Source organism: Hydra viridissima, unplaced genomic scaffold, assembly GCF_058129835.1.
Source record: "Hydra viridissima isolate aposymbiotic clone 2 unplaced genomic scaffold, HvirCarnegie_v1 scaffold_13, whole genome shotgun sequence".
Taxonomy (NCBI): Eukaryota; Metazoa; Cnidaria; class Hydrozoa; order Anthoathecata; family Hydridae; genus Hydra; species Hydra viridissima.
The window spans coordinates 9,154,315-9,215,154 of NW_028324312.1; the positions used below are offsets into that span (position 1 = coordinate 9,154,315).

The following is a 60,840-nucleotide window of genomic DNA, read 5'->3' on the forward strand; positions in this document are numbered from 1 at the left end:
TTCGTATTATGGTACTTTTTTTTTATTGATGTTTTCGATAATCTTTACAGATGCAGAGACTTTTTTTTATTGATTTTGTATTTTGACTTTTGATTCTTGTTTTGATGCATTTTCGACGCATGTTTTCCAATTTTAAGTTTTTTTTATATTGTTTTTTGCTATGCTTTTGATTCTTTTATTTTTTGTGTTATTGACATTTTTTATTACCGCACTAGTGGTTTCTTTTTTAAATGCGTTTTAATGCTTTTTTGAGAATTCAAGATTCTATGTCGATCCATTGTTGGTGCTTTTTGATGTTTCTGTTACTCTTCGTTATAGTTTATTGATATTAAATAAAAATTTGAATTTTTGTTTGATTGTAGTTAAATGTTAACTTGATTAATCTCTTTTGACAAAGTTTGTCAGCTTCATTCTTCACTAATTCATGTTTTTTGTAATCAGTCAAAATTAAGCATGAAAAGGAAATAAAAAAAGACGGTGCTAGACTGCGAAGAGGCTTATTAACCCGCTTTGTTAAATATGGGCGTTCTTAGTCAAGCGCTTTTATAAAGAATTTTTAAGTTTCGTAAAAGTTTTTCGTAAAAGAGTTTCGAAAAAGCTTTTTTGTACGTGATTTATAAGATTTTGTTCGAAATTTCCACATGCCAGGGTAAAAATGTCACCATCACGGTATATCATCAGGAAGACAAAACTTGCTCTGTTTTTCTTTTGTTTAAAGTCACTCTGAGCATAATTTTTTTCGCATAAAACTGGCAGAAAAAGATTAAAAAACCGATATTTACTTAAAAATGATGAACATTTCAGTAATTAATATTAATTTTAATGTTTCAGTAAGTAATTACTTACTGAAATATTAACATTTACTTAAAAATGACGTATTACTATTTATAACTGAGACTTCAAAGTCTCAGTTGTAAATCGTCGTTTTTAAGTAAATATTTAAAAATTTATGTAAAAATTTGGATTAAATTCTATAAATTATTAACTATTAATAGTTAACAATTTATAGAATTCAGCACAAAAAGAAACTTTAACCCAAAAAAAAGCATTCCCTAATATTTAAATTTCTTAAATAATATTTTTTTTTAATAAAAATTAACTTTTCAACTCATGAAGAGAAAAGAGAAGGGGGGCGGGGGTACTTCAAAAGCGTACGTACTTTTCAAAGGGGGGAGGAGACTAAAAAGTACGCATGGCAACAGGGGGGAGGGGGGTCAATACTTCAAAATTTTTGGCCTACGTACGTTATGGACGACCCCTAACTTCACGAGAACTTATATGACTTTTATTTAACTGTGAGCGAAATAAAACAAAAATTATCGTCAAGCTTACTTTCTTGCAATTATTAGTCTTTTTAGAAATCAATATTTTTAAGGATTTTAGCTTTAGCGTTTTAATTAAAGTTGCGCAAGTTCTGGTTGTCTGATTTGATTTACCAACAAATCATATGTTACAATTATTAAATGCTCCTAAACAACAAGGCTTTAGCAAATCTATAACTAACACAACGCTGTTTAGTCTGTATAGCAACATATTTATATAGCTTTCATATGGCTTTTTCAACAGAAATAATGTTTTGGTTGCTAACGTCCCATTAAGTTGAAAATTTACCCTTTTTTAGGATAAGGTTCTTCCTGATTCTTGAGAAAACAGACTTTTCCTTAGCATCTCTGAACGAAGATAGAAAACAATACCTCTGCTAACTTGAAAAAGTTCTGAAGTTTTCTTTCGTAAAAATGATAATTATTTTCTTTTCCGAATTCATGCAGAAATTTACCGGATATCGTTCACTTTTGAGAACAACATGCTTACAACAGCATTTCCCTGTTTGTCCGAGTTTTTACATATTTTTCTTAATATGTACATAGAATGTAACATGCTTCATAACTTGTGCTTTTGGATCGTAAAATGCATTACTTGATTTTGAAAAATGGCCACATAAATTTATCAAAATTATTTCTTTGCAAGAACGCTCGAAAGAATCAACTTTCTAAGGAGCCTCTGCCAATTGAAAGCCTGGTAGCAATCCAATTTAATACTGGGTTGTCCCATGCGACACCTAGTGTCAACATTTAGCTCTGCTAGTCCACAAAGACTTGTTGAACTAAGTTTTTCAAAGAAGTTTGTTGCACAAGGAAAGCTCCTGTAAGATCATTTTACTGTTTCAAAGATAACACTTTCTGACTCTGAAACTTTAAGAGAAGTTATTTACTGCAAGGATATTTGCAGCCTGTTGCAACTTGTTTTCTTAACAAGAACTGTCTCTGATGATCATTTTGTCAAAATTGGAATTGATGGTGGTGGAGATTTCTTAAAGATGAGTTTGGGAATTCTTGAAACAGCTTAAGATCTAAAAAGCTCTTTTCTGAAGCTATCTATTTCTTCTTTAAAGCACCCATGCATTTCTTTTATAAAGGAGGTAAAAAACAACAACTAATTGCAATCTCAGAAGAAATGCCAGAAACCTATGAAAACATTGAAAGCCTCTTCAAGCTCACTAACTCAAGCACAATACCCTTCATTTTGTCTTGCGACATGAAAGTTGCAAATATCCTTAGTGGAATTCAGTCTCATGCTTGCAAACATCTTTGTTGTTGTTGTAATTCAGATTCTTCAAATCGTTGAGTTTGTTGTTCATTAAGAACATTAGAGAGCATTAATACTGCCAATCAAGCTTTTGTTACCTAAAGAAGCATTGTCAAGAGTGCAAAGCAATTTGGAATTGTCATTACTTACCCATTGCTTTACTTGCCGAATGAATCACTTGTTTTAGACATTATTCCGCCCATAAAGCTTACTTGCTACTTGGAGTAGTAAATCATCTCTTTAAGAATCTCACCAACATTCGACCTTTAAGTCAGGAATGGCCAGAAGCCTTATATATTCCCATTCGGCTTATTGATTGGGGATATTTTAATGAAAACCATTGTCAAAAACTGTCGCAAAATGTTGGCATTCTTTAGAAAAAGCTGAAAAACAAGTTGCATTTGCTGTCTTCCCTAATATTTAGGCATTCCGTTGCTTTGAAAAAGTTGCAACATCTTGTTTTGGAACACAACTTGATGGCAACTACCAAAAGCACACAGAAAATTTCAGAGAGTATGCATAAAATATACCATAAAATATTGCAGTTTTTATCTAAATGTAGTCTTAGCAAAATGAAAATGTACATGGCTGTCTCTTAGCCCCGGCTTGCAGGGTGAGCGCTCAGGGTCTGCCATTCAGCAGGCTCTGAGCAAACGAGCCTCCTTTAAATTCTGCAAAAGTTGGTGCAATTTTTTTACACAATATCTTTTGAACAGAGTGATTTTTAACTTGCTTAAAAATGTGGTCTAATATTTTAGTAAAAGGAAATTTAATCTGGAAATTCTTGCCTAAAGCTGACATTGAAATGGATATTTCAAAATATTTAAAAAACTCATCTTTAAGAAATTAAAAAAAAATAGGTACAGTAATTCAATCATTTTTCAAATTAGCTTATTTATTGTAAATGTAGTTAAATATATAGATACATACATAAAGACCACACAAAAAATATTTTTAACTTTAAACATTTTAACTCTAATTAACGGGTGATGCGGAAGATGCGGACAAATCCTAATTTCATTACTTGAGCCTAATAATTAGTTTTTGTGGTTTTATGCGTAGGCATAAACGTTCTATAAAATATAAACTTTATTATTTGAAACACAATTATTTAAAATGAGGTTAAATGCAGCTGAACGAGAATCTTTTCGAAAGCGATTAAAAATGTTTTTTGTAAATAAACCTAATATAAAAAAAAAAAATAAAATCGTAAATTATTTTGAAAAGGAAGGATTTGCTCGAAGTACAATATATGATAACCTAAAAAGACTTGAAACTGTTCAATTGTTTTCTGATAGAAAGCTCCCTGGTCGTCCGACATCCTGGACTAGAGAAAAGAAAGACGAATTAACGAGACTTGTCAACAATCGAAATGGGGTCATTCAGAGAAAAATAGGTATTAAATTCGGTGTAAATCAATCGATAATTGGTCGTCAGTTAAAAAAAATGAATATTAAATATAGAAAACGTGAAAAAACTCCAAAATACACTATAGAACAACAAATAAAGGCAAAGAAAAGAAGCAGGAAACTAGTTAACCAACTCTATAACACAAAATCGCTTCTAGTCATCGATGACGAAAAATACTTTTGTTTTGCAGGGCACAAAATACCTGGAAATTCTGGATACTACACAAACAACAAAAATACATGCCAAGAAAGTGTTCGTTTTATAGGAAAAGAGAAATTTCCAAAAAAATTATTAATGTGGATAGCCATATCTGACCGTGGTATGTCTGAGCCATTGTTTCGCACTTCCAAGGCTGTAGCGATCAATTCATCAATCTATATTAATGAATGTTTAGAAAAACGAATTCTTCCATTTATTCACAAGTATCATGGAGACTTTAACTATTTATTTTGGCCAGATTTAGCAAGTTCTCATTATTCTAAAGATTCTCTAAATTGGATGGACCAATATGTCTATTATGTTGATAAAGAATCCAATCCCCCAAATGTACCTCAAGCACCACCAATTGAAAATTTTTGGGGACATTTGGCACAGAAGGTTTACGAGGGAGATTGGCAAGCTTCAACAGAGCAAGTTTTGATTGATCGCATTAAACTAAAATTACAAGAAATTGATTTAAACTTTTTACAGTCGCATATGAAAGGCGTCAGAGTAAAATTGAGATCAATTGCAGATGGTGGTGTTTTTTCATTAAAAAATAATATATTTTTATTAAAAGATAAATGCTTTATTTTAAAAAAATATAATAGTAGTTTGTTTTTTATTTATAAATAAGTTATTGACGTTTTTATTTTGTCCGATAACTTCCGCATTACCCGTTAAATTTCAATCGAAGCAGAACTTTCTCATTTTAGAATATTATATTTAGTTATTTTTATTTAAGTAAAATATTGCAGTATAAAAGTGTGTAAATAATACCCATTACCCATGGGGATAAAAGTAAGGACTGCAGCATCGCTCTGCTGAGCTGTAAATAATACTTTGTTAAATTCATTCAATAGGTAGTATTTTTTTCCCATTCAATATGCGCATCACTTTATCCAAAAATGATTAGTCACACCAAAAACACCATTAATTAAGCTTGAATGTTTTACTCACTGTAGTACTAGAGACTGTTATCTATTTAAGCATGGAATTTTATTTTCCGTAACTTCAAAAATTGCTTCAAAATCAGAAAAAAGTTTTTAAAAATCACTTTTTACATTCGAAAACACAATAATATCCATTGTCATTACGGTCATAGAGCAATAGGATGGATGTTGACATGTTGTTAAAATTGTACTGTAATAAAAGATTCAAAAGAAATTTTTTTCTGCGGACAAAAATAATAGATTTCAAAGTTTGAATCAAGGGGTCCCCGGATGTGTATACTAACGCTTCCCAGCCAACAAGCCGACATGGGCCCCACCCATTTTTTCCTGGGCTACATGGGCTGATGTGGGCCAGTGTTTGAGATATAGATTCGACACGGGTCTTATGTGAGACGCCCATCAAACCGGTCACTGCGAAGCGGCCGGCTTATCTATAGTATGATAAATATTCTTTCTCGCGGCAAATAAGTATCCTTTCTCGCGCCAAAGTTTGGCAAGTTGCTTCTCTAGTGAAACTCTTCCTATATTTGTCTTAATTTCTTGTATTTGATTTCAGATGCATTATTTTAGAGATTTCTAATATAGTGTATAGTGAGCGAAGTTGACGACATCACATCGGTTCTAGGGTAGATGAGCATTTTCGCATAGCAGCTGAGAAATCTTTTGATGTTGCTCTAGCTGAGGAGTATTTAAATCTAAAGATAAAAGATGTTGATTATCAGAATGGAACTGGTTTGGACGGAAGTGTTGGTGATGATTACTTGATAGAATGTTTGAAGGTAGTTGAAGATATTGATATTTACTTATCAAATGAATTTGTAGAACAAGAAGTTTTAATGCTTTTTTTTTATTTTAAAGAAATATATTTCAGGTCAGCTCAATAGAATTGAAAGACTTTTGGTGAGAGTCTTAAACCAGCAAGAAGAAGTTAAAGAAATGCAGTGTTTACAAATGATTAGAAGTCAACAACCAGTTCTAAATGTTGCGATACTTCCAGAAGGAGCAATTTTTCCTTTGATAACAGAAAAAAATTTTTATCAATGGAAGAAAAGCTGAAGGGCATCAATTTTTCGAATAGCGTGGTAAATAGTATTAAACATTACCTATTGATTCTGTCCAAATAAATTATCCATTTATCTGTGATGACACAATGTGTAATGAGAAATATAAATCTCAGTGTTCTATCTGTGGACTTGATTTAACTAAATTAAAAAAAGATAGCAGGGCTATGATTCTAATTTCATAGAAAGTTTTAAATTTATTTTTAGGTGAGTTTTGTTGTTGATGTTAAGGGCAATACCCTTGAAGAAGCTACAAAGCGGATAATTGCTCTTGTAATGAGTAACATTTTAGCCATGAAATTTAACGTTTTTGGTCGTGGTGGCAAGAGAGGGTTTGGGTCCACCCGACTTTTTGATACTGTGTACGGTAAGTGCAATCTTATCTAATTAACACTCCAATGATTCTCTCATTTCGAATTTTCAATCAATATTATAGATTAAATAGTTTCAGAGTAATGACCATGGTATCTTTCTATTTGAGTTTCTTATTTTCTTCCTTACTTTTATCAGAGTTAAAAAAACAAACACTTTTAAGGATGCTAAATCAATTACATGCACCATTAATGTTGCTAACAATTTTATTACATTTTGTATTTCAGAGGCAGTTAAAGGAAATAGGAAAACAGCTGGGCTCAATAAAAAAGACTTTGAGAAGGCAGTAGGTAATAAGTGATAAGTCTCTTGTATATTTAATCTCATTATTATGAAAATCCTACGTTTATTAGGGCGTGAATTAAAAAAGAGTGCTTTTACTAAAGAACTCTTCTCCTTAAAAGCTATACCAAGAAATTTGCAGAACTGTATTTTAAAATATCTTTTGTATCCATCTGTAATAAGCTGAAAGTTTTCCTCTTTTAAAAGTTATCTTCTGTCATAATCAATTTTCGCCGAACCATCAATACCCCATGTGGGACCCACCTAACTGTCTCGGCTGGGTCTATATAGGTGGCACTCTCGGGTCAGTTAGGTTATACAATCCCCGTTCGTTATTCATATAAAACTTATTGCTTTTGCTACTGAGATCTCAAACAAAAAATTTAATTATTATCTATCTGAAAAGTTAAGTGTAACATATATTGATTTTTGGAAATACCAAGTTCATGCTTCAAGTTCATATTGATCAATATGCGCACTTTGCGTAAGCACTGTAAGCTTTTGACGACTTTATCTATTTTCAATTAAAACAGTGTAATTCTTACATCGCTTTTTAGGAATCTATTTTTTTTTTTAACTGATATTTCTAAAGCTAATGACGTTGGTTATACGTTTAAACTTTTGAAAGATATATAACAAAAATGAAATATAATTAGTTTATTTTATTAATTTCATACCCCCGTCCTTATTTAACATGTACATGTGAAAGGAGTTATTTTTGTTATAAATATTAGTTGTTTTTTTTTTTAAAAAAAAAATTTAATATCTGTAACAAAAACGGCTCGAATAGTTTGCAAAAATTCTATGGAAAACTTTAAACAACTTTTTCACAAAAAATAATTTGAAACTAAAGGATGACTGACCAACAGGGGTGATTCTAGGAAAAATACGAGGGGTCAGGGGTGAAATATGTTAAAAATACCGACTCAAAATTCCGTCACGTGACATTTTGAGAATTTGTTTTTTCTCTGTATCCATTATTCATAAGCACATTTTTTTGGAACGATACATTAAGACAATACTCAAATGTACAAAGGCGGGAAACCAGGTTTTTTTCAGCGAAAACTACATTTATGCTTTAGTTGATATTTCGTTCAAAAGCCAATAAAAAAGCAACATATTTAGTATCGTTGGAAAGGTCTTTCAATGCATTTTTTGATGCAATTAAAATATATATTTTATAAGCAACCTCCAGGACAGAATTGGGGTTAGAATAAAGCCAATATTTTCTGCGAAACATGTTTGCTCACAAAGGCTAGGGCTCATTTTTGCCTAAATTAAACTTCAGAAAATCGGTTGAGCTTTGATACATATAACCACATCGTAAAAAAATTTCAAGTTACCATGCAACTCACAAATTAAAAAAAACCCGATTTTTTCTGTTTTACAATAAGAAAACTTTGCTTTTTTTATAACAAACGCTAAAGTGAAAAGGTTTGTCACGTAAATTATCTTACGCATCATTCGCAACAGAACTGTTTTTTAAAAATTGCTTACATATACAAAAGAAATTATTGACGCCAAATACGGTTTGCATAATCTTAAATTATAAAGTTCTCGGTACCGAAGCTTACCGCGGTATGCATAATTTATTAAAAAAACAACCAATCGAATTTAACTAAAGGTATCGGCTTTTTTTTTCTTAGAAAAAAACTGGTTTCCCGCCTTAGTACACTTGAGTAGGCGGATAAAATCTCACAAGCGAATCTTTCTAGTCGACTAAACATTTTAAAATTTGAATTTCGCACCAAAATGTACACTCGTCGACTAACCGTTTTCGGTTAAGTGCAAAAAATTTAGTTTTCAAAAAAAAAAGTTAACTTACCAGGCTAAATTTAGGTTACCAGTTATTTAAATATTATTAGGGTACTTAATAATATTTAAAAGACTTTTCGAAAGAAAATTAAAATTACATTATAATGATCATATAGTAATATTAATAATTAAAGATCTAGAGTTTGATTTTTTCAAAGTGTTATTCTTCTTTGCTTAGCGGAAGACCATTTCTTAACAACACAATCAATATCAATTTTGTCAGTAATATCTTTTTCACAACTTAACATCATTAGTGAACTTAATCTTTCAGTAGTCATAGTAGAGCGCACACTATTTTTAACCAACTTTAATTAACTAAACGTTATTTGATGTTCGTTCATTTGATGCTGTAGATAGTGGAGCTGTTAAAGCTAGGCGACATAACTGATTTGCCCAAGGTAATAAATTCTTTAACTCGTGAGATTTCTCAATTACTTCCATTATTGTTGTTAAACTTGAACATTGATGACATCATATCTCCCATTCAGCTGCAACTGCATCAAAATCTAATAAATAGCCAGCTTGACTCTTAGGAGGAAAAAGCGAAAATGCTTTTTCTAAATTTTCTGGTGAAGCAGCTGTAAACTTTAGAGGAATATGTAAGATAATAAAAATCGGCTTGAGTTTCTCAATGAAGACTTTAAGATTTTAATTTGACAAACTTAAAAGAGTATCTAAAACTTGATTAAATTGTTTTCGATAAAAAGTTAACAAATCAATATTTGCAGAATTATCAGAATTATCATCAATTTTTTTTGGCATGCTTCAAACTAGGGGCGGTAAATTAATCAGTATTTTGAATTAATCGATTAAAGATTAATTTTAGCTAAATCAATTGATTAATCTATTAATTTTCGATTAATTGTTTAAAATTTTTACGAGTTTCAAAAAGTATATCGCTAGTAGTATAGAAACCCCGATTCGAGCTCATTTTGTTAATGCCCATAATCGAACCACTAATTTTATTTTCCCCGTGCATGATTCGTGTGCGCGTTATGAAATTTAAAAAAACTTTACATTTTTAAAATTTTTTTCGCGCCGTCATATTTCTTTTTTTTTTATTATTATCATGCTCATGATGCGCGTGTGCGCTGTTTGTTTAATCTTGCATTTCTTTTGATGTTGTATTCTTCGTCTTCTTTTTGTTTTTGGAGCGAATCATGATGAACTTTGATGATGATGATGAATTATGATGATGATGATGATGATGAATTATGATGATGATGATGATGATGATGATGATGATGATGATGATGATGATGATGAGGATGAGGATGATGAGGATGATGATGATGAGGATGATGATGATGATGAAGATGATGATGATGATGATGATGATGATGATGATGATGATGATGATGATGATGATGATGATGATGATGAGGATGAGGATGATGAGGATGATGATGATGAGGATGATGATGATGATGAAGATGATGATGATGATGATGATGATGATGATGATGATGATGATGATGATGATGATGATGATGATGAAGATGATGATGATGATGATATTTAATTGAAAGTATATGCAACTAAAAGTATGTTTATATGAAAGTATATGTTGTTAAGGTGGCTTCACAGGAAATGTTTTTTGTTTTGGTAAAACAACTTAAATCTATTCTAAAATCAGTTTTATAAATTCAATTTAATGAAAATAATTGTATAATATAAATGTTTATTAGAAAAAAAAAAAAGAAGAGGACTTTATTGATAAAAAACGCTTAAAAAAGCATACTTTAATTTATTTTTCAAAACGCAATTATATCAGAATGGCTAATTAAAACAACACTCTACTTTGCAATATTATTATCTGATATATGAGGCAAAGGATGAACTAAGATCAATATATAAAAACAAAAATACTTCTTTTAAGTCTCTAAAAACTGAAAATCGACTAATTTTTAGGGGGTAAGGTTCAAAAAAGACTTAGCAATCAATAAATATTCATTCAATTATCAAGATTCTAGTTTATTCTCTACAAATATATGTATTGGACAAATTGGGAAAATTTGAAGGTCTAAGCATTTTTTAATGTTGAGATGTCGTGTTTTGAGTTTATAAATTAGGTTAAAATCTTCATTTTTCGTTATAAGTAATTAAAAAAAGTTTTAAAAACATCCCTTTTTGAAGCTTTTTTTTGATGATTGTTCTTAATCTTTATCAATCCAACCTTTACCTGAATCAACTTAGTTCCTCTCAACTCTTTTCTTTTTTTTTTTTTTTGGTTGTCTTTTTTTCACCATTTTCTGTAAGCGCTTTTGGTCTTTTTTTACTGAACTGGTTATCGTATTTTTTCCAAAGTCTAGATTTAAATGTTTAAATACACGATAAATCCCAGATGAACCTCCATTAAAAGAAAGAACTGCTGAGTTTACTCCCATTTCAAGAACTGAGTTTACCCTCATTTTATTTTTAGTATAATGGTTTTGTCACAAGAAGTAAGTAATCAAATAATCGTGAAATGATGCAATTTCAATAAGTAAAATGGTTTTATTTTTAAAAACTGAACATAGTTAGCCTCTAAACTAAATCTTTTATTTTTGCAGAAAACGAAAACATATCAAAACAGTGGTTAAACAAAAGTTTTCATTCTGCTTTTTTCCGTTGCTATAGGGGTTGCTAAGGAAGCTACATTATATCATACCTGCAAAATGCGAAATAATTGCTTAAAAAATTAAAATTGTTAAAAAATAATTTTACCATCATTTTCAGCATTTTTAAAATTCTCAAAAATCATATTTTTCAATTGCTTGTTTTTTTTCTTTTGATTTTACACCTTTTTTTCCTGTGAAGCCACCTTAAAAGTCTTTGCAACTAAAATTATGTATAATAAAAAACATACGCAATTAAAACTATATTCAATTAAAAGTATATGCAATTAAAAGTATATGCAATTAAAAGTATATGCAATTAAAATATGTACCATTGAAACTGCATACAATTGAAAGTGTATATAATTGAAAGCATATACAAGTGAAAGTAAATGTAACTGAAAGTATATGTATATATATACTAACCACTAGCAGTAGCACTACCACTACCATTACCACCACTAGTACTACTACTACTACTGCTGCTGCTTCTATTAATGTTTACGTCCCGTTGGAATCAAGAGAGACTTTGGGTTTTATCTTCACTTCTTCTTGAGTTGGAGTGCCTTGACTCTCTTGAATGTCTAGCTATAGCTTATGTTGCTCTTTACGTTCAGGAATAGTTTGAGTTCCTGATATTTAATTTGGCAAAACATTTTTAAATGCATTATTTTTTTTTTAGTTGTAGTTTGACTTTTTAAGTGAGCTTTGGTTTTAGATTAGTCTTGTCCAGCAGTGGTGTTGGTTTGACATGAGTTAGTTCATATGGTCCATCTTCACCAGTTTTCTTCTAATCTTTGAGGTTATTAGAAACTCTTATCTAATTCTGACTTTCAAAAAAACACAATGCTACCATTTTCTGGGTTTACATTATGTCTAATTTTTTTAACTATCCTAGCTACCACTGAAAACTTTCTTTCTGAGGAAGCAGAAATCACAGGTACAGCCCAGTAAATTCTAGCCACACCTGCTAGTAAGGATAATTTATTTTCATTTTGCTTCCAACATTCCAAAGCATCAACATTTTTTTCAAATAAGACCATTATCTTGTAATTTTCATATTCAAGCATCATGGGTGGCTTAAACTTTGATTGGCTTCACTGAGAAGTCTGAGGATGCTGCACTGAACTTACCTTGTCTTTCAAAAATTCAATATCATACAAACCTTAAGGATCTATAGCTTAATCGAGATTTGATGTTTCTAGCAAAGAATGCTAATCATCTGATAACTCTAAAGAACTAGATTGTAGTTGGTGTAAACCAATTCCCTGATGCCAGCTTCCCTTCCTTCTTCGCTGTGTGCTCTTTTTTTGTGTGTATATCCTCTGGAACAGGGATGCAGAAGTGAACCCTCATCATTTGAGTTAATTGCCATTATTATTCTCAATTTCTTTAACAAAGCAAATAATTTTGTACATGGTCACCTGTGTTTTTGAACATGGATTTTTGTACATGGTCACCTGTGTTTTTGAAGAGCAGGAATCAGAGCATCTTTTAGTGATCGGAAGAAATTTACGTTAACGCTATTTTTGTAACTTATTATGGGACATTCCGATCTTAATTATGCGTGGTTGTGGTATTTGGGTGCTTTACCATAAGTGCTATATATAGCCCATTTATGAAGATTGATAAAAATAATTTAGCTATTTTTAACCGATCAAAACTGTATAAATAGAGTAAAAATTTATTAAGAACATGTTGATTAAAAAGTAACAAAAGCGGTGTTGATCTTCAAAATTTAATATAATACGCAATCGGTATTAATCTTGATCACCTTCGGATCATTTAGATTCTGCCAAAAAAAGTAAAATGTTGTGAATAATATGGAACTCTAACTCATCCGGAATCAAACTTTGCATCATGAAATTGGAATTCCGTCTTGTTACCACAGGCTGAGTGATTTTTAACTGGTTCTTTTTCTGCTGCCAAACATGAGTTCTTGATGTCCTACCACTGTTTGAAAACAAATAAAGAACAATTTGAAATTTATTACATCAATTCCTGAGAGGCCTTTCGCCTTTCAGGTTTTGATGTAATAAAATTCAAGTTCTTAAATAAGAATCAAAAAGTGAATTCAAAAGAGAATCAAAAATACAAGTATTAATAAAAAAAACAACACTTTTTTACATTCGTAAAGATTATCGAAAGCATCAATCAAAATCAAAACCGTAATGGTAAGTTTTTTTCTTTAATGGAAGTTGATGTTAACAGTTAGGCCATTAATCATTAAATTGTCTGATGAGATCAAAAAATATTTCGACTCTCTTTGGGGAAGACATGATAGATTGCACTTCACTGTCACCACCGTACTGATTATGGTGTTAGTTAGCTCAACTAGACGAGATGTGGAAGCTAAGCCATATGTTTTAACAAACGCTCGTACAAAGTCCGCGTCATTAAACAGAGGATTGGCATATCTAACGTTAGTCACGGATAGCATAACGCAGGAAGTCCTTGGTGATGGTCTTAATGAAAAATTTAATTTTTCAATCGTTTCTTCATAATTAGAATAAATTCAATTAAATTCAGCTTCCATTTCAGCTATGCACAAAGCTATTTCCTGGTCATTTATTTGTTCTTGTTTTACAGTAATTTTGATGAGCATGCTTTCTAGATTTTCTTTTACAATCATTGCAATTTTTTCTACTTTTAAACGAAACTCTTCGCTTTCCTTTAGTTTTAGTATGTCATCGATATGTTGATTAATGGTTGCTTTGTTCATTAAGTTGTGGACAGCTATTACTTTTCCAGCTCCTTCTTTGTCGAGAACTTGCAATTTTACTAACATTTGCGTTAACGTATCTTCTTTGTTATCAACTATTGTTTGGATTTCTGCAAGTTTGCTCTGTATCTCGTATTTCATCAGCTCAAGTATTTCATAATCGGCGCCCAAAACATCATTTTCAAAAGTTCTTGTAGAGTTTAAGTATTCTTTCTTCATACAATTCAAAAGTTCGTCAATATCAGGCATGCTAGCTAAAAGAAATTTCTGTCGTAACAAAAAAGTCTGTGACTTGTCCGACAAGCTCGGCGAAACGTTCCTTAGAAACTTACTACGCAAAGGTGCGGCACTCATGATTGCATCTTCAATACTAGCATTAAGTCTTTCAACGCACAAGCCAACCGCTGCTCTTCTAAAAATGCCAATACGTTCTGGACATTTCACTAGGCTAACTACTATGGACCTGCAGTTCTTGCCAATGGCACTATAAGAATTTAGAATTTTATCCGTTAGTAGTTTGCATAAAAAACATACGTCGACAAATTCCCCATCTAAGTCAAATGGAGTTTTGTTAACTATAAGAACAATACTCTGAAACGATAAAAATATATCCCTGTTGAATATGCGCGTGACCGATTCAAGCAAACTTACAAAAGAAGACACGTTGTCATTATACAAGTCTGAGAAGTCAGTAACCAAAACGATTTTAGCTGACTCGACCCCTCTCAACAAGGTCTTGATATAAATAGAGTTAGTAATATCTTGGATTTCCCCTCTAGAGTCGCTAAAACCTGGTGCATCCCACAAAGTTAATCCATTAATACAGGATTTGTTTTTTGCAACCCATCTAGTTGGCAACTTTGTCATTGAAACTGACTCAATTCCAATCTCCGGACCTACGGTTTGGTTATCCATTTTCACAAGAAAAGTTTTTCCGAGCTTTTGCTTTACCGCTACTAACATGTTACCAATTAAAAAGTTAACGATCGTGCTCTTACCAGACTTTGTAGTACCGAGGAGGACAATAGTTTCTTCGTATTTCACTTTGGGTTTCAAAAGGGTATCTGCATCAAAAATTGCATCTTCAATTCGCTCAACATCTGCTGTTTCACATGATTGTATTATTTGAAACGATTGCAGTTTAGAACTCATTGCAAATCTAAAAGAAAGGTGAATATCTGCTTAGTGCGTATAGTAGCTTATTTGCAAAAAGTCATAAACCTTTTTTCTTTAATTATACATCGTCTAGATGGAGTGTTGTGGAGTAATGGCACTTCAAATAAGTATATGGATAATAAAAAACTTATAAAATAATTTGAATCTAGCTTTAGTCATTTCACTTAGACACTCGTTTAGTTTAAAATGGTTGCATTAAAAAATTATAAAACAGAGCAAAATGCTTGTCTTTGAATTAAATTAAGCTGTGAGAGAAGAAATTAGAATTGACTTTTCTATAAAGTTTTTTTTTCTTTGTTATGACTTAGTCTACTGTACTAAGCATCTTTTTGCAGCTTGTATTAGATGTTAGTACGCATAAATATCTTGTGAAGTGTCTCGCTAACAAAAGAGTATCATTAAGAAGCATCCGTCACTGAAAAGGTGCACTTCAACCTTTCTAATAAAACTTCCCAAAATATATCCATTAAATACGCATTCAAGTCACTCAAGTTCCTCGCAATTCAATTTTTATCAATTCTTGAAATTAATAAAGCCATGAAGATTCCGAGTTGATTGTTCAACAAGGTCAAAGTTATTCTGCATAAAACTCTTTGTGTTAGTAAGTGTTTATGGGCCAGCTAGTGATTGTCTCAAACCTGGCAAAAAAATACAAAGAGAAAAATTTGTAAATACTGCACCAATCAACTATATGCAGTCTTTATTTAACACATGACGTTCTAAAGATATTAGCTTACTTCAGATCAAACATCAGTTTATGAAGTTTCATAAAGCAAGGACACATTTTGTGTACTTAACAAATGTTTATGATGTAATTGATGAGAAACTTAATTTCATTTGAAGCATAGACGAAACAGTTTCAACTTTAAGCTTTGTTTGTTGAAGTTGAAGATATGTAATGTAACAGCAAACAATACTAATGTAACAGAAAACAATACTAATGTAACAGCAAACAATACTAATGTAACAGCAAACAAATCATTTGCAAAGCTGCTCAATAGGCAAAAACTTTTACTGCAAATTAGATGAGTTTTTTTTTCTTGAACAGCTATTGCTCATCATGCAAATGCGTAACGATGGATAAATATTGGTTTGTTCATATAAGCTAACAAACTTTAATAACAACCTAGGTTGAGATTATATTGGCTTTACGGTAAGTTTGATGCTTTGACGAATCCAAGAGATGTTACATGATCAGTAGGCCACGTATTCAACATATTGTTGGAAGCAATTTATTTTGTGATGACCGACAAGCTACACTTTTTAGGAATTATATCCGCTAAAAGTCAAAAAATCAAATTAATGAAAATAACAGTTTATTAAAATCACCATTTTTGTAACAAACTGTTTATGAACTTTTCTTTTGAATTGCATCAAAATAAAACAAAAATAACTAAATGGCACAACTGCACTTCTGCATACACACCTCTCCCTCCCCTTCTCCGCTACTCTTATTTTTATCGTTGCAGATCGTGAAAGATCGTCCCTTAAAATGAAGAAAGTTGGTAGCCATTTTTTTCGGACTCTAATTTAAAACTTTAGAGAAGAAAAAACAACCGGTGATATTTCCACCATTTTCCCTATACCATAGGTTTTATTTACTGATCTTGCAGCAATAACTGTAAAACAGAAACTAGTTTTTCTATTTTTCGCATTAAACACTTTAAGCCAAAACTAATATTCTTTTGGGCTACCGAGATGGCGACGGTCAGAAATTATACAATCATACTTAAATATAATTTCAAAAAAGTAGAGAAACGATGACAAGGAAAGATTTAAACAATAAATTTGACTGTCTTAACACATAGTGAACTTGCTCCCATTTTTCAGTTTGTGAGGTCATATAATGAAAACTCCAATTATAATCTATGTTCTGCTAGAGAAAGCTATTCTGCTTGATCAAATATAGAGTGCTTTGCAATAATGTGAACCTTAGTGAATGATACATTTATAGCAATCAAAAAAAAATTCGCAAAACCATTTTATTCTGAAATCAAAACTTCTTGATTCATTTAATCCTAGAAAAATAAAATACAACTCGTTGCTCAATCGAAAGCTGGATATCAAATTAGTTAGCTTAACAAAACTTGTTAAGTGTAGTTTGAGCTTCATTTTTCCTTTAAATAGAAAATATCTTTTATACACTACCGTGCAAAAGTTTTTGGTTAAGGATGTTCATTTTATTAAATTGTAAAGTACACTATAAAGAATAGTATACTTTTAAGTCGTTTTGAGTTTTTATGTTTTATAAATAATTCAGATAAGTTTTAGACGTCTGTTTAGAATAATTGGATCGTTGGGAAATAAAGCCTAGACCCTTATTGCTTACACTAGCTGGCACTGCGCAATGAACTAAAATATTGTAATAAAGATTTTCGTCCATAGTTGATGTTATTTTTACCGAACCTGCAAGCTTTCCACCTCTATTAACACCTTTTAGAACCAAATAGTTCGAACTTCAACTCATCCGTTCAAAACACTCTGTTCCATTGCTGTAATGTCCAGAAGAGATGTTCGTTATTAAAATTTTTTAATCCTTTAGCAATTTTTCATGAGTAAAGCCTTCACATAAAGTTTGAACAATACCACATCACTCAATTGAATACTCATGTCTTTTTTTTCATTTCCCGTCTAATATAAGTTTTTTTTCATTTCTTTTTATGTAGTGACACTGCAGTAAAAAAAGTATTATTTGAATTAAATATAAAACTACATATATATAAAAAACAAAAAGATATTTACACGAAAAGATCATTTTATTCAATGTGATTAGAGACTAAATTGACTAAAATACTTAACAAAATGAAACAAAAAGTTAAAAAACTGAAAAATTCTCTGCATTTGTAGTTTCAATTCACAGTCAATACAAACTCTTTTTGTTTTCAAAAAAAGCATATGAAAACAGAAAACAAAAAATTAACTGTAAATACTTTGTTTAGATGCATAGAACTAATTTGAAAATGTAATTAAATTTTTTATTTGGACGTATTCTGAACCTAAAATTGATAACATCGAATTGATCAAACAACTTTTGCACGCCCTTGTAAAATATAGCTTTTCTTTGTCGAGATTTTATTTCATCCACTGTAATACATAACAACCATATATATTACAGGGACGTCTCACAAAATTTAGTTATACTTTGGCTAAAACATAAAAATTAATTATGTGATTACTTTATCATAACTTTATTGTCACAATAAATCAATTTAAACTTTGCACGTATATGTTTTACTTACCTTTTACCTGATAAATATTAAACGCTGTCTGCAAGAAGTATAATAACACAACTATTCGGTAAGCAGCAATTAGGTAATTAGGTAATTAGCAATTAGGTCTGCGTACAATGATAAACAATTTTATATTCATGCTTTTTTTCAAGCAAGAAAAGTACAAACGCTGTCTGAGATATTAGCTGAGCGAGTTCACGCAATTCCGAGGATTCTTCTAGGATTATACTTGTCAGTTTATTAACTAACCGAGTTAAAATGCTATGTTAGTTTGCTGTCAGTTTTTAAAAATACTGCAATTTGTGTTTAAAATCTTGTTTCACTATTGCAGTAAAATATTATCTATCTCTTCTGGTCATCATATTTTCCAACAACCATCTTAAACTTTTATCTTTTTTCATAGGATCAGAACTTTTACTAATTAAACAGTAAAAACATTTATAAAAATTTTTAACTTGTATAAATTTCATACGGTGAAAATCCAAGTAACGCAGGTATTTAAACAAGCCCTTTACGGCTTCACGATAATGAAAATGTAAAACTATTCATTTTGCCATTAATTCCAAAAACGATGTCATTTTTAATCCTTCTATTCAATGATGAGACATTAAAATCCTTAACGCAAGACTCATAGAAAAGATAGTTTTGAAGTTAGGTATTTATTTGATGCAATTAAATTTTCACTTAGTAAAAAGTTTTCAAAAGTTTTTTTAAGTTTCTTATATTGTTCTAGGATTTCTTTTTCTTTCTTCTTTTTTTTTTTACTTTATTCCATTTCGAATACGAACAAACTTTTGTATTTGATTTTATTAATTTGATCCAAATTTTATTGCGTCAATTTTGTTTATTTATAAAAACAAAGAATCCTATACACAAAGCATTTTTATTTATAAGAAGCGGTCTTGTTATTTGGAGCATTAGATAAGGGCAGAGGGGTTGTTTTCTTTGGTAGAAGAAAAGGTATTAAAAAACAAAACCTAATTTTTGATTGTCATCAACAAACTTTTGGCGGCACCTTATTTTTGAAGGAAATTATTGTAGAGGAAAAGATGACTACAGATGAGGAAATAATATTTTCAAAACAATGAAATAAACTCCACGACCTCAAAAAAAAAAAAAAAAAAAAACAAACTCAGGGGATAATTTCTATGAGACGTTTAAGTTCTCTGAGAAAAAGAAAATCATCAAAAAAACAGCTTTTCAAGGTACAAACTGAGTTAGTTTTGCGAACTTGCCATTTCTTTACTGGTGATGATTCAAACTGTCATGCAGCATCGAATTCCGGTAAAACAATTTTGTTTGAACGGTCCCGCTCTGATGTTAGAAAGCCGAAAAAATAAAACATGAGTTTCTTCCTAAGTTATAAGCTATTAAAGTTCGATAAGTCAACAGACAACCAGCTGTTTAATTTGTAAAGTTGGTAAGTTAAAACATAACTCACGACAATCACTTTAAAACATTACAACGTAATGCACACCATCTGTTGAAAATACTTCAACCCTTTTTAAAGCTTTCATTTATTTGATATTTTTAAATACAATCACCTAAGATCCTCAGCAAGTGTACGTTTTCTCTTTTATAAAGGACCTAGTTTAATAACGAAAGATCTTGTGCTTGTATAAAACAAAATTGGACACACGATGGACTGGCAATGGGGCAAAGCACTTAAAAGCCGTTTCACAAAAACACGGATTAAAAATGGCTGGTTTTTTTTAAATCTCGCTGGAAATTTTTTTGAAAAGATTATTAAAAATGCAGTTAATCAAAAGATTAATTCAGATATATTCATTCCTGCTTGAGGCCTTCTTTGTTGACACGTTGAGAAAGTTTGATAGTTCTGTACAAGTTAACTTTTGATAATCTCAAATACTTTCTGACTAAGCTTCATGCTGCTGTTGTACCAATTTTTCTCTTTTGTAATCTTTACCGGAACCTCGTTATTAGTTATCTTGACAAAGTTGTTCCACTCCCCTCTTGCACGCTTTCACCCGTTTTTTCTCAATACCTAACTGTTAATAGCATCAGTAATCAAATATTGAAGAAGACATTTAAATTTCTGGTCCTATTTTCAAAATGAAACCTACGGATGACAAAGGTACACATCAGTATTTGAATCTAAAACATTTGTTTTAAAGTACAGAAAGCTTTATTTTAATAATCAAATAAACATCTGCACATTTCACACCTGCATTTTATGTTTATCCGCTTTTTCATTCCGCGACCAGAGTAAATATTATCCTTCCTCAAACTTCCCTACCCGCTCACCATTTCTCTTTTGCCACCTAACTTTTATCATGTTATTCTTTTTTTACACATTTTGAAATCATTTATATTGTTTCTCTTTACATTTTCAATGACTTAAAAAATTTTTAGGGTAAAAGATTTGTTTTTTACGGTATTTCCGTTCTTAGAAACATTGAGAACTTATAACTTTTGAGCCATATGGTCTATTCAATTGAAACATGCAACAAAACGTGCGGTAAAGAAAATAATTTACGCATTGCTTTCCCATTTTAATTGAACCTTCATAGTTTTACTAAAAAATTGAAGTTAAATAACGGGTAATTCCGTGTAAAAGTAGGACAGTCAATCCACCCCCCCCCCCCCTCAGATTTTCATTAAATTTTAACCAGTCAATTAAACATGGAAAAATGCAAAATTTGAGCTCCTAACTACAAATGGTTCAAAAGTTATGATATTTTGAAATTTAAGCCTAAAATGCAATATTTTTGTTTACGCCCGCCATGATGGATTTTATAGGATGACCTTTTTTTGAATAATTCAAATTCTAGTAAAAGTTTTAATCATCATTTTTTAAGTTTCTAAGCTTTTTTTGAAGTCTACATTAAATATGTATTTATCTATCAGGAAAAATTGGGATGCTTAAGCTTTACAATGATATCATTATTCTTTTTATCAATTTTGGAAATCATACCAAGCCAGAAAAGTTCGTCATACTTGCACAATACGTATTGTGATATTTCAACATTATCAATCTGAACTAAATATTTTTTTTTATTAAGGAAATAAAATTTTAGAGCAAAATTATCATCCTCAGATTACCGCTACATCTTTATGGTTCAAGTAATGGTGTATTTTGATGGAAACTTCTTGTCCCAGTAATAGTGGTTGCTACTGAAAATCTATGGAAAAGTTTCTTTCGAGTTAGTTTCATTCCTTCAGCAGTGACATATACAAACTTGATCCCACAAATTGATTTTTGACAGTATTCAAATATTAATTACTGAGTCTTATTTGTACGTTCATTTCCAAAGCATCATAACTTTTGAACTATTTAGAGTTGGGAGTTCAAATTTTACAATTTTTCGTGTTTCATTGATAGGTACCCCTGGTTAATATTTAATGAGAATCTGACGGGATGGGTGGAAAATTTTAGTTTTTTGTCCCACTTTTACATGGAATTACGCTAACCTGTTTTTTGCAGTACGAAATTTGTTTTTTGCGGCAAAAAAATAAAGTCTGTTTTAATCGGTACTTTAAAAAGTGACAACAAAAAATCTTATAAGAAAAAATGCCCTAATTTTAAGAAACATCAAAATTAAATTGCTTTTATTATATTTCAGCTTAAAAAAACAAAAAAAAATTCTAATTCAGTTTTTTAAAATTTTAAAAGATTCAAAGTTTCTAATATAAAATACATATTGAATATTAACTGGTCTTCCACGCTTCTTCTTAGCAACAGGTTCAGATAGCCTTGATTTTGATTTTGCTTTTTCCATCTTGATTAGTTTAACGAAATGAATATTGATGAAACTTGGATGATTCTCTAAAAATATAAAAACACGACGTGCAACATCTTTCAGTACCTTATCAATTCTGTGAATATAATCTTTGAAAGAGCGTTGGTTTTGCTATCCAGATTCAGTTTGAGTGAATAGAAAATCATCACTGATAGTTCCAGAGGCAGATAGAAAATCTCCAACCCCAAGTAAACTTTTCTTCCAAAATGATCAGCGTTTTTAACATTGAACCATTAGCTCCGAAGCAACAGTAAAAAGTGATGTTTTCTTTAGGTATTGATGAAATAACTTTTGTATTGTTGTTTCACTTTTCCTTGAAAGAACTCTTTTTATACTCGGATTCAATTCAAAGTTTATTTTGTCAAAATTGTAGAAAGCATCTGGACGAATAAAGACATGAAGCAAATCATTCTTTTCTAAAAAACTGTAATTATTTAAAAAAAGTTTCTTGATTTTGCTGGCTGTATCCCTTGCTGCTGTTCTGCTAATAGATTCAGGGGTACGAAGAATTGTTCCAGGATTTCTTTTAAGGAACAATCTTAACTAAATTATCCTTTCTTTTTAGAATCGCCCAAAAATCAGATGACACACCAAACTATTCAACCACTAGTTCTTCTTCAAATCTAGTGAACACATTTTCGGGACCAGTTTTCTTCAAACCTTCTCCATTTTGTTGCATCTTTAAATGTCACTTAATCGCTTGCTCTGGCATATCCATACCTTTTGGAGGCAGCATCAACTGATAAAGCTCCTGCGGAAACTTTTTTTAAGGCCTTTAGAGAAAGAACTTCATACTTCTTGCATTTTTGAGCGGCAATTACTTCTTCCTTTACTTCTAAGCTGTCACGATTTTACTCTGCTTCAAAATGTCACAATTAATTAGGGTATAAGTCACTTAAACTATTTTAATTAATCAAAAAATATCTTCAAAAAAAAATTTTTTGCAAAATTTAAACTTTGTCGTTAAAATGTCTCAATAAACAGATTAAATCTTTACATAGATTTAAAGTTATTTATTATTTGAATTACCAACATGTTCTCATTGAGGAATGAAAAATATAAAGGATAAGTTTGTTTTCTCTAATATTAATATTCGTCTTATAAGCTAATATCCATAAAAGGTGAAAAGAAATCTTGAATCATCGCAAATTTAGTTTTATCGAAGGAAAATTTCAGTCATTAAAATTTAATTATAGTCAAAAGACAAATTTTCAATTTTTGCTCAAAATTTTTTTTCATAAACGCTTTACGAGTAAGAACTTCTGCGAGTTTGTTAGAATTTCTGTGAATACTTTGAAATTGTAAAAAGTAAATACTGCGGAACTAGTCAAGTATAAGAGGTGAATGCCGCAACAGACACATTACCGCAAAAAACAAATCTCTCATCTAGTTAGTTATTAACATTTTTTTAAAAAACAAGCATATAGTTTACAGGGCTCTTGACGGAGCATTATTATCTTACCATAGCAGCTGATCGTTTTATTACTTGAGGAATATTTTTCAGATCTAAAAAATTTTCAGTCTTGTTCATGAGCAAAATTAAAAACGTATTTTTGTATTTTAATTGAAGGAACCTGATTAACCCTTTCGTACCGGAATATATTTAGGCGATTTAAAAAGCGCAATAATATGCGACGTAAACACTTAAATAGATGGGTTTCCTTACAAAATAAGTAAAACAAAGTATATATCATTGGAAAGCAGGCAAAAATTAGAATCCAAAAAAATAATTAAGAAAGTAAAAAACTTTATATATATATTGTTATTTATGTATATATAAATAACAAAAATATAAATATAAAATATCCGAGGCGCACATATGTGCGCCTTCGGCACGAAAGGGTTAACAGCAATAGGCAATCAAATAAGTTAACGACGAAAATCTAGTTAAGACGAAAATCCAAATGACGTAAATAAACGCGTATAGGTTAAAGGATTTGTATTTGTGTTTATTTGCAAGTTTCAACTTCAGCTGGTATTCTTATCTCTATAGATTCGGCTGTGAGCCTTGGAGTAGCTGTATTTCTATTGGTTATAGTTAATGTATCTGCAAATGAAAGTGAATGAATAACAAACCACTGGCTGCGGTTTTTATTACATTTTTCTTAGAGCATAGAATTCACAATAATTCTCATGTTCTTTAAAACGAAAAGCTCTTTAAACGCAGATGTTTTCAATTCTGAGTATTACCATCCCAGCCATCATAAGACATCATTAAGACGTCTTTTAATTATTTATAAGTTGTCAAGACGTCTTAAAGTTGTCTGAAAGACGTCTTAGGTTGGGTGAAACCCCAGCTATTTTCTGCTCTGAATATTACCATATGTGTAAAAAAAGAGTGTAATGCACATATCGATTAATTTAACACAATGTTCGTAAAAAAATTTTTTACTTTTTTAATAAAGAAGTTGATTATAAAACGATCAAAACTTACTGATGCTTTTTTGCGCTGACTTCTCTACTTAGTTTCCCTGACAAGATCGATTAGTGTGTTAAATTCTGATTCGACTTGAAAGTATAATTCTTAGAACTTTTTAAGAAAAACTATTTCTAAGAACAGTACAAAGCATTTCACCATTTTTAGCTGCGTTTATTTATTCAATCAAAAAATTAATAACTCACCTAACCTATGCTTATTAAACTATTAATCTTTCTAAGTTCTAATAGAATATAATAAAAAAACAGCAATTAGTTTTTTTTTTTTAAATAGAAATGTTGGCATAGTAACTTAAAAACAGCAGTCTTTATTTTATTTTATTTTTTTTTTAATAGTGACGTTACCATAGTACCTTAATACCATAGTAGCTTAAAAATATCATAGTAGCTTAAAAATAATTATCATTAATTTGTAACTCAAAAGCATTTCTTTAACTTAAAAACAGCAGTCGTATCTTAGCGGACGATTATGTTTCGTAAAGAATAGTTTACAATAAAACCTGGAATGAAAATAATAGCAATAACGATAATAATAATGATATAAACAATAAATAATAGTAAGTTTTGATGATGATGATGATGATGATGATGATGATGATGATGATGATGATGATGATGATGATGATGATGATGATGATGATGATGATGATGATGATGATGATGATGATGATGATGATGATGATGATGATGATGATGATGATGATGATAATAGTAATAATAATAATGATAATAGTAGTAACAAAATTTACGGTTTTATAGTGCAGTCAGAGCGTTGCTCATAATTTTTACGTTTAGTGATTTTGTAAAAATCTCCATGATTGTCTTCTAATTCCCTACGAATTTTAAAAAAGAAAGATTAGGCGACATTAAGAAATTGTGTATTTTGTAAAATACTGTGTCCTGCGTGTAAATCTATTACAAACAATTAAATGATTAAGAAACACGAGCTTAAATTTTTTTAAAGATTAAGAAACATGAGCTAAAACAATTAAATAATTAAGAAACATGAGCTTAAATATAACAAGGTAAAAGTTTTAAAAGGCTGCAAAAGAAAAATAGTTGGTGGTTAACAAGTCAGAGGAAAAAATGAAGATCTTTTTTCATCCTGGAATGAAAATTTGTTTATTAGTAAACTTATGAAACAATTTAAGAATTTTTAAGAATGATTGAAAAAAACTGTTTACATTAATTTATAAGCAGTTTGTTTTTTTTGTATGTATTATAAAAAAAAGTTTTCGCTTCAAATTATGTTAGCTAAGTCATCCGTAAAAGGTGCGTAAAATAAGCTCCTAACAACTGTACGAAAACGATGTTTTAAACATAGCAATCTGTTCTGGAAGATTAATCTCGATGAAATGAAGGAATATGTTTAAACTATTCCAAATTACAAAAACAAGGTGGGCGCGCTATTTAACAACCAAATCATGGTTTTTAAAAAAGGCGCAATATGTCTGTCTTTCAACTATGCTTCACACAAAAAATTTAATAGTATTTAAGTGCGATGAGTTTGGTGGCCAAGCATCAGGAACAACATTACTTCAAAAATTCTCACTCAGGCATGTTTACAATTTTTTTGATGAATAGCATGTTGCTGGGTTTTGCTGCGAGACTTATGACCGTCCAGCAGCAACCTTTTAAATCCAGGGCAATTTAAGGTTTCTTTCAAATACTTTTCTGCCTTCACCCTGAAGCCCTTGAGGAAGTAGGATACTATAACGTCACTACATTAGGAAAAGACTCCAAAAACCATGACAGTTGCTGGAAACTTTGTTTGTATGATCTTGGGTACATCTTTGGGGCACATGTTAAGCCAACAGTTGTTCTGGTTGTTGATTTTTTGGTTCTGGAGGAAATTTTTTTATGAGTTACGAACCAAATCATGCCCGGGTGCAAAGGGTGCTTCAACTGCAGTTTTACAGAGTCATTTAGCCGCTTTTCATTAGCTTTTTTGGTCAGCAGCTGGCCCTTTCTTATCTTCAATGACTTATACTTTCAGTCCTCTGCCAACAGGTCCTAACCATTAACTCAGAGCTTTTTGAGTCACGACCGATTGACCTTGTTGGCCTACAAATGTCAATGTAATTCATTTCAAATTCAAGAGTTCTGGCACAATTAAACATTTGCTCGTAAGTAGATCTTCAGCAATGGCTTCATCATCTCCTTTAGATTCTTCAAGCTCTTTTCTAACCCTCTAAACCAAAGATTTGTCCATTTTTAAGAACTTTGCAATACCAGAAATGTCATGTCAGGTGTGAGTTGTAACTAATACACTTTTTTTTTCCACAATTGTGGTATTGAAAATTCATTTTTTGAAGTCATTTTTAAGAAAACTGTTTTACAAACAATAACTTAAAACTACCTATGTAAATCCAGGGTTAACATGTCAATTTTGAATATGATTTGGTGCTCTCATTTCATGCTTTAACTCAGAAACTGCAAAATGTTTGTCAGTACAAAAATAAAGTCAGAGCAAATATCGAAAACGACTAGTTTGAGAAGGTTATTGTTCTTTATGCTTTTAAACCAATATATTATGGTATATGTTTCTCAAATGATTTAGATTCAAAGTGCTCCTGATATTGTTTTTTATTTTGTCTAAAGTAGTTTTGCTTAATATCAAAAACTTTACCACATGCAAAATAAATTTATTTCGTTAATGTTAGCAGTTGGGTTTTGACAAAAACCTGCATAAAGTCTGCATCATTGAGCAAACAATTGGCTTACCTAACGTCAGCTATTTGTTGTACATTGTGGGATCTCATTACTTGTTGAGCTGAAAACCTCTCATCGGTAACCTCAGAAGTGTTTTAATTGGTGAAGGAACAAGGAAAGATACTATTTTATAAATAGTTTTATTAATAGCCATTCACAAATGAGTCCTAACTTATCTTAACTTACTCTTAACTCCTAACTTATGTATATCATCTAAAACTTTATCCTTTATATAACTCTTTATTATTGATCAATCGTTTTTTCATTTTCAGAAACAGTTTAAATAAATTTAGCTTCTATAGCAGCAATGCGCAATGCTGCTTCCTGCTCATTTATTTGTCCTTGTTTTTCAGAAACTTTGATGAGCACGTTTTCAAGATTTCTGATCAAAAAAAGTGTACCTTTTTCTATTTTTAAACAAAACTCGTTTTCCTAAATGCAATACTTATAAGCAACTCGCCTATTTATTTTTGTGCAATATCTCTAAACTACACGAAAGAGCTGAATTAAAACTTAAAGGATTTTATTGGCAGAGCGTAATCATAGCCTCTCAGCAGTTTTATATCTAAGGAGTGTTTTCCAGATTAAAAAAAAATCTTGTCTTAATAACTTCCATTAACATGGTTTTTTGTTTTTAAAAATTGAACGATACTTATATATGATTGTGATCCTGATTAAAAGCAATAGATATAAAAAAAGTATCAGTTTTATGTCGACTGAGAGAAGTACCAACGTAAAACTAGAAAAAATAAATCCAGTTACAAATCAAAGTGATGAAAACTAATATAAAGTACTTAATAACTAATCTAATGCTGTAGTTATTAAAAATGTTTTAAACAACTTACCAAACTTTTTTGCGCGAGAAAAAATGCCAATAATTCTTAGAAAAAATAGAATAAGAATACAAATTCATTTTCAACTTTTAAGAAACTATTTATCTTTATCAAAGTCATAATTGCCACTCTTACCATCGTTGAAAATTTTCAAATTTATTTTTTCATATTACTGATTAACAAGAAGTTGTAGTTTCATTTTGAAACGAGCAATCTAGGGACACAAAGCTTTAAACAGTTATCAAACTAAATTAAATTTTCAACCCTAGTAAAATTACATTACTTTTTTCCATATAACTGTAAAAATACACAAATCACAATCAAAATTACTGTTAAACTTGTAAAACTTGTTTGATTGTGTTAATGCAGTTTCGAATTATTGAAAACAGAAAAGAAATGTGACAGTATTGAAAATGTACCGGCATATCAGAAAAAAATATAATTAAAATTTTATTGGAGCACGGAACAATGGTTGTTTTTCCGACACAAAAACAATTTCACGTAATACATCACGTAAGAGAAACTCCTACCGACATTCTCCTGTAATTAAATAACAGAATTTAAAAGAGCGAATTTGAAAAAATTTCTTAGAAAATGTTTTTCTCAGAAAAGCTAAAAAGGTTTCACCTTCTTTAGCTGCGAATATTTGTTCAATCAAACAAATAAAAAATCAACGAAAATCTTTAAAAGTAAATAAAAGTGAAATTTGAACATTTTTGCAAAATTTCTTAGAAAAAAAATATTCCTAGAAATGTTTTTAAAGTATACTTTATTATCAAATTAAAAATACATATTTAAATTAAAAATTTTTTTAAGAAAAGAAGAGCTGTAAGTATTTAAAAATCGATATGTTTTAATACAATCTAACTTTTTTATTTAAAAGTTCTTTAATGTCGTTTTAGTAACCATATCATTAAATGAATTAATAAGTGGATTAAAAAAAATCAGTAAATTATTTTCAACAAGAAAATAAGTCTCTTTTTATTTGTAAGTGCATGATGTTTAGTGAAGTATAATTTACAGTAAAATCTGCAAAGATAGCTACAAAATCTGCCATTCCGTAATGTAAGTAGCTTATTAAAATGGCAAAGAACTTGTTTAACTGGAAATTAAAACTTTTTTGTTACTCTAAGCAGTGGATGGATAAGGGTTTACATTGAACGCGTTTTCTCACAATTATCTTTATATATAAAAGATATCTTTACAACTGTTGAAAGTCTTTTTGGGTAAAATAGTTTCCTTAAAAATACTTCAAAATGAAATTACTTTTCACAATGAAAAAGCTTGAGCGTAAAACTGTTGGTCCTTTGGGGTTCTCCATAAGAATGTAACATTCTCCATTATAAAGCCGTTTTTTTGATGATCTTAAGTAGATTTAATTTAGATCTTACTTTCACCACATGAACACCCGTAAACTCGCGTGAACACCCGTGAACACCCGTCAGCTCGCGTGACGAATGTCAACACAATCATCACGCTTTAATATCATATAACAAACTCAGAGTAAGGTTTTAACATGCTACCAATGCTAGAATACTCCTCTCAACACGCATCACAATGCTCTCTTGCTTAAACCGTTTGCTGTTAATAGTCAAAACAACCTATATAACAACAAGTTTAGAAATAGGAGACGTTTTACTGATTTTGTTAACTAAGTAAATGGATCATTCCCAGTAGGCAAAAAGATATCTAAAATCCATCTAATATATATCTAAAAACTGGTCTAAAAGACGTCTAAATTCACGTCGTGAATGAACGCGAAATAGACGTCTATCTTATTGATGTCTTTTAGATGCATTTTATTCGAGAAATAATAATTAAAATAGATGTATATTGCACATCTTTTATGCATCTAAAATGATGCACCTTCGATCGAATAAATTGCATCTAAAAAACATTTATAAAATAGACGTCTGTTTAGCGTTCATTCATGACGTGAGTTCAGAAACCTTTTGACCAGTTTTTAGACGTATATTAGATGCATTTTAGACATCTTTTTTCCAACCGAGTTAAGTTTAAAGTCTTTAAAAAATTACACGAGTTAAAAAACAATTAGATTCAAATTGTTGAAATTTATTTCGCAAGATTAAAAGTCAAAAGCTTACAAAAAAAAAGGAAAAAACTTTAGTTCTGTATTGAGTCCACCAACTCGCTGTTTACACCATCGGTATCTAAATTATAATGTAATGTGTATGTAAATAAATGTATGTATGTAAATAAATTGTAAATAAATTCGGTAATGCTTTAAAAGACATGTAGATTTATTAAAAAATCTGTTTACATAGTATATATAAAAATTTTCACTCAGCTTGCTGTTAAATTTCATAAAAATATCAAAAATATGAGATATGACAAGTTTTTCTGGTACATAGTAATCTTGTAAAGCTGCTTTTCCGATTTATTAACCTCTTCATCTTCAATTATCTGAAGAAGATATAATAATAATAATAATAATAATAATAATAATAATAATAATAATAATAATAATAATAATAATAATAATGATAATAATAATAATAATTATAATAATAATAATAATAATAACTATAATAATAATAATAATAATAATAATAATAATGATAATAATAATAATAATAATAATAATAATAATAATAATAATAATAATAATAATAATAATAATAATAATAATAATAATAATAATAATAATAACAATAATAATAATAACAATAATAATAACAATAATAATAATAACAATAATAATAATAACAATAATAATAACAGTAATAATAATAACAATAATAATGATAACAATAATAATAATAATAATAATAATAGTAATAATAATGATAATAATAATAATAATAATAATAATAATAATAATAATAATAATAATAATAATAATAATAATAATAATAATAATAATAATAATAATAATAATAATAATAACAATAATGATAATAATGATAATAATAGTTAATTTAAAATATAATTTTACTTACTTTAATAAATGTGACCTAACAAAAATGTATCATTGAGTTACCTGTATTTACCTTCCTTTCACTTTCATCTTCACTATTTTTCTTAATGGAAACGTTATGCCCAAAGCGAACCACTGAAGCAGTTTCGGGCGTTATTAAAAAGCAATATATATTGTTACAAAAATACATTTACATTATAATTACATTTTAATCTACGAATAAAAATATCAAGTTAAGAATAACGTTTTTATCTTTCAGATCATGAATTGATTTTAGTAAAATGTTATGCACTGAAACCATTAAAATATTTCCTCGTTTTAATGCATGTAATTTAAAAAAACATGTAGTTTTATTACTTAAAATTTATTAAGAGTTATTAGCATTAAAACTTATGTCGTTCCTAGGTTTGTTTAAATTTAGCTACTTATAAATTTTTACTCCTTTCTAAAAACAAGTTTCCGCCATTCAAGATGCACGTTTCTTTATTTGCGGTCAATTGCAATGGTGGTTTTGTGAAATCGATTTTTTTATGACTTGAAATTTTTTATTTCACTAAAAACTGATCTATAAATGACATCTTAAAGACATTTATACTTAACCGAAAATAGATATCTTTGTATTAATCTAGTTTATAGATATGATATGCGTCTACAACTGGATGTCTAATATACCTCTAAAATATACGCATCTATGATAGATACATATTAGAGAAGTCTTAGTCTAAAAGGCGTCTTTTGTCTGCTGGGTTAAATTATTACCATTGAATAAATTATTTTCTAAGATAAAAACATATATATATATATATATATATATATATATATATATATATATATATATATATATATATATATATATATATATATATATATATGTATGTATGTATGTATGTATGTATATATATAACTAAAAATATATAGGTGTGTAAATACACGCACGCACATACAAATGCATACATATTTTATTTTTTTTAGTGTAGCTGTTGCAATTGTTATGGCATATAATGCTGGTTTCACAGGTATATATGGTGACCGCCTATTTATCAATGCATATTATATGTACATAAACCTGAAAAGTAAAGAGAACAGCTCAAAACAAGAAGAACACGATTGCTGCAGTTATTTTGTGATAGCTGTTCGTCAGTGTCTGAGTCAGATCAATAAATTTTGTTCTAAAGAAAGCAGGACCGGTTACCTGGACTGGCTTCGGTGGTACAGTAATATTATAATTGCTGAACTAGAAAGTTTTAAGGTCAATCCAGATCTGCAAAATCTAAATTTAACCATTGATATTTTATTAAAAGACGTAAACGATTTGTTAAAGATTTACTTTCAATTGAATGAAACTGAAAAAGCCGTAAGCAATGAATATCTTCATGCTTTTGATCGAGCTGATTGTGATAAAAGCAATCTGAACGTTAGTATTAAAGTATTTCAGGACGCTGGGCGCTTGTTAATTAACTATGTCAAGTGCTTGGCAGAAAAGAAATATCTGCATGATCTTGATCGAACTGATAAATGTTTTGAGCAACTTAAAAGCGAAGCTAAGCTTCTCGCATCAAAGTTACAATATGAAGATAATGAAATGGCAAGCGATATATTAACTGTAATTGACCTATTTGAAAATCTTCGTCAACAAGACGAAGGATTAGCTAGAGGGCATGATATTATTATGGAGCATGTAATAAAGCTCACCAAATCACGTGCTACAGAAAGCACGGTACAAACTGCAATTCGCTATATTAAAGAAACAATAACTCTATTACAGCTAGTCGCAAATAAAAAAATAAATGAGGCATTTAAAGTTACTAAAATGTTAGTCGAACCTGTACATAATTGTAAGCAAACTTGGAGTAATTTAGTGGCTGCTTTCAAAAATCCACTTGAGACATGGTCAGAAATAAAGAGTTTTGCAATAAACAACCCTTGGAAATGCGGTATAATAATATTAGGAGAAACTTGTGTTGGAGCCATTTTTGTTGGTTTACCAGTAGTGCTTGTTGCGTATACTACTGGAAAAATTTTATTAGGTGGAGTTGGTATTGCTACACCTATAATCCTTGTATCAATCGCAGCTGGAAATGTTTTGAAAGTGAAGCATAACTTGGTTGAAAATACTATAATTGAAGAAGCAAAAATAGCTGCATTAAAAGCAAAAAATAAACAAGAGGGGCGCCAGATAGCGCGTAAGATATTGTATGATCATCATCTTCGCCAAAGACTTAGAGAAGCAAAGGAAAATGCAGAAAGAGAGTTTGAGAAAATGCAAGAACTAGAGCAACAAACAGCAGCGCAAAGAAATAATCAAATTAAAATGTTGAACACTATTCAATGCGAGGAATATAAATCAAAGTTACAAAAAGGTCGTGAAGAACTTGATGGTGAATTAAAGAAAACTCAACCAGATTTTAAAAAAAGTCATGAGAAATCTCAAAGAGCTCTATTAAATGTCACGAAGATTCAGAAAGGAATGAATGCATCTATACAACAAATAGAACAAACGACAGAAAAGTACAAATTACCAGCTGTATGGCGTCGTAATGATATTAACTCTAAATAAATTTTTTGCATTTAATAGTCTTAAAAATAACTCTTTATGCACAGGCGTTTTTCCCAGAAAACAATCAATTTTAACTCAAGCAATCTGTTTAAGCGTAAAAAAAGGTATGGTAAAAGTGGACATAAGTCAACTAAATTTTTTGATGCAAAAAAACCCAAGTTGTGGGTTGATTTCTGTGAGGCAACAATAAAAGGATAATCTTTTCGATGTTTGGAAACTTTTTAAAGTAAATAACACCTTGACTTGTAAAGTTAATAGCGTAAAAGATAATTGTCTTGACTTGACTTCATTTTTAAAAAAGTAAAATTTCCCGCTTTTAAACATGACAATCCTTCTCATTAATACTCAATTATGATGCAGGATGAGTCAGAGGGAGCTATAAGAAGACTTCTGTTATATCTTCTATCTTCATATTACTTTTAAAAGAAATTTAATTCATGCTTTAAATTTTTTTTTACACCATTTTATATTTCGCAAATCTTTAAACAATCCTTTTGCAAAAATGACCCAAATACCATTTGTTAGGATTTGAACTATTGAAAAATGTGGCAAAAATTTAAATATATTTGATATTTCATTAATTACTTTTATCAAAGAAACATAAATTGTAAAAAATTCTAGTAGTGTTACTAATAACATTTGAATCATATGGAATTTCGCGGAATAAAATTTACGATTTTTATCAGAAAACTGAACATCTATATAGCTGCATATACTTTAAAATAAAATGCAACAAAAACATAACGACAAAAGGATACTGGCACTTTTTCTGAAACTAAATTAAGAACGTTTGATAGTTTGTAGCTTTAAAATAAAGATCTTAAAAGAAGAAAACGGTTTTTCCCTTTCTAAATATAAAATAATAAAAATTGAAGTCTTGTCTACCGGTATCAAGACCAGATCGAATGACATCCCTCAAAGATGAAATTCAAATGTCGATGCTTATTAATAATGTAGCTATTACACCAGTTACTAGTAATTACAGCTCAAACTGTGAAGCTGGATGTGGTTTAGCCTTTTCTGATTTCTTACCTCTACCACACCTACCATCTGCTGACGAATTCGAAATAAGTGTTGTCCTTAGTTGCATGTAGTTGTTGAGCATCCCACAAGCACAATATCTGACCCACCAACTAGCAGTCATAAATCCTTAGCAATGGTATATCGCCTTTCTAAATGGTTGACAACCCACCCAACAACAAGTCGTCTTAAAGACAAATTGAAGACGTCTTGAAATTGGTCATAAAGATGTCTTAAACTAGTCTAAAATAAAACACTGTAAGTCGTCTTAACTAAAACGCCTTAAAGTTGTCTTAATTAACACGTGTTAAAGACGGCTTAAGCTGTCAAATGAAACACAGTAAGTCGTCTTAACTAACACGTCTTAAAGTTGTCTAATTCAACACGTATTAAAGTTGTCTTAAACTGGTCTCAAATGTAACACAGTAAGTCGTCTTAACTAAAACGTCTTAAAGTTGTCTAACTCAACACGTATTAAAGTTGTCTTAAAATGGTCTCAAATGTAACACTGTAAGTCGTCTTAACTAAAACGTCTTAAAATTATCTTACTTAACACGTATTAATGACGGCTTAAAAAGACGTGTGTGTGTGTAAATATATACAGTATGCGACAAAAGTGTTTACATGTTTTTGAAAAATATTCTTTTTTAAAATAAATGATTGAAATACATGCTTATATATCAATATATATATACCAAAATAAAGGTAATTCATTGTAGTTTCATGTTTTGAGCCTGAATTTAAATGAATGAGAAGTGTTTATAGCAAATTATTTATTGAAACAAAATGTCAGATGTAAACAGTTTTGTCGCGATTTATGCTAATATTAATTTTAATGCGAAATTAATACTTTGTGGCTATATTTTTAATTTGTTTAAATAAAACATATCTCAATTAGTAATAAACGGTTTATTTAAACTTAAAATTCGTAATGTAAACAACAGAAAAATTATAATTGAAAGAATGAAGAAAGTGTCGAAAGAAATTGAAAATTTAGCTGTTCAGAAGCTTAAATCAGGATTGTCTCTTCGTGAGACAGGACGAGAACTTAATATATCTTATTGTTTAGTCTGTAAAATTAAGAAGCGAAACGATATAGAGGAGAAATGCAACAAAAATGGACGCAAGAAAATTTTCACTACTCGAGATCAGAGAACAATTTCTAGATTAATCATGACAAATAAAGCAAAATCAGCACACGATGTAAAGAAACAATTAAATAATGCTCAAGGTACAGTGGTAAGTACTTGAACAGTGCAGAGAGAACTCAAGAGAATTGGATTCAAGGCAAAAAAGAAGATCAAGAAACCACTACTAACACCGAAACATCGTAAACAACGATTGGAATTTGCAAAGAAGTATGAAAACTGGACTTTTGCTGAGTGGAGTAAGGTGATTTGGACAGACGAAAGCAAGATTAACGTGATTGGCTCTGATGGCATTCGATATGTATGGAAAAAAGCTGGAGAAGGAATTTCTGATCGTGACTTTATTCCAACAGTAAAATATGGCGGCGGAAAGTTGTTGTTTTGGGGATGTTTCTCTTCGTCTGGTGTTGGTAAAATCGTAAAAATTGATGGAATAATGGACGCGAAACATTATATTGATATTTTAAACAATGGCTATTTGCCTAGTTTACGAGGATGGCGAAAGCAAATTCGTTCGACACTTTTTATGCAAGACAATGATTCAAAGCACAAGGCAAAAATTACATTAGAATTCCTAAATTCGAAGAAATTTAAGATTCTAGAGTGGCCTGCGCAAAGTCCCGATCTTAACCCGATCGAGAATCTTTGGTCTATTGTGAAGAATCGAGTTTATAATTATGAAACAAGAGCAGCCAGTTGACAAGAATTATGGGAACGAGTTGAGTATGTTTGGAGTTCGATAACTGTTAAAGAATGCAAGAAGTTGATTGGTAGCATGCCTGCGAGAATTGCAGCAGTCATTAGAAGTCGTGGAGGCTACACAAAGTATTAATTTCGCATTAAAATTAATATTAGCATAAATCGCGACAAAACTGTTTACATCTGACATTTTGTTTCAATAAATAATTTGCTATAAACACTTCTCATTCATTTAAATTCAGGCTCAAAACATGAAACTACAATGAATTACCTTTATTTTGGTATATATATATTGATATATAAACATGTATTTCAATCATTTATTTTAAAGAAGAATATTTTTCAAAAACATGTAAACACTTTTGTCGCATACCGTAGCACCAGATTACAAACCTTAGTTGAAATGGAATTTAACAAACATAAAAAATACAGAACAAAATTATAAGTAAGATGTGGTAACAAATAGTTCTGTATTGTATTCTTATTGAGTGAAAAAGAGAGTGAAAACTTTACCCCGAAAATTTAAGGGTACCAGACATCTACTAAGTAACAATAAGTATTTAAAGAATGCTAATGAAAAACTTATGTTACAGGATTAAAATACAGAAAAGGTGAAAACATGGGTAATAAAAGTCCACGGAGAAAAGGATGAAAAGTATAATATGACAAAAGATAAGTTTAATATACCACTAATTACTGAGGCACAGAAAACTTTTATTGCTGGTTATAACTAATATTTGTGAATATAAAAGTAAAGGTTTGCAGTGAATATTAATGTTATTATTTTTACTATTAAAACATTTAGATCTTGGGTTTTCGTAGAAATTCGTTGTTTTTGAGCAACGGCTATTTTACCAAGACGGCCATTTCGAGAAGACTAAACTGTGTATTGGGTATATGATAAATTTTAAATCAATTAGCCTGGGGTTCTAAATGATGAACTTTTGCCTATAAATCACAGAAATGACATTGATTTCACCATACCTTGAAAAAACTTCCCGCACCTAAGACAGTTTCATATTTAACCATACAACACATAGATGCTTAAAGGCTATTAATTATAATATGTCAGCTTTATATACAATACACATGAGAAATACATGAGAATGAGTACCTACACTGTCCTGCAGCATTTGTAGTGATGTTAATAATCTTTCAGATTTGTGTATAAGTATTAATAAATTTACAGTAAAGATATTTGTTTGTTCTGCAAGAAGAACGAATGTCCTCCATCAACTTTACAGCTCTCTCGGCTACTATGTTCGATCGAGGCACATCAAGCACTGATGGTTCCTTCTTCCAGTGGATAGTGAAGCATTTCACAGCTTTGGAACATTTAAGTTAGGATATTGCTGACAGCAGGTCTTCATAAGCCGCCTCTGCCTAGTGCTGGTTTGAAAACCAGGCCCGCGACCATGTAGTTGCAGCGAAATCGCAAGTTATCCTCAGCTGTTCTCGCCAGTTTGGAAGAATGAAAAATGCAATAAGCGCAAAAATGCTTCTTAAGTTCCACCTGGCACTGTGCAGTGATGGCAGCTTATGCCATTTGATACGAGGCCATTTTGCCTCATTTTTGTAAAACTTTTATGCTTCACAAAGCTGAAAAAGAAATTTAAAGTCATCTCTCCAGCCAAGGTTCTCATACTCTGCTACTACTGCTGTGCCCTTGTAGGCATTTTTTAAATCATCATAATGCTCCATAATCTCATCAATAAATTTGTAGTTAATTTTAGGCGACTGTGACTGTATAGGAAAAAAGAAATCCAACACATGTCGTAGAACAAGATCAAGAATGTGGTGTTGACAGCCGATGTATTGAGATTCATCGAATCCCTTGTCTCGAAATATTTTCTGAAGCTTGGCTACAACTCCATTCTTGCCACCAGTATTTACAGCTGTTGTGTCAGAAATGATCATCTAAATACTGCTCCATGCATTGTAATCATCAAGTAGGTCCTGTAGTGCTTTATATATGTTAGCAGAGGATCCACTGTCACAAACCAAAATGCCAAGTTTTAATGTTCTTTTGTCATTTTTCAAGCACACAACTTGGTACTCAGTCTTGTCAATTTTCTTACCATCAAAATGCAAAGAAAATTTCTCTTCAGAGATCAGTTCCATGAGGCGGTTCTTAACTTGTTCTGCATCTCTGATTGTTCGACGCCAGACTCCATACTCTGATGGTGTTGGGACACAAGCTCCATCCTCAGCCAGACTTTGAAGCACCCGTGACGTTTTTCTGGTTGATAAAGAGTGACTAGACACAAGTTTGGTAGCAGACTTAGTTGACTGGGTGTTGCACGCTTTCTGGGAGATTCTCCTGGAACTGCCTCAGAGTCACCACTGCTGCTTCCTTCCTCAGAATCTTCACTATCGCAGGAAAGTGGTACGGAGATAACCGGTTGGTTTGTCGAGGGTTCTGATGTACTTTTGGCCCTTTTTGATGGATGGATTTTTGACATAGGAGCCACTTTCATAGTTGTATATCCCACCCTGCCATCTGATTCAATTTGTACTTTGTACAATATACAATATTATATATTTACAGTTTTAAAAATCAAAGTCAAGCATAAGGAAGTAAGAACTGGGAACAAAATCAAGTGAAAAATCGAAAAAGGTTAAAAGTGGTGAGGTGCTAGGTGCGGGAGGTTTTTTTGTGATCTAATGAAATAAACCTTAAAACAGTGATCTATTGGTAAAAGTTCATCAAATGCAACATCAGGAAAATTAACATTTTGAAAAAAGTTTCTTTGTCATATACCTACTGTGTATGCTGTTAACAGCATTTTTCAGTGCAACACATAATTTGAGTAATCAAACTTTTTCAATCAGTTATTTAAAAAACGGTGCATAATATTTATAGTACTTTTTATTAATTTGCAAATTTTCAAGGTTTTATCTATGCTACAGACATAGCAGTTTTTATCATGCAGAAGCATGATGAAAACTACAAAGTCTGAAGGCGGTAATTGCAGATTGAATACGGCGAGGTATTGACTCGTATAAACTTTGAATGTGTTTCAATAGAATATTTGTCTATATTATCCACAAAATCTTCTTTGTTGAATGCGTAGAATTTTGTTTTTAGTACATATTTGACATACGGTTTCGCCAGGACTCGAGGCTATTTTCATTTCAATTTGCTGTTATCAAGCCTCAAACTTACTTAGTGGTTCGTTACTTATTAAAAACCACATAAAATTTATCAAAAAACTAGGGAAGTATAGCTACATTATAATCTTAAAGGGAAAAAATAAGATATGCATTGATTAGTTTTAAATCAAACTTTGGCTGGCCCTCTTAAATATCTCCTCTTCCAAATCCACTTTCTCTCTTGTTATAGAAAACAGAAAACTTATATTTACTTAAATAGAATATCAGCGAAAACTAACAAAGATAGAAGCTCGGTTCCAAAAGTCTTATAGTAAATAAATGCTAAATAATAGAGCTTACAAGTAACATGGATTTTAACTTTATACCTAATTTGTGCGAACTCAAAGTACATGCGAGAAGAAACATTTAATAAAAGACGTAATTGAATAAAAGGGATTAAAAGACACAAAAGTTATAAAGAAAAATTTTTTTTAGTGTTTCACAAAAAAAATAAATATGTTCGCGGGTTTCTAACAAATCCAACATTGAAATATGTGTGAAAATCTTTTTAAATTTAGAAAGTGAAATATCCCTATATTAAGCGCCGGCGAAGTTATTCATGTTCGACAGATTTGGCTGAAAGATTTTTCATTCGCTCAACAAGATTAAACAGTGCAAAATAAAAATAGCATATTTATTTAAACCTGGTTGAAAACACAGAGTGGTAGAGAATCTAAGGTATTTTTTTCACATCTGGCTCACTCTTTTTCTAAGTTCGAAAATGATTTATTTACAGAAAGAGGAGCAACTAGGCTCACATTTATTTTCTAATGCTTGGGCATCATAAAACAAAAAAAATGTTTTTTTGTGTTATTTTAAAAATTATGTATAAAGCAGTTTAAAGCTGTTAAATACTTTTTTCTAGAGAATGGAACAGTGCAAAAACTTGTGGAAGATTGATCTGTAAAAGATTATGGTACATGTTCTGCAATAATTCAGGGTTAAGTTTGAGGAAAACAAACGTATTGTTTCAGCGGAATAAAATATTCTACTAAGCTTTTATTTTATTTTCGGTATCATACAATTTTCTTGAAATGTAATCATTTAAACTTATTGATTAAATAATTATTTATATTAGCTCCATTCAAATAAACCTTGTTCCTAACATTAAGGGGTCATACATTTATGATTTCTCTTTGCGAAGGGGTAATTAGTATACTAATTTAGACAATAAATAGAGGCATGAAGGGTTAAACTTTTATTTTAGGACGATATAATGTTTGATTTAATACTTTAACTGATTATACCATAGACATCTTTAATTGCTTAAATAACCTTTAGCCAATATTTCAGTCTAATTAATGTCTTTAAGCATTTTTGAGATCCTAAACGACATTTTTTCCAATGACCAGATTAATTTAAAGCACAACTAGACCATGGACTGGAGTTTCAAGCTTTTAAATCTTTGTTTTTTAAAATCATGATCCGTAACATGCATTTAACCGGTGTCGCTGTAAACTACAAAAATATTTGAAGGAATAGTTACACCAACCGATACTAAATAGAGTTATTTAACAACAATATAAGCTGACCCGAAATTCAAAAGTACTTCGTTACTTTAATTAGATTGCTGGGGTGTGTTGAGCATTCTGCACTCTGTTTCTGTAATTGTCTTAATTATATTATAGCAATTCAATATGTAAATGGAATTTTTACTTTTTTAAACAGCGCATGTATGATTTTTAAGTTGTTTCACAAATAAAATCAATATATATCACATACCAAGATAAAATTGTCAAAATTTTAGGGGCATCCAGGGAATATACGTTTCATTATTTTTATAAGTCTACCCAAATAAACTTGATTAGTAAACATTAAATGATTGGTAAATAATCTTTACAAATATTCTTTTTTATACAAACATTTCTTTTCTTTAAAAAAAAATGTGGCCATAGGTCCTTTTAGAAAAAATCTTAAACTTAAGCTATTATTTTTTTTTTGAAATGCCCTCAAATACATAAACCCGTTCTTCACAAAAATTGTAATCATATCTTTATTGTAACTGCGTTATTAGCACGATCATTACATTTAAAAATAACAAAGTTTTTAAGTGTGAAACTAATGTTTAGCACACAAATTCTGTAGTAGCTATATATCGTACAAAGAGTGTATAAAAAGATGGTGTTCTTGAAGTGGTGGCTGAATCTATGAACAATTAATGTTTAATACTAAAATATGGATTGAATGGCATCATTAACTTTGATCAATTATGAATGCAGATGCAAAAAGTATTAGAATAAAAAAACCATGTATAAACTGAATTATCATTTGTTTGCTTTGACACATCGGTGCTGTCGTTTTTGAATTGTTTGACTAAATAATTATATGTAGTATAGCCTGGTAAAGAAGGTGTTTTGAACATTTCTCAGAAAACTTCGAATACTTTGTTGGAAAAAATATCTTCTAAGAAAATTATTAGTTTGCTTTAGAATATAAAGATCAGATGCTTTCTTTCAAAAGAAGAAGAGCAGCGAACACATAAACCGGTAAGTTTTCATTGTTTCAAAATTATCTTTTTTAACTTAATGTCTTTATATAGAATTGAATTCTTTCTTGTGCATCTGGCAAGAATTTTAAGTTTATTCACCTGGCTTTAAGTAACTTGCGTATTGATAAAAGTGCCAATTCGCATTTTTTCAAAAATTGTAATACTAACAGCAGCTTTTGTTTAGTATTCTTTTAGCAGCCTTAAAAAAATAACTTACATCCAACAGAATGCATGCTTTTATATATGTTAATTAAGCAATAATGTTCGGTAAAACTTGTAATGGTAGCTGCACATCCTACCCATTTGAGTGTTGCTAACTTAGTTTAAGGGCAAGGACTTGGTTTACCGTATGCAATAATGGAAAAGTCTGTAATATATATAAAAAATCAAAGAAAACTATTCAGTTTTCTTTGATTTTTCTCATTTATCAATTTTTTAAAGAGTTAGGAGAACTTACTTGAAAAAAATGATAAACAATAAAAATGTTAATTTAACTAATTACAGAGAAAAATTGTGATAAAAAATCCATTCTTTATACATTTTTTTGCATTTTTTTTTTTCTTTTTAAATTGGTTAAAACCATGCCATTTGGCCATGGCTATAACCAATTTTTGGAATGTTGATAGAGTATAGCACATGATACTGTTTTTACAACGTTTTATTTGTTCGGAGGCTTTTATTTCGCTTCCTCCCTTTTCACATTTTTCTGTAAATTTTTTGTAAAATTTCCAGTAAATTTTGGATTATCATTATATCTGGGGTTATGCTAGCCAATCCAATTGTTTTATTTTCTTATGTTAGATTCATCTCTTAGCTTTAAATGCTGTAACGTTTGGGGCCTTTTGGAACAATCAAACCAGCGACGTTTTACCCTCAACGACATACAACGACGTTTTACCCTCAGTATTTGGAAACACTATTTCTTCAAGTATATTGATAAAAGTATCAGGTGTCATTACATCCGTTGTTAAGTGAATAGGATCAACACCAGCTGATCTAAATACAGTTTACACTGACCCGTAAACAAAACAACTAAATTGATGTATTGATTTAAACCATTATGCTTGCATGTAAACCATTGCTCTCCATACTATGAACTCCAATAAAAATCTAGTACCCCAAAATATTAACATTAGAGCTAAATGTCGAGTAACATTCAACATATAGAAAATAAATCTCTCTTTTTTAAATGCATAAAGTCCTAGTGTCCAAGTCTCAACATTTAAAGCACAAATAACCCCAGCTATATGGTTATAATCCAAAATAAGTGTCATCAACATATGTATTAAAGGGTATAATCAGGCCTGGACTAACAATTTTGCAAATAAAGCATGTGGTTTGGGCGCCAAGCGTTTGGGGGAATCACAAGTCCTCAAGAAATACTTTTTTGTGAACAAATTTAAGTCCAGAAATAACTGAAAATTTAACAAGTGCAATAAAAATGAAGAAATTCGTTATAATAAAAATTCACATTCAAACGTGAAACAATTTTGAATACTTAAAAATTAAACGTATAAAAAATGTAAGAAACCCCTGATAAATGGTAATCACTAAAATGCCGACCCTGTGGACTCACCATTCATACATGTTTATTCAGTTTAACCCAAACCCTTACTCTAAACTTAATCCTGACCCTAACCCAATAAAAACCTTTGCTGGTGCTTCCCATTCACTAAATCTTGTAGGTAGAAGTGCCGTTGACTCCTGTTTAGGGGTCGTAAACTTCATCAATGCTGTGCAGCTGATCCATACTTTTTTCTCAGCTTCAACCAACAAATGGAAGATTCTGAAACGATGCCATATGAATAAACGGTGGAAAAGTCTCTTTCCGATATTAGATGGAAAGCACATTCTATTGCAACTGAAGCTATCATAAAGTCTCATCCTTACACTTTAAAAGCATTAAATGTATAAAAGATCAGTCACAGAAAGGAGACATCAAAAGAGAAGCAGAAAACATTGCAAAGAAGATGCAAGAACTAGAATTTGTTTTTGTGCTTGTTTTTTGGGAAGGGGTATTACAGCATTTCCACAGGGTTAGTCACAATCTACAAAATGAGCATGTGAACTTGAAAACGTGTGCTGATTTTTATTCTTCACTAATAGATCACTTGCATAAAACTAGGAATGAGTTTGAAAGAATTGAAGAAGCTAGAAAAAAATTCAACCAGGTGAAGATTATAAGTCAACTTTGACCCGTAATCGTAAGCGAACGACAGTGTTGATTGATGGTTATGCCTCTGAGAAATCTCTCAATCCCATAGATAAATCTCGTATACCTGCATTCTTCGCCATTGTTGACAAATTTGAGACAGAAACGAGTAGAGTCGGACAAGTATATTATAATTTAGCAGTTCGATTTTCTTTTTTGGTTGCTGTATCACTATCAAAAATATCTCACTGTTGTGAAGAACTTATAAATGATTATCATAAAGATCTGAACAACAATTTACATACTGAACTTCAACAGTTTTATTCGTATTCGCCGCAAGTTTCCTGGATCAAAATCGGAAAGCAACACGTTCAATCATGGAGAAATATACTAAGTAATAGTCAGAGACAGCATCGAGTGTGCTTTTCCAAATGTTGAAATCGTCTACCGAATATTTTTAACATTTATGGTTATTAATTATTCAACTGAACGCGCTTTTCCTCAGTTGAACCGTACACAAAATCCAAATAGATCAACAATGAAACAAGAAAGGCTCGATTCTTTATCCATGTCTAATAATTGAGGCAGATACGTTGCACAAAAATAACTTTGAGGATGGATGCTTTTTTCATAAATTTCTTGGTCAGATGCCAAGTTCGCAGGTATTTTTTAAAATTATCTTACAAAAAACTTGTTATTGAAAAAATTTGATGGATGTAAATCTAGAAAAAAAAAACTTTAAAGCGTAAATAAAAATATCTTTTTGATTTTTTCATTTAAGAAAAAGTGATGTATTTTTCTCTATTATTATTTCAAAATTTATCAACCACTAATTTTAATACAGATATACATTATTGCAGGTTTTGTATGAGTGATAGTAGTACAAACTATAAATATATTTGTTAACATTTGTTTTCTTTGCATGATATTGAACATACCAGCGGTAACGGTCAGTGAAAGATCAGGGGCTCCGGGTAGAAGAGGGCATCCATTTGGGTTTGTGTCTTGGACACTAAAATGGCTTAATCCGCCCCTTTGGGTATTATATATATATATATATATATATATATATATATATATATATATATATATATATATATATATATATATATATATATATATATAAAGGGTAAAGGTATGTGAACTGTATGTAAAAAAACTTGACAAAATAGCAATGGCAGTTTTTAAAAGAAAAAGCCATGAAAATTTCTCTGCTCTTCATAAACAGTTTTTTTTATTCAATTTGCTATAAATTCTTAAACATCATCATTTTTATAGTCCTTAAACAGCTACGATAAAAAATGACAAGCAAAATGTAGACAAGAAGACAAATAAAGAGTAACAAACAAATAATGAAAAACAAAGAATGATAAACAAAAGTACTGATTAAAGTGTCATGTAAAAGCACTCTGAAGATCCATCTTTATGTTACAAAGGTAGAAGCCTGGTGTTTTGTGGGCAATATGAAATCAGACTCATCTTTATCTTTCTTTAATACACACTGACTAAATTATAGTATGTTTTTTCTATCCATAATGCCCTTTTTCTTATATTTTTCTTATGTAGTTAAACTTGCACTATCGTTGTTCTTGCCACAAATCTGGCTTTGCCAAAGCTTACAAAAAAATCGCTTAGTCAAGTAATTTTATACTTCTTCATACGTTTCTAATTAGCCAGTCAAGTATTTCTGTTGTTTTGCTATGTTTCTATTGTAGTAAAAATGTTTTTGAATATGTGTGAATCGTAACATACTTCCAAAACCTATTTAGTGTTATCACAAAATCTGGAAGCAAATTTTTTTTGTTAACAAAACTTAGCGATGCTACTCATGTTTAAATCTCTTAAAACGAAACCAAATTTTTTTATGTAAAAGAATTAAATATTTAGCTCCCTAAACAAATCTAAAGTCTTCCACAATTTTTGAAGTCACTGAAAAAATTAGTATATTAAGTAAACTTGCCATAAGTTAGCTATCGTAAACTATTTTTAAGTGAGTACCAGTTCACATAAAAAAATGCTAAAGTCAAAAACTAAATTTTTATTTAGAATTCATATAACTTTTTTAACTTTGAAATTAGTTTTAAAAATAGTTACAGTTTTCTAATATTATAAAGTTTTCTTAGATTCAGAGGTTGCAGATTGAAGGTGGTATATATATATATATATATATATATATATATATATATATATATATATATATATATATATATATATATATATATATATAATTTTTAAAAAAAAGTTTTTTTTGGGACTTATTGAAATGAATTTAAAAAATTATGAACATAACAATTGGGTTAATGACATGAATTTAAAAATTATTCGCATTACAATTACTTTAACATGAAATTAAATACAAACATTTCACAAAAACTGTTTATATTTATCAATTTATTTTGCAAAGACTTACATTTTTGGAACAAGTAATACAACTGCAGGGTTCATGTTGCACTTTTAGTAAACATTCGCTTATCTTTGGTTATATTCTGATTATCTTATAGAAAGGTGGTCAACATTAAGCTAAAATAAAACCCAAATAAAACCAAAATATAACCAAAATAAAAGTGCTGTGGGAATTCACAGACCATCGTTTTGCAAAAGAACTGCAGTTCAACAAAAACTATCATTCAAAAAAATTATCATTCAAAAAAATTATCATTCAAAAATTTTAACACTTTTACCAACATACAAATCCTTGCTGGATAAAGTTGCAGAAATCAGGCATAAAATCTAGTTTGATTGGATGAATTAAGAAAAGATCAATAATTCAATTCTTATAAAGTTTAAATAAGTTATGTTAGAGATATAGGTTTTTTTGTTTGCAAATGTTTATATTTTTGTTTAGATGCTGTTGTCTGTCTGTAGGAGTCATTCTATCTTTATCTAAAGTGTTTCAAGAAACGATTCATGCTAGATTGTAATATTTTATCATCTTTATAGTTATTTAATAAAAAACTAACAGTTTTAGCACTAAAAGTAGACCTTTATTATCTAATTTTCACTCAAATAAATTTATAAGTAGCATAATATTCTATGATCATTGACTTATATAAGATTAAGATTTATAATTATTATGCGTTTTATTAAAATTTTCAGTGTCGCATTATCAATACTCCATTATTCACACACACAAAAAGCTTAATATCTCCAAGGAACATAACCTAGTAAAATACAACTTATTTAGAGCGTTCATATTTATTTATGTCATTAGAAAAAACCTCTAATTATCATTTATCAACATTTAATGGACACCCCTTTGGCTCTAGGTCACAAAGTCATCGTAGTTTTCAGGAATTTTTTTCTTTTATTACAACCGCCATAGTTCGTGATTGCAATCGTTCTTCATTGTTCCTACAAAATAGTTAAGTCTTGCGAACCGGGCCGACCTGAGAAAAACCATTTGGTAGGGTGACAGGTAGACCTAATGAAACATTAGTATCTATTCAGTGAAATCTAATCTCTGAGAAGCAAGAAGCTAAAGTTTATTTCGACTGAAAAGAATCACAAATGACAACTGAACTTTATATTTTTACAGCATTTTAAACTCTAAATTTATGTAAAATAATACAAAACAAACAAAAAAGTTTTAAATTAATACAAATAATAATATTTATGCCATTTCTTTTAAAAATTAATCAAGTTAGTTTATGAGCATTCTAAAAGGTATTTTCTCAATTATATTTTAGTTATAAAGTGATAAGTAACTTTCTCTTTAATGTGGTAGGAAATTTAATTTTAAGTAGTTTGGGTTTTCCAATTTTTTAAATCAGAAGAAAAATAAGAAATTTATGGAAAATTGCATATGATATTTGAAAAAAATTGAAATTTCAATTTTCGCGCTAATTAATTTTTAAAAAAAATCAAAAAATTATTTTGTTTCTTTTCCAAATTTAAAGTGTTTTAGTGTGATTTTTTTAACTATCTAAAACGGCTCTAGCAAGAAACCATGAAGAAAAAAGGTTGTATGTGTTTTGTGTTAAAAAAAGCACACAAAGTGCAAAGTGACCGCATTAGACAAAAATTCAATTTTCTAAACATTTATTAGCTTCGGTGATCCTAGAATTCCTTTCTGGTATTTATGAAGGTTTCTGGTCTTCTATAAAAAGTGTTTTAGAAGGTCAAAAGATGAATTTTCCACCCTTGGCTGACTTTAAGGAAATCAAAATTGTATGATAGTTAAATACTTGTAAGTGCTTAATGTGCCAAACAGCAGACACAAGGGTGGTTAAAAAAGCAAAAATATCTGATACCAGTTTAAGTACTCCCTCTGATCAAAAGCTTAAAGTTGAAAGACGTTGTTCAACTTGTTTTTCCGTAATTGGTCGCGGAGTTTCATATATTTGCACAAAACCTTCTTTTTAATCAAAATTTAAAAGAAATAGCAAGCAGAGATTAATGTGCATCTGGAGCAATAGCTAAAGTAGTAATTTCAAATACCCCTTTTTCACCTAATAGTACTGTTCGTCTAACACAACCAGAGAGGCGGAAAGTCTCTTCCAGAACACCTAGGATCGGCTTCAAAGATTGCTTTCAAGGTCCGAAATGTTACTAATAAATAAACCTGCAATTCACTTCTTAATAAATGCTGACTCGAATAGCCAAAATGAGTCATTTAATGGTATGTTTTGGGAATATCTCCCCAATCTTCATCGCTAAGTTTGCAACAACTTTCGTTAAGTTTCTATGATGCACTTTCTAACTTAAAAATTGGAACTAAAACTGTATTAATTTGTATGAAAGCCTGTTTATGGTTGCAGTGTTTAATAATAACCTTGGATGTCATAAACTTAATTAAAAACGGATAAAAAGATCACTTACATATATCGAAGTATAAAAATAACCAGACAAAAAAAAAAGAAAAAAAGGATACTTTCACTATTTTGAAGTTAACTTTAAACATTTTGAAATTAACTTGTGACATTTAGTTATTTTATTTTGGAATATTTTAATCCCTTCTTTTCAGTTACTGAACATTTATGGATAAAAATTTTTTTCTTGTAGTTTAATATATAGCTGCTTACATATATAAGTTTATTGATATTAAACATGCTGTATTATTCTAATATCAAAGAACCCTTTAATTGAAATTTTTTTAACCTTAGAACTTGAAAGCTTAAAGAAATAACATCTTGTTACAATTTTTCTTTAATTGTTTAAGTTTTGCTTATTTTTTTTAATTTCGATTTTTTTTTAGTTATAATTGAAATTAGTTTTAGTAGAGATTCTGAGCTAAAATTTTTAACAAAAACATCCAAATTTGTTTTTTTCATTCAATAAACCAAGGTTTAATTGAAATTATTTGTTGTATCAATGACTGACATTTCTAAAGTTCAAATATAGTTATAAAAATATATTTAAAAAATGGTTGCTTTTTAAGGGGGTACTAACCCAGAAATATTAAAACAGTCAATATATTCAATTTTGATTCAATATTTGTTAAAAACTATGTGTATTAATGAAAAATAATGAGTAAACATAATAAAAAGTATAAGTATTCTCTAAAACATGCTGAGTCAGCAAAAAATATACAATTTTAGTTACATTTTTAAACAAGTACTTCTCATGAAATACTTAGAGTTTGCAACTAAAAATTTGCAAAAAGTTTTATAACATGTTAATGGAGGGACCTGACCAAAATCCCCATAATATCTTTTACAGAATAAAAATGGCTGCATTTTAAACAATGATTTTTAGTTTCTAGGTAAAATTTGTGCTGCCAATGTCAATATCTCAACAACAGCTAACTATAAATACCTCTTTTTGGTCAAATCTCTTCAAAGTAATCTGATGAACAATCTGTGAAAATTTTAGCCATAATCTTCAATTAGTTCAAAGAATAATTTTGTTCAAAGTTATAAAATCTGTTTACAGAGAAAACGCAAAAAAAACAACAAGATAAAACAATTTTAACTATAAATATCTTTAAAAATTTCCAGAAACATATTAGTCATCTTCACTAAATCCTTTTCTTATACCTCTCAATTTTTATTTCCCATCTAAGAATAAAGCATTCAAATGTGTAAAATAATCAAAACAAGCTGTTAAAATTCAACTGTATAACTTATTTTAATCATTAATAATGGAAATAACGTAATTGGAAAGTTGATATAAAGCAAAGAAGATATATACAAAAATTATAGAAGTTACTTTTTTGATTAAATTTATTGAAAATTAGCCCAAAAGTAAGCATTGTTTATAGCTGCTATACTCTTGCTAAGTGCTTCTTTTTGAGATCATATTTATAAATTGAAGTTTTCTGTTACTAAATTACTTATAAACATAGTAAAACTATACATTTTTTAAAACCGAAAATGATTCCATTTTTTAAATTTGAAGAAAAAAAAAATCTAAAACTTTTGAAATTTTTTGGGGTTGCCCTACCTTAAGAACATAAAGACATCGAAAAACATTAACATGAAAATTTTTTAGAAAAATAATTTACCAATCTGATGAAATTAACTTTCCTAATTTCCAAGAATTAATAAAACAATAAATGGAAGTAATAGAAAATTTTTCAATGAAAAAATGTTTTTTTTTAATCTTACTATCATTTACCAACTTTATTTAATCTGCGGACTTGCAAGTGTCAAAGTTTCCCAGAGTTGCCATTTTTAGTAACTACAAACCCTATAGGTCTTGGATAAAAGTTGTTCATTGTATATCTATATTAGACTTAAACATTTATAATAAACCTACGACACTGCAATTATGAACTAAGTAGAACAATACATACATACATACATACATACATACATACATACATACATACATACATACATACATACATACATACATACATACATACATACATACATACATACATACATACATACATACATACATACATACATACATACATACATACATACATACATACATACATACATACATACATACATACATACATACATACATACATACATACATACATACATACATACATACATACATACATACATACATACATACATATATATATATATATATTTATATAAATATATATATTTATATAAATATATATATTTATATAAATATATATATTTATATAAATATATATATTTATATAAATATACCAATTGTGTCTTACATCTTTTAGTGTTTTCATCTATTGCTATTGATATGGCTCAAAATGGGGGTTTCAAAGGTTTGTACGGTGACTGCAGATTTACCGATGCGTTTTACATGTACACTAACCTGAAAAAAACAGAAATCGGTTCAGAAGAAGATAAACGTAACTGTTGCAAATATTTTATGATGGCTGTTCGTCGGTGTCTGGATCAGATCAATGACATTAGTGATGGAGAAAGCAAGATCAGTTACCTGAACTGGATTCGGTGGTACAGTGATATCATTACTTTTGAACTACAAAGTTTTAGGGATGATACGGATCTTGAAGTTCTAAATTTAACTGTTGACAGTTTAATGCAGGACGTAGATAAAGTGTTGCAGAATTACTTTCAATTAAATGAAGCTGAAAAAGCCATTAGCAATGAATATTGTCATGCATTTGATAGAGCAGATCGTGAAAAAAACAATCTGAGCATTAGCAGTAAAGTATTTCTGCATGCTGGGCGTTTATTGATTAACTATATCAAGTATCTGGCAGAAAAGAGATATATGTATAAACTTGATCGAACTGATAAATGTTTTGAACAACTGAAAAGTGAAGCTGAATTTCTCGCATCAAAACTACAGTATGTAGATAATAAAATATCAAAAGATATTTCAACTGTAGTTACAGAATTTGAAAGTCTTCGCCGGCAAGACGAAGGATTAGCCAAAGGGCATGATATTATCATGGCTGATGCATTAAGTCAAGCCCACTCACGAGCTACAGAAAACGTCCTAGAAACTGCAATACGTCAAATCAGAGAAACAATACATCTAATAAAGCAAGCCGCATGTGAAAAAATTAGCGAGGCCTTTGAAGCTACTGCGGTATTTGTTAAACCATTATCAAATCTTAAGCAAACTTGGAGTAATTTCATAACTGCTATAACTAATCCGCTTCTGACCTTGTCGGAGGTAAAGAGTTTTGCAAAAAACAACCCTTGGAAATGCGGTTTAATGGTATTAGGTGGTCTCGTTGTCGGAGCTCTCTGTTTTTATTTGTCGACTACTCTTCCTTTTGCTGCAGTTGTTGTGCCAACGGTTACGCCACCAATTCTTATATCAATTGCAGGTGGTAATGCTGTGGGAGTAAAGAAAAATATGGATGAAAATGTTGCAATTAAAGAAGCAACTATAGCTGCATTAAAAGCTGAAAATGAAGAAGAAGGTCGCAAAATAGCGGAAAAAGTTTTGTACGATCACTGCCTTCGCCAAAGATTTAGAGAGGCAAGAGAAAATGCTAAAAGAGATATTCAGAAGATTATAGAACTAGAACAACAAGCAAGAGAGAAAAGAAAAATACAAATTGAATCTCTCAACACTGAGCAGTGCGCGGAATATGAATCCAACTTAGTAGTAGATTGTAAAGAACTTGAAGAGGAATTAAAGATAGTTCAGTCAGATTTAAAAAAAACCCATGAGAAATCTCAAAGAGCTCAATTAAATGTCACAAAGATTCTCGAAGGAATGAATGCATCAATGCAGTTAATAAAAGAACCAGCAGAAAAGTATGAATATCATGCTAGTTGGCGTCGTAATTATACTACATCTGAATAAAATTTTTGTTTTTTATATTCTTGAAATTAAGTATTTATGTTGTTTAGCGAGAATTAAATGTATATTATAATGATGAGCTCCTGACATCAATAGAGTTAATCTAATGTTATCAGATATACAGGCTCGACGTAAAGTTGCTTATATGTGTAATGGTTAGATGCAGCGTCCCACCAAAAATCTTATTCTAATCTTTGCATGGAATTAGGATGCTGCTAGTAACTTTAATTTTAATTAGAAAAAAAAATCAATAACTTACAATAAGCTTAATTTTATAAAATTATAGTAATGATGAAAAACACTTGTCTAATGGTCAAAAAACGAAAATCATTTTGAACGTATTATTTTGTAATGGTGTAAACAAATGCCAAGTACATTTCAATAATTTGTTATTGGAAACGTGTTTAGTGATTTTATAAACAACTGCGCTTAAAATGTGGCATTGCTTACAAAACAACTGAGGCATTTTATCAGTGCAGATATTATTGAGTGGAGCAGCAAAATTGATGAATGATGATTTCAGTGGTCATGTGGACATTGCAATATTGAACGATGCATCCGGTACCAAATTGTTACTTCCAGCATAATTTTTCTTTGGTAAATAGAACAAAAACAGAAAGATCGTTAAATGATTGCAAATCTGCAATTGATAGTACTACTTTTAGTTAACTTATTCAGATTTTATGAACTTCAAGCGCCAAATAGATTCACAGAAATTTTACAATGAAACAAAAAAACCTGCACACAAACAACTTTTCGACTCAGATCCGGCACTAACAAATTAAGAGTAGCCTTTTGTAAATAAATTCACCAATCGAATCGCAAATTCAGAGATGAGTTTTTTTTTATATTAATACCTATTTTGCTGAAAAAAGTATAGGGAAATAGTAAGTCTTAACAGATATATTTTAATTGATAAAGTTCAATAAGTGTTTCATAAGGCACCATGGAATCGCTCTGTAACAATAAACTGTTAAATGACCATAGATGTTGGTGCTTGAACAGGGTCACACCACAAAATTTTTCGCATAGGATTGTCAAAGTAGATCCATTTTTCATTACCTGTAACGATTCAATGCAAAAAGAATTTTCTTTTATACCTTTAAATGCTTAAAAACTACATAAGTGCTCTCCATTTACGAAAATTAGAATGAGAATATTTTGATCAAAAAAATTGTTTAATTTTTTATCCATACGCATATATGGTAAAATCTATAAGCACATGTGCATAGAAGTTATAGCAATTTTTGTGTTTTTTTACTAATTTTTTAATTTTTGTAACTACATCGCTTTTTCAATTTTAAAAAGCAATAGGATTAGTGACAAGTAAACTCGAATAGATGTAGGTGTTGTATGGTTCACTCAAACCAGTCACATTTTTTATTTCTCAATATTTCGCGTTTTTGGGGATTTATAAGCTATTTTTTGAGCAAAAAAGGTTTTGGGGTTAGTTGGCACAATGATCGCGGGGCTAGTTGGCAACACGTACCAACTTATAACTTTTCGAATTAGCCGTAAATTCACTTAAGTTGTGTAGCACTACACTTCTACAGACATGAAAAATTTTTAAAAAAAAAGTAGACAGGCCTGTAAATTCTAAAAATGTAACAAAAAATGCTCTTGATGCTATTTTTATTGAACGAAAGTCTATTCGATCGACTTAAGGGGCAATAAAAGTTAATGTCAAAAAATATTGTTGGATAAAAATCATCAAGAGTTTTCATAAAAAAGATGCGCTTGAAATGTATGCTTAATGTTGCTAAAATAGTCTCTTTTTATATGGTGAGCCAACTTACCCTGAGGGTACAGGCAACTTACCCCGGGGCGGGGTAAGTTGGCACACACTTTTTTCATTTTTGGGGGCCCTTTTTGGGCCACCAATTTTTTTTTTAATTGTTTGACACTTAAACGTGCTTGCCAAATTCATCTTTTGAATTTGATATCCTTAAAAATGTTCACCCTGAAAATGCGCAGAGCTCAAAAACTAAAACTGCAGCCAACCAGTGATATTTAAGTTCTAAATATAGTTTCAATTTCCATTTTTACTTAGTTCTTCTAGCATTGATTTAATTTCTAATTTTAATTTTACTTCTTTTGAATCAGTTCTGATGAAATTAATTTCAGTTCAGTTCTTATGATTTTAATCATTTTAGTTCTTATTTCAGTTACTAAATCAGTTCATTTTTTACTTCTATCAAATTTTACAGCAATTGGTAGTCCTAACAGCACATTTTTTTGAAAAAATTAAAGTGTAGTCTTGAAGTGTATGAATTTGGGTAACTTGTACTAGTTGCATTCATTGAAAAAAAAAAAAATCTTATGGTTCCTTCTGGGGCTTAAAAGAAAAAAAAACTTTCCCCATCCCAGAGTAAGTTGGCGCAAACTATAAAAAAGATTATTAACATATTAAGTGAGCAAAAATTCATAAACATTATTTAATATTTTTATGAGCTAGTAGCAGTTAACAGTTCGAATATGAAGCCAAAGCAACACCCCACCTTTGTTTCCTGGTAGCAAAATCCCCTAAAACAAATTCAAAAATATTTTTTTTGTAAAAATAAATTTTTTCAATATTCTTAGAAATAAAAATTAAAAGAAAAATTAATTTTATAAAGATATTTTTGTTTTCCAGCTTCCCCTGTGAAAATTTTACCAATAAACCCCAAAAGCCTTTCAATAAACTGCCCAAAGATCCTGAAAAAAGACAACTTAAAAAAACCTGACTGATAACAGTAAATCAATTATGACTAGAATATTTATAATAGTTTTGTTCATAGAACCCAAGATGAAATGGTCAATTAGGAAAGTTCCCTGAGATTTCTGATACTTTTCGATAAAAGACTCTGGAGATAAACGCAATTCGTCAACTTACCCCTGCAGACATCTAGCCCCGGTCTCCCCTAACATTATTTCAAGAAATAATGTAATGCATAAGTTTCAAGAAAAATATTTAACCATTTTTTTAACTTAGTAATAAACATCTAAATAACCATACAAATAGTCATAAAATAGTCATTTAATGATTCAATTGAGTTATAATAAGATTTTTTTCGAAATTAAAAGAAAATATTTGGTTGAATTTTAATTACAAGTTTTTGTTCAGTTTTATAAAAATTTTCATCTCTAATGATTTTTTCATTCGATTGCGGCGACCAACAGTTAAAATTCCACAAAGTGAAAATATCCTTTCTACAAACGCCTGTGATGCTGGGGCGGACAGTAAATCTTTAGCCAAAATTGTAATCTTGCTATACTTGCTTTTGTTTTGTTTCTAAAAGAGCAGGCCGTTACTTGGCAGCGCTTCATCGCCGCTTATGTCTATCATATACCTTGACAGCTGACTTGCAACAGTTAGATTGTCTTTGTTATAAATTTTTCCTTCTTTTGTAAAGGTTTTATTTGACAAGAACTTAAAGCGCTTTATGGCAGCAAATTCACATTCAGATCCATTTGACTCTGCAGCAGCTTTTAATTCTTGTTCTACTCGACAAACTTTTATTATATACATCTTTGCTGCATGGAGCAAGGTGCCCATTTCAGGTGTGAGGATAAAGACAGCAACGGTTAGATCTAACAAACATGTAGCAGACGGAAGAGGATTAAACGTATTTGAGTCCGGCTGCAGAATTGATTGAAATCGTTGACGTAATCTCCAAGAAGATTCGCTGTGAATGACTTGTTGGTAGGATATTCTTGTAAATGCCATTCCAAATTGAGTATAGATTGTAGAACCTGTAAAAGAGACTGGGCATCCGTCTGAAGTATATCTGTTTGAACTGCTAAGGGTTCCAAAAGTGAAGAAATTTTTTGAAGACGAACCATTCACTTGCTTTGAAAGTGTCAGTTCAAGTAAACCATCTGAAATTAAAGTTTACTAATAACAATTGTAATAACTAATAATTGTCATTGATGTACGTCTCTTTTTTCCATGCTGTGGCGATGTGATTTAAAAGGCAGGGTAAAGTCTTTCCTTGTTATTACTAAACCTAATTTAAAGACTATATACCCTGTCTTGTTTTTTAATCATAATGATTAATGAACTTCTTACAATTTTTTACTATTTTTGTTTTTTTAGTTTAAATAAGGTAAGACGCATTTTTGTAGGTTTAATAAAATTCCGAAAATAGTTTATATACACTAATAACATAAACAATAAAATAATATGTAGCAATTTCTGTGAGAACTTTATTCAACAATGTCTTTATTTTCAACAGCCGGTCAATCATCTTATATGTACTGTTCCATCTTGATGTGCAGTCAGTTATCACAGACTTCCCACACTTTTCAATAAGTTTCTCAATTGCCACACTTGATTTCCTAATTCTTGATGCAACTTGTCTCGTTTCTAAGATGGTTGCACTATAATGTTCATAAACTGGTTTTATGAGAAGCTGGAGTGTGTGAGCCATTCAGGGCATTCGACGATATGGAATATGATCTGGCAGAAATAAATCAGTTTGTTCTGACTGAGACTGGATCTCTTCCTCATCAGTTTCATGTTCAGACTCATCAGATTCAAACTCATAAGATTCAGATTCGTCAGATTTCTTAGCTGCATGCACTTCCTGTAAGAGCCTGATTGGTTTAACCATATAAGACTGATTTTCTGAAACAATCAGCATAACTTGATTTTCTCTAATAACTCACTGGTCAAGACATTTCTTTAAACATTCGGCAAGCATCTCACCCGTGTAGGGATGTTGGAGTTCCATCAAGTTTAGTAAAGCATATCGTATTTTATCAATGGTGGTGTCATAGAAACAAGCAGATATTCCAAGGAACGATGCTGTGAGACCCATCTTCGTCCAACCATCAAGACAAATTGTTACTTTGCGTGTACGATTCATCAAGTCTTTCAGTTGTGCAGATTATAGAAGAAAACGCTCGTTTATCCGCTTGTTCACTGTTGCAGAGCCTGCAATATAAAATTTAAATCAGTTAAAAATTAATGCAGATAATTTTATGTTGTTAGTTACTATAGTGTTACATTAATGATACTATAATTACAGGTTAACTTTTAAAAATTGTTTAGCGTTGAATGAATTTAAAATAATAATTTAAAAATTTAGTCGTGTTAATTATTACCTGGCAATTTAAATTTTAGGTAAAGCGTTTTTATCATCTTTCGAAACAAGGGCTGATCTAGCAATACCATTAGATAGCTGGTATTAACAATCATTTCAATCACGCTATCCTGACGCACTTGATATTCACTTGTTGGCCACGCGGTAATTCGGTGTTCAAAGCACTCTCTTATTATCTGAGTTTTTGTCTTTCCGGTATTTCGGGAAAATCTAGAATTGATTTCATCAATTTTACGTTTCAAAAATATTTTTTCTGCATTTCGTTTTTTCTTTTCATCCGTGTAACATTTGTGCGTGTCTCTATGCATTCTCTGAATGTGCGCTACCAAGTTACTGGAATTTTTTCCGCCAAGAGATGCGCCACACGCGCTCTCATTATTTATGTCCTGTACTAGACACCTGGATTTGTCAGTTTTTTCATCGTAAACGAAGAATTTGTATACAGGACTGTCACGCTTCCTACCAGCCAACAACCTTGATAAACTCATTATTCTGTTATTGATTGATTTGCAACTCTTAAGAATCTTTAGGTGTTTATTTTATTTTATAACAAAAGATTGAACACATTGAATTTATACTTAACGTAATGACAAGCACGTGACCAGTTTTGTGGTCCGTTGATACATTCTGTAATCATTAAGCATGTAATTCTCGAAACTATTTTTGTTTCGATACGTTACGAAACGAGACTCGTAACGGAACTCTTCTGAAAATGTTTTTGAGTTACGAGAGTAAAGTTTTTAAACTTTCGGGAAATTTATTTCGATCGGGTCCCGGAAGTTACGAGAGTACCGATTGATTTTCGGGAAAAATAAAAATCTATCTCGAAACCATTTTTTCCCGAAACATTTCGATACATTTCGATACATATCGAGAAAATGAAAAAAATATTAATAAAAAATGTTTCAATGGTCATAATTTGCTTTGAGGATGGTTTGCTTTTGCAATGTGACGTAGTTTGAAGAAGTGATGAAGTTAAAGAAATAGTCAAATCGCGAAACGTCATAGATTGTTCGGGATCGAACTCACGACTTTCTAATAACGGGACACATGCCTCAGACCGCTCGACCATTGAAACAGTCTAATAAAATTTTAAAAAAATACATTATTTAAATTACACATAGTACATTTACTTTTTAAAAAATTAACAAAAAACTGATGAATATAAATACGTTAAGAGATGAATATAAATACGTTAAAATACGTTAGTTTTTCTACTTTAATGTAAAGTAATATACTACAATAGTTATTGTAATTGTTTTCATCAAAACAATACAATAGTTATTGTAATTTTATTTCATTAAAACAATACAATAGTTCTCGAATTTTATTGTATTGTTAGAAAAAAAACAATACAATACTTATTGTAATTGTTTTTCATCACAACAATACAATACCAAAGTAAAATTTTGTTATTGTTTCTGTAATATTACAATACAATATTATTGTATTGTAATGTGTAATTGTATTTAATTTTTACAATTACAATTACAATAGACCTAACCCTAGTCTTGATAAATAATATAATAAAAGACTTTAAATTAATATTTTCAACCTTTAATTGTGTTTTTTAAAAAAAGAAAACAAAATTCAGCTGTCGCGCTCGTCAATTGTCCTAAAAATGAGTACTTCAACGGATTAACTGGTTAATCAAATTTTTTGCAAATCATTTCGGGAACTCGAAATAACTCGAAATATCCCGAAATATCCCGAAAAACGAATAATTCTCGTAATGAGACAATGAAAATTTGGGAAAAATGAGTTTCGGGAAACTCGAAACCATTCTCGTAATGATTCTCGTAACAACCGGGAATTTCCCGTAACGTAACAGAAATGTTACGAGAAATTAGTTGATTTTTCGAAATCGCTCTCGTAACTGATCAAAACCTCTCGTATCGTAATGTAACAATTTTCTCGATTGATTTTTCCCGAAACGTTTCGAGAATCCCTAGCTTAGTAATCATCCAAATATCATCGTTATGGTCAAACATGTGCGCAAACTTTAAAGCAAGTATGTAAAATTTGTATATTAATTGTCAAAAAAAACTAATTATTGTATTAAAATTTTTTTAATATTCAATAATTTTCGTTCGGTAATAATTCCTAATTCTATTCCTATTTTCGTTTTTGATGCTAATATTCAATTCTATTTCAGTTTTCGTTCGTCAGAAATATCCTAATTTTAAATTTTTATTCACGTTAACGAAATCAATTATTTTTACTTCTAATTTTGTTTCATGTTAATGAAAATATCACTGCAGCCAACTAGCCTCGGTCACCCCAATATATATATATATATATATAAATATATATATATATATATATATATATATATATATATATATATATATATATATATATATATATATATATATATATATATATATATATATATATATATATATATATATATATATATATATATATATATATATATATACTACTGTGATCAAAAAGTAAGGTGAATTTTTAATTTAAACTTCCCGCCTTATTCGAATCGTCCAATCTTTTTTATTTTTAAGTTGGTAGGAATGTCATTAACATTTGCGCCAAATTACATGTCAAACTCGTAATTATTTTTTTTTGTTTACGCTTGTTTCTGAAGTACCAAAAGTGCATTCGGCGATTTTCACGATGTCTAATTTTGTTGAGCAAAGAAGTGCTATTAAATTTTGTTTGCGGAATGATATTTCTGCTGCTGAAACGTATCGAATGTTGCAAAAGGCCTTCGGTGAAGAGACTATGTCTCAAAAAAATGTTTACAAGTGGTACAAAGACTTCAAAGAAGGCCGA

The 60,840-nt window shown here is 30.1% G+C and overlaps 3 protein-coding genes across 7 annotated transcripts in view; 2 read left to right on the forward strand and 1 right to left on the reverse strand.

Moving 5' to 3' along the window:
• LOC149880347 (uncharacterized) overlaps positions 1 to 398 on the forward strand; it is a 10,490-nt gene extending 10,092 nt beyond the window's left edge. For both annotated transcript variants that reach the window (XM_090070888.1, XM_090070889.1), the window contains exon 2: positions 1 to 398. This exon is cut by the window's left edge. The gene's annotated coding sequence lies outside the window, so the exon portion shown is untranslated.
• Positions 399 to 12,257: 11,859 nt separating this feature from the next.
• Positions 12,258 to 24,899, reverse strand: LOC149880348 (uncharacterized). 3 transcript variants are annotated; one of them, XM_090070537.1, is made up of 4 exons: positions 24,598 to 24,899; positions 13,402 to 15,155; positions 13,049 to 13,227; positions 12,258 to 12,765 (listed from the first exon to the last, which is right to left on the reverse strand). In XM_090070537.1, the coding sequence occupies exon 2, from the start codon at positions 15,146 to 15,148 to the stop codon at positions 13,790 to 13,792; it is 1,359 nt and encodes a 452-aa protein (XP_089926663.1). In that variant the 5' UTR covers positions 15,149 to 15,155; positions 24,598 to 24,899; the 3' UTR covers positions 12,258 to 12,765; positions 13,049 to 13,227; positions 13,402 to 13,789. The 3 variants fall into 3 exon arrangements, with proteins under 3 accessions (XP_089926663.1, XP_089926664.1, XP_089926665.1); XM_090070538.1 differs by having other exon boundaries at positions 24,556 to 24,844; XM_090070539.1 differs by lacking the exon at positions 24,598 to 24,899 and adding an exon at positions 16,599 to 16,943.
• Positions 24,900 to 28,885: 3,986 nt separating this feature from the next.
• Positions 28,886 to 34,884, forward strand: LOC149880349 (uncharacterized). Of its 2 annotated transcripts, none has more exons than XM_090070647.1 (2): positions 28,886 to 28,972; positions 32,055 to 34,884. In XM_090070647.1, the coding sequence occupies exon 2, from the start codon at positions 32,074 to 32,076 to the stop codon at positions 33,637 to 33,639; it is 1,566 nt and encodes a 521-aa protein (XP_089926773.1). In that variant the 5' UTR covers positions 28,886 to 28,972; positions 32,055 to 32,073; the 3' UTR covers positions 33,640 to 34,884. The 2 variants fall into 2 exon arrangements, with proteins under 2 accessions (XP_089926773.1, XP_089926774.1); XM_090070648.1 differs by lacking the exon at positions 28,886 to 28,972 and adding an exon at positions 29,133 to 29,209.
• The last annotated feature ends 25,956 nt before the right edge of the window (positions 34,885 to 60,840 follow it).

Excerpts from the sequence above, each read along its gene's own strand:
- LOC149880349 (XM_090070647.1), top strand. The coding sequence starts at position 32,074 with ATGGCATATAATGCTGGTTTCACAGGTATATATGGTGACCGCCTATTT.
- LOC149880348 (XM_090070537.1), bottom strand. The coding sequence starts at position 15,148 with ATGAGTTCTAAACTGCAATCGTTTCAAATAATACAATCATGTGAAACA.